General features: G+C 39.5%; 1 protein-coding gene across 1 annotated transcript; it reads right to left on the bottom strand.

The window, feature by feature from the left end:
- Positions 1-7,412: 7,412 nt before the first annotated feature.
- kcnj3a (potassium inwardly rectifying channel subfamily J member 3a) lies at positions 7,413-45,749 on the bottom strand. The gene is made up of 4 exons (XM_063005441.1): positions 45,667-45,749; positions 40,027-40,710; positions 36,866-37,082; positions 7,413-8,076 (listed from the first exon to the last, which is right to left on the bottom strand). Exons 2-4 carry the CDS (start codon positions 40,702-40,704, stop codon positions 7,484-7,486), a joined length of 1,488 nt encoding a protein of 495 aa, XP_062861511.1. The 5' UTR covers positions 40,705-40,710; positions 45,667-45,749; the 3' UTR covers positions 7,413-7,483.
- Between the last annotated feature and the right edge of the window lie 15,199 nt (positions 45,750-60,948).

The following is a 60,948-nucleotide window of genomic DNA, read 5'->3' as shown; positions in this document are numbered from 1 at the left end:
AAAGTATATTATTTTGGTCCTATCTTTATGGGCTTGGATTCATTTGGGACATGTCAGGGTATGTTTAAAGACATCAAATTACTTGGGTCAAAGGGTACAATAAAGAACTGTACCTTCGTGGTACAGTATATTCATATAGTAGATTATTTTGGTCCTACCTTTATGTTTTTTATATTCATATAGTAGATTATTTTGCATATATTTTAAATGAAGTCCTTTTAGTTCCAGAACTATAACAAAGGACTTGGTTAATAGCTATAATGGTCCATTTAAAAAATAAACCCTTGTAAGTGTTAAGTTACAATCAAAGATCACTGTAACCCAACTTTTCCATTTGGCTTTTGGGTGACCCAGAATTGTGCCTTGTGTATTGTGTTTCCATGTCTGTAAAGGTTAATTTTAGTGTTGCAATGTTACTTTTATTGTGTTGTCACAATTGGGTGTCTTGAAAGGCACTTTTCAAATAAAATTGTATTGTTATTTTATTATTATTTACTTTTAAACACCTATCATTATTAACCTATCACAATTGCAACATATTTAAATAGTAAAAAGCTAAATATGTAGGGATCTTTTATATAATGTCAGTTACATTTGTTTTTTGTACTGTCCACATGTTTTCCTTCTGAATGGGGAATATTTTAGTCCAATAGTCCTTGTGCTGGGATTAGTAGATTCATGAAAAGTACTGCTGAATGATGCCACACGGGCAAGCAACTCGACATCTGCATCCTCTCCATGAGCACACAGCCAGCCAACATCCGCTGCACATTTGGTTATTAACCTCTTCAAATGACTAATACATTTCTAGTTTAAATGTTGTGAATAATAAATGAAATAACTTACCAAATGTTTTCACAAAATTTGCTTGAAATGTAGAAAATGGACAACATATTCATACAAACCCCTTTTCCAGAGAAGTTGGGATGCTGTGTAAAATGCAAAAAAAAATAAAGGCCATACCACAAAGGTTCGCTGTTTTCTTTTTTTTTTTATAATTATCTATTTTTTCCCACTTTTTTCCCCCAATTTTTATCCCCATTCTAGTCATATCCAATTACCCTGATTATGTCCTCTATACTGGTTCAACCCCTTGCCGCTGACTGAGGACGCCACTCAACCGAATTGCGCCCCCTCCGGCACGCAATCGGTACAGACTTGCATTTTACACCCGCACGAGCCGAGTTCATACACCGAGAGACACTGCGCACGGAGGGTCACACTCCCCTCAATGTTATTCCTCAGCCCTGTGCAGGCGCCATCAGTCAACCAGCAGGGGCCGCAGTTGCACCAGCTATGAGAACCAATGCTCCGACTCTACCCGCTAAACCCATGAACAACAGCCAAACGTTGTTCATACTGCCGCCCAACCCAGTCGGAAAGGTAGATCTGAGTTTCGATACGATGTGTCTAGAAACCCAACTCTGATGAGCTAGCGCACTTTATCGTTGCGCAGCCCCGGTTCTGGACCGCTTCGTTCGGAGGGGCAGTGAAAAGCTCGGTGCGTTGCAGGGGGGAAGGCAAAGTGGATAGGGTCACATGCAACTGAGCGTAGGCTCACCAAGGGGAGGGGGGCGTGTCGGAGGAATAACAATATGCGTAGGTTCACTAGGGATGGGGACGTGTCGGAGGAGTATAGGGGCGTGTCGGAGGAGTATGGGACCGAGCACAGGTTCACCAAGGGGAGGGAGGGGGGCGTGTCGGAAAACGCGCATGGCAAACGCGACCGAGAGCGGACGCGGTTCGAAGGGTGCTCACGGTCAGTTCTTGTGCATAAGGCCCACAATTTGGTGCTACGCCCCTGCTTGGGGGGGGCACAGACACAATTTGGGGGGGCAATGCCCCCCTCAGCCCCCCCCTAGCGCCGGCCCTGCCGCTGCGCCACCTGAGCGGTGGTTCGCTGTTTTCAATCCATCTGAAATGAGTGTGGGCCCAGAGAACTCGGTGGCGCTTTTTCAGTTCACCCTGAATGTTTTGGGATGGTGGCAGGGAACTAGAGTATCTAAAGAAAACTCACACAGACTGAAGAAAAACAAAACAACAACAACAAAACAACACCGCCAATGACAAAAAGTGAAGATCAAAACAAGGTCTGCAAGATCAATGTTGCTTTGCAGCACCCACTCTACCGGCCACACCACTGTGCCGGCTATAAATGGGAAAAAGTGGGTTTTCAGAGAATAGCCACTGGAGTGGGATGAATTCAAAATAAATTATGCCAAATCTGTTTAGCCAGGTGTGTTTAGCCACCAGTCAACAGCAAAGCAGGGTGGGCAAACACTACAGCATTCCAGAGCCAACACTAATTATAGCATCCTAGCATTTGTGATGTAAAAATGAAGCTGGCATAACTAAATACTGCAGCCCAAGAGAATTGTAATATAATCCAGCAAACAAAGAGCCAGTTTAAAGAGATGTAATATTTAAATCTTTTGAGGGGATCCTGATGGGTGGTAATACAGGAGCTGTTTGAATGGTGTCTCAGGTGATTTAACCACATTACATGGTCGCTCAAAACTGAATTTATTGGGTAATCAGGAGATAATGATAGCAATTTCCTATAGGAGTGAAACACTCATTCAGTATGAAAAATGGCTGAGCTTGCCTTGTGAAATGCTGCATAATGCAGCATAATGAATCAATTATGTAGACTACAAAACCAATGCAAGAAACAAAGATGGCACAAGCTCAAAACAATCTAGGATCATCACAACACATTCAGATTCAGTCAGTCCCTTTCCAGTATGTATATTGCTTTCTTAGATAATCTATTTTATCATCTTCATCAGCATTTTGGGGCGGCACGTTGGCAAAGTGGGTAGCACTGTCGCCTCACAGCATGAAGGTCCTGGGTTCGATCCCCAGGTGGGGCGGTCTGGGTCCTTTCTGTGTAAAGTTTGCATGTTCTCCCCGTGTCTGCGTGGGTTTACTCCGGGTGCTCGGGTTTCCTCCCACAGTCCAAAGACATGCAAGTGAGGTGAACTGGAGATACTAAATTGTCCATGACTGAGTTTGATATAACCTTGTGTGAATTGATGAATCTTGTGTATTGAGTAACTACCATTCCTGTCATGAATGTAACCAAAGTGTAAAACATGACGTTAAAATCCTAATAACCAAACATCAGCATTTTCATGTTTTACCACTGCTTTTATCCTGTTCAGGGTCACTGTGGGTTCTGTTTTTCCAGGTATCACCCCAGATATGACACCCTGGCCATCCCCCCGCTTCAGACATGGCCAATCATGTATTTATGTAGCACCGCTGGGAATTCACACCCTGGATCCCAGCTGTAGTGGGCTAATTTAATTTACCACTGTGCCACCCGAGTACCCTCTCATTTATTTTATGTTCCAAATATTTGTATAGTCTAGGGTTAATAAAATGCACTAAGTAGGACTAAACTTTATTATATAATATCTTCATCTGCATGTCTTGGTAACACATGCAATTTGCATAGGGTGTCAGTTTATTACACAGTCACTGACACCTAGAGGGAATTAAACATAGCTATATATATATATCCATCTAGTGAGGTGTTTTTGGAAGGTACATGAAAAAAAGAGTGTACAGAGGACACACATGTCTACACAGTAAAATGAATTAGTCCGGCATGGATGAATCCAGGTCCCCAGAGACCTGGTGCTTGCAGCACCTATACTAAATGCTCTGCCTTTATACAATATAGCAAATATTAAAAACATCATGGGTATTACACACTTAAAGCCATGTTGTATTACATAATAAATTAATATTGTTTTTGAAGTAGCACAAAAGAACATTCACACAAATAGAGAAGAAATCACTTTATTTGTGGTATTATTACAGTTAAGCAGTTTTAGATTCTCAGAGCAAATTACCATCCTTAAATATTTCATACCTCATAGTTCCATCCAGTATGGCTGTAGGTAAATAATAATGGACTAAGTAATACTTTAATTTTGCTAATACTTTAATAATGGAAAGTGATGTAAAGTCTGACTCTTCCAGGTGCAACTGTTCACTAACAAAAATAGTAGGATTACCTGGGTTTTATGTGATTCAGTACATGGCCAATAGCTTTTAAATACCCAAAAAGTGTTGAAAGGTCAGCTAGTCAAAATCACCAAAGCCTTTTTTATGGACCTTGCTTTTTGCATTGTGTAAATGTTACAGACTTTTCCAAATTGTATACAAAATTACACATAAAACATTATTGTATCTTGTAGCATTAAGATTTAATAGATCATGGTAGTCCAGCTCACACCATGAGAAACAACTTTAGACCATTATCACTCTTCCAAACTAACCACTGACATAACAAAGCACACTATAGCATTTTTGGTGTTTTTCAAATTCAGAGTCATCTTCTAGGTGCATCTTCCAGAGACCAACATTGCTGTACTTTACACCACTTTAGTAAATTCTGGGAATGTACTGATATAATTTGACTGTGCTGGTATCCTATGACAATGCCAAAGACAGTAGCAGAAGTGGACAAAGTAGTAAAACATTCCACTGGCTGCGTTTGGATATGCACATTGCATAGTTGCATGCTTAATTGTATGGACCTTGATTGTATGGGTGTTATGACAAGTCATGAAAGCAGAACATTAACATCCTTTATACAGTGGTATTCTTTAGTGTCTGGCTTTTCTAGTATAATAAACATGAATAAATAAGAGAAAATACAAGAAATTACATTTTTTAACAAAGCAAAAAGTTTGTATTTTAAAGCAAAGTAATCCAGCAGATCTGTTTTGTACACAACCTCTACAGCATAATTCTTTTTGGCTTATTTTAGTGCATGGTGATATGGTGACAGTGATCTGTGGGGATGCTGTGTAAAAGCTTCCATTCAACAGTACAGGCCTCATCTCCGCTATCATCTCCTCACCATGGGGTTGACGGTGGGACAGTAAATGGCAGTAGGTGCCGAGATCTCCATGGTGATAAAGACATGGGCTCAGGGGAGAGCGTGCTGCTCAGTCGGGGTGCATTAACAAGATTTAGAAAGCACTTCAGAGGATCAAGCACTCACATGCACTGATCTACCTTGTGGTTTAATCACAGAAGTAGAGGAAATTGACTTAGATAATAAATGACAGTTGATCCTTATTTCTAGGGTTATAAAATTTCTTCTCTTATACAGTAGATGTTTAAATGACAGAACTTTGCAGTCAACTTTAGATGCCATCTATTATAACTTACTATTATAACCTACTATTGTATCTAGGAACTAATAAAGCTTATAAAGTAATTAAACTTTTTGCTGAACAGTCTCTAAAGGGCATTAGTGTCATGGTATTGGAACATACAGTGTATCCATTTGTACAGTTTAATGTATTACATATCAATAGACATAAATAAAAGCAGTTACACAGAGGTCAGTGTGTACGCATTTCGTTTTTGCACTAATCAGGCAAAGAAGAACAGATTTATGTAATTTAATATTACATAAGGGATTTAATATAGTTTTTTTGTTTTGTGTTATATGTTTCTGTGAATATAAACATGTTTAACTGCCATAAAAATCATCCTTAACTTGCTAATTTAAACCATTAAAATTGTCTATGTAGAATAATACATTATTTGGGATATTGGTATTATTTTTGATAGCCAAAGAATAATCATAATAATAATAATTTTCAACATCTATTCGCCTTCACTCACAATTATTTAAAATATTTTAAAATCGCCACAGTAGCAGTGACAGGTAACTTGCTAGCTCTAGAATTTTTGGGGTAATTACTAGTACAAACAGGTTGGATATTAGTATGGTATTTCAACATATTCTTACTGGTCTATTTGATAGCAGTCAGACTTGTAAACCTATGACTTCATAACAGCATAAAGCCGACAGGTCAGCTAGCTAATCAGCTTTGTTAAACCAAGGATCTTAGCCCTAAATACTCAAGGCTATCAGATGTGACTTGCTTAAAGCTATTCAATGTCACATATACACTGATCAACCATAACAATAAAACCACCTCCTTGTTTCTACACTCACTGTCCATTTTATCAGCTCCATGGTAAGGAGCACTTTGTAGTTCTACAATTACTGACTGTAGTCCATTTGTTTCTCTGCATGCTTTGTTAGCCCCCTTTCATGCTGTTCTTCAATGGTCAGGACCCCCACAGGACCACCACAGAGTAGGTATTATTTAGGTGGTGGATCATTCTCAGCACTGCAGTGACACTGACATGGTGGTGGTGTGTTAGTGTGTGTTGTGCTGGTATGAGTGGATCAGACACAGCAGTGCTGTTGGAGTTTTTTAATACCGTGTCCACTCTATTAGACACTCCTACCTAGTTGGTCCACCTTGTAGATGTAAAGTCAGAGACTATCGCTCATCTATTGCTGCTGTTTGAGTTGGTCATCTGCTAGACCTTCATCAGTGGTCACAGAACGCTGCCCACGGGGCGCTGTTGGCTCGTTATATTTTTGGTTGGTGGACTATTCTCAGTCCAGCAGTGACAGTGAGGTGTTTAAAAATTCCATCAGCATTTCTGTGTCTGATCCACTCATACCAGCACACTAACACACCCCCACCATGTCAGTGTCACTGCAGTGCTGAGAATGATCCACCACCCAAATAATACTTGCTCTGTAGTGGTCCTGTGGGGGTCCTGACCATTGAAGAAAAGCATGAAAGAAGGGAAACAAAGCATGCAGAGTAACAGACAGTCAGTAATTGAAGAACTTCAAAGTGCATCTATATGGTAAGTGGAGCTGATAAAATGGACAGTAAGTGTAGAAACAAGGAGGTGGTTTCAATGTTATTGCTGATCAGTGTATGTTATAAATGAAATATACAAAGGTTTTTATCCACTTACATTTTAGGGTCATTGTAATGTAACGTTGATTGTTTTGAAAGCCATCAAATTCCACTTAGTGCACATTATCTTGAACTCTCTTTGAACCCATCTCTCAGAAGAACTTTACTTACCCTGTCTCAAAAAAATCTCAAAAGCAACCATGAAGAAACTGTGAAAACTGAAAGAAGGTAATATATTTAAGGCTAAAATCTGTCTATTACCTCTCCCCAGCTAAGTCAACCATGCATTATAACATAATCTTAAAAAGGTTTTCACATTAAACAACTAAAATGAAATAAAATGTAAAAATATCAGGCATATATGAGAAGCTGTACAATGCATAATCGTATGGCTTAATGCTCAGACGTCCAGCTAGTTTTCAAGTTCTTGGCAAATTTCACACACTCTTTGAATAAACTATATACAAATTGTCATGCCTAACTGAAAAAAATTGCACTAACATGCGCTTAACATTTCATACATGCCCGATTGTGCTCATAAATCACAGCAACCTGAAGTGATTTGCTTGCTGAATGTGAACTCACAAACCTCAGAAAATGTGCTTCATTAAGTTGTCCTTCTTCATGAGTACACAACTCATACAGCTACACTTGTTTAAATTAGATTCTGCCCAGGTCAGCAACACTAATATAAAGAACAGACCAGTCCTCTAGACTTCTATCTTCTATGTAAAGCGATCTGAATTCATTTTTCGTAATTTTGGAGGCAGATGTCCGTCCATGCGCCCTCCACCCCCCGCCAATCGCTGGAGTTTGGGTGGCAAGTCAGCCACAGATTGACTGATAGTCTCAGAACTAATCTTACCGGTCTTGGAGATCTGCTTATCTTCAGAAACACCAGGCACCGAGCTGATTCGTTGCAGCTTTGTGGAAAGGTCTCCCAGGCTGTAGGTCATCTCTGATGTAGTGGAACTCATCCGGAGCAGCTTCCTTGGAAGCCCGTCCCGTCCTGTCATCTTTTGTAGTTTGGCTGGGAGCTTGGTGGTTGTCTCAGAATCCTCCAGGAGCTCCAGGCAGTCCAGTGAGTTGTTCTTTTCACCGCTATTGCACAGTGATGGAGCAGTGTGCGGCGAGGACATGAGTAGAGCCTCGTCCTGCTCCTTTACACTATAAGGTGGTGTTGGGACTTCAAATGTGGCATGGAACTGAGAGTAGTCAACCTTGAAAAAGCCTTCCTCCAGAGAGATAACCGGGAAGAAGCGATGGCCCCACAGCACCTCATCTTCTGTATATGATGTCCGTGCTTGGCAAGTCATGCCTGTCAGGTAAAAAAAAAAAAAAAGGGGGGACGGTGGAATATACATAAGACAGAGATTAAACAAGTGAAAATAACAGGCATGTCTCTTCAAAGCCTTGCAGAATATTACCATGAAAAAGCCTAGTGGGGCTGCTAGACCACAGCTAATAACTAACCTAATTCGTCAAGCAGACGTGGAAAGCTTTTTTCATAACAAAAAAGCACCGACAATGACACAGCGGTGCTTTTGTTAAACCAATGAATAATAACATAACATCATAAACATAAAATGTTAAATCATGCAAATTATGCTGTAATGCTGTACAGCAATCAGCCATAACATTAAAACCACCTTGTTCTACACGTACTGTCCATTTTATCAGCTCCACTTACCATATAGAAGCACTTTGTAGTACAATTACTGACTGTAGTCCATCTGTTTCTTTGCATGCTGTTTTAGCCCGCTTTTATGCTGTTCTTCAATGGTCAGGACTCTCCCAGGACCACTATAGAGCAGGTATTATTTAGGTGGTGGATCATTCTCAGCACTGCAGTGACACTGACATGGTGGTGGTGTGTTAGTGTGTTGTGCTGGTATGAATGGATAAGACACAGCAATGCTGATGAAGTTTTTAAACATCTCACTGTCCCTGCTGGACTGAGAATAGTCACTGATGAAGATCTAGAAGATGACCAACTTAAACAGCAGCAATAGATGATCAATCATTTCTGACTTTACATTTACAAGGTGGACCAACTAGGTTTTAGTGTCTAATAAAGTGGACAGTGAGTGGACACGGTATTTAATGCTTCATACTAGCACAACACACACTAACACACCACCACCATGTCATTGTCACTGCAGTGCTGAGAATGATCCACCACCTAAATAATACCTGCTCTGTGGTGGTCCTGTGGGGGTCCTGACCATTAAAGAGCAGGATGAAAGCAGGCTAAAAAAAAGTATGTAGAGAAATAGGTGGACTACAGTCAGTAATTGTGCTTCTATATGGTAAGTGGAGCTGATAAAATGGACAGTGAGTGTAGAAACAAGGAGGTGGTTTTAATGTTATGGCTGATCAGTGTATTAAAATTTTACAAAAGGCATAAAACACCTACGAGGTTCAATGAAACTACACAAAATCATCCAGAATAAACAATAATATGATTATTAAAACATTATTAAGTGCCGTCAAAAGACACATTCAACTTTCACATTCAATTACTCATCTGAAAGCCTGCCTTAGAAACCATTGATCAATTCTCTAATCAAACTACAAGCTTATTATAATTTTTTCAGGATGTTTTACATATTAATTACAGTATTTCAAATGTATTATTGGGTTTTATGAAAATCTGACAAATGGTATTTCAACTAAGATTATTAATCCTAAAAATGTATGATGTGTTTAACTTTGTGGATAAATTTTTCATAATAATTAATTGAGTACAACTGGTGGATTTTTGTGACTACACAAGCATTAAAATAGGATGGTCCTAGAAGCTCTAAATAAATCTTAGAAGGTAGATAACATGAATGTTATTTGGAACCATTTGTAAGCAACTACAAGCTCCAAAATCATCTGTACAAGCAATCACCTATAAGGTGTGAAGGTAATGTTAATTCATACATAACAAAGAACGCATTGCTTGCGTGACCTACAAACCTTGCTCACAGTTAAACGACTTACAGATCCTGTAGTAGTTGTATTCAAACAGTTCCTGTTTCCTACCTAAGTAACATCTGTCAACGTGTGAACTTTCCCACTGTCCCACAAGGACATTTGTCTTCATGTATATAAAGGGGATCATTCCCTTTCTTGGGATCGCACTGCTCAAGTTCTAATGAGAGGCTTGTCAGTTTGATCCTTCTCTGCAGATAAGAATAAACCTCTTTTCTACTTACAATCCAGTCTTCAAAGTATTTATTAAAAGGGTTTTTCCACCACAAAGGTCAAAGTACATGGAAAAGGGGTCACTTTGCCAAGGTCAGAACAAAAACCCAAACTGTCAGATGTAATATAAGAACCACCAAATATGTCTACCATAAATGGTCACTTACTGTAGTCAATCAAAAATGCTGAAATTATGCACTTACACCAACAAATGAATAATTTATATGCAGGAGGAAATTGTTATGATGGTTAGATGTCAAAAAAAACTGTCCACATTTATCTGTTCAAATTTTATGGCTTTTACGCTCTTTCGCCAGAAATCCACCAGCAAGTTACAACCCAAACACTTACCAGACAGACAACAGATTAACGATGGGTTAGCACATCAGCTGGGGAGGCATTGTGAAGAAAGGGGGGTAGTTGGCTGTGCGTGATGAGAAAGTTAAGCTGGAGTGTACAGCTTACATATCTGTGGGTCTTTCTTAGAAATGGCTTTGTTGGTATATTTTTCTCAAAAGCTCTGGTGTTATAGAACATTTTCCACTAGTATTTCCTGTAACACCCAACATCAGTGACCAGCATTTTGTCTTATAACAGCACAAATAGTCTTCACTCAGTATCTCCACCAACTCTCACCAAGAAGCAAATTTAATTACCTAACCTCTCACTCATAATTGCTCAGGTCATGACAGGCAGTGAGTGCAAATGAGGCCACTGGCATCAGTGGCATAATCTTAATCTTTTCCTGGTACCATCATACAAGCTTTATCCTGACCTTGTCAAGTCATAAAAAAACTGAAGATAAGGATAATCAAATTACTTAAGCAGAAATCCCTTGCTAAGTGGCAAGGACTTGGGGCTTGGAGATAAAGTCAATAAAAACAAAACTCCATTATGGATATTTTATTAAATCATTACACTGTACAGTCAATATAACAGAAACCATGAAAAGCTTCCAATGCAAATGTTCGGGGAAAAACCAATAAAATCCTCATTTGGACAAATTAAAAGAACTTTAAATATTATTGTCAAATATTTAACAATAAGTAAACAAAAATACAAGCAGGAAAATTGTAAGAATTGTGACATTCTTACAAATCCAATCTTCACTTGCATGGCTTCATTCCATCAACATAAAAAAACACACAAAAAAAATGTAATTGACTATAAATGTGTGGTTATGTGAAGGTAATATGAAGGGACCCCGTATACATATTTTTTCCACATGAAAAGCATTAAAGGCCACGTGCTGTCAGCCCATATATTTCTTCATTTCTTGATCTTTTTGTCTTAGTACAGTGTTATAGCACTGCCATTTTCATAAAGCACAAATTACTTTCCAAAATGGAAAGCCTATACTTATTGAAATCCATTTTAATATCATGTCTTGTTCATGTCCTTTGTGAATCATGCAATATTTAAAAAAGCACTTGGACAAGAAATCATGAGCAGGTTTTTCATTTACCTGAACTGGACAAAGGGAAATTACATTATGTCTGACTTCAATTAGTCAATTGTTTTGTGGTGCGACATGTCAGTTATTATATTTCAGTGTCATTAGCTTTCATTTTGCACACACATTGCAACAAGCTAGCTACATTTTACACAAACTACTTGGCTGTGGTAAAATTAATTGTAAACAAATCTTTTAAAACAGTTCTTTAAAATGAATCACTTGAGTGAGATAAACAACTAAACTAAAGTGTTTGATGCATAAACACATTGTTAACTAGGGTTTAATGGTTTAGGTATTTTAATACTATTAATACTATTAAAAACAATAAAATATAATTTTAACAAAAACACAACACATATTTAGTAGTTTAATTAATAACATTTAAATTTGATTATATTTTATTTGTAGATTTGGATAAGCTACTAGGCTTTCTCTTAGGTATTTGTCAATTAAGCAGCTTTATTTGGTTAAAAATAGTTGAAACTGGTATTTGATGTTTTTATTAAAAAAAAAGCATTTATCTAGCGCCGAAGTGGTGGAATGAACTTCCTCTGTCTGTCCGAACATCTGAGTCTCTTGCTGTCCTTAAAAAACGATTAAAAACCCACCTTTTTACTAAACACTTAGGCTGACTTGTACTTATTTACTAACATTTTGTTCCATTCTTTTCCATTTAAAAAAAAAAAAAAAAAAAAAAAAAAAAAAAAAATACAATTTGGTTCTAACAGGTTTTAGCAGATTTGTGTTCTTTGACTGTTGTTTTCCTAAACTTGAGAAATGAAATGTTCACTATAGAAGCACTTCTGTAAGTCGCTCTGGATAAGAGCGTCTGCTAAATGCTGAAAATGTAAATGTAAATGTAAATATTAATTGTGTTTAACAAATATTTTTTTGCTTTAATTTTTCCATTTTAATTTTGGGCCCCAAATTGACCAAGGTCGCAAATAAACAATTTGTCTGTGCAGACTAAGAGTGTGTTCAAAAACCTAGTGAGCTGCCTTGCTGTCTTACTGCCTACATAGGCAGCTGCCTAAGTAGAGAGAATTCTAATAAATCATTGACTTATAAGGCATGTTATTCGAACGAGCTACTCAGACAGCGATTCCATCAGTTTTCGCTAACTAAGCTAACACAGTTAGCCTCATGGCATTCAAACCAATGGGATGGGGTGGCACAACGCACTAGCATGTCAACTAACATCTCCCTCCATGTACCAAAAACGGTTAAATTCGCTGACAAGTTCGAATTTGCAAATAAATACACTTGTGCAAGTTTATACAAATTAAAAATTAAAATTAAAAACTCACACCGTCCGCCATATTTTTTATTTTTCTGAGAGAAAAGTTGTGCCGCACTGAATGCTGAAGATACCTTACTAGTGAGCATATTAAGGCATCTAGGATTTCGAACTTCTTGGGAGTGGGCGTAGGGTGACGTAAAATGCTGTCTATGTAGAGAGCTCCCTAGGTTTTCTAATAAAACCCTAATAGTACATACAGTATATGTTGGGGGCGGGGGGTGCATTTGTATTGCATATACGTATACACTTTAAATTTGCACAAAATGTTATCTAAGTGTGTTTATATACAAAGTAATAAAACTATGTATTTATTAGCATAAAAGAGGAATGTTTACATTCCTCTTTTAAAATAGAAAAAGAACTGCATTTGTTGCAAAGTCGTTGTTACCAGTTTTAGCTATGAAACATCAATGATAAAAAATAATTAGCCCTATAAATCATTTTTAATTCTGACCAAGTTCTCCTCATGATTAGAAAGTCAAAAAATACTGTTACTTACCTCACACTGTTTAAGCACTGTTAAAGGGGACATAATGTTATTAAAAGTGACCTTGCTACTACCATTCCAAGATTTCATGAAAAATATTGTTGCAATGGCTCATGGAATATACTGGGTTTTGGGCTTATTCATTACATTACATTTACTATGGTTATTATAGGTAACTACAAATATCAGCACACATTTTAATAAACTAAAAAACTAAATAATTAAACATAAACATACATGGAAAGGTCTTCTTTAGACAAAGTCAAGGTCATAAAACAGTATTATAGAGTTTCTGCAATGTTATATTTGTGTATGAATGAATACACAGCTCAGTAATTGAGGCCACAGTGTCAGAGCCAAGACCAAGGGCATGCAGAAATATTGAGGTATGACTAAGGGAGCATGTTGATTGGGGCTGCAGGACGACAAAAAGGACCATTAGATTTATTTGCCAAAGCAAAGATAGGGATTTTTAAAAGTTATGTACCTGTAATGCTTAAAATTTAGCACATCACAGGCAATTTGTCTTGCACTACTGAGAAATAAACACCTGTCAGCTGGGAAAGACGTATTACTCAGCTAGAGTAGAGATAAGAATTAAAACAACTGATGAAAGCGATGTAACAACAAAGAGAAAAATCTGGAGGACATTTATTTTAAAACTAATTTAGCTTATATATAACTGATTACAAAAACCGCTGTAGCTTTGCAAGTGTATACGATTAGCTGGATGATATTTATTATTCATGTATAATGGACCTGACAAAAACTAAACCAGCCTTCTGGCAACCAATTTAGAACAAATCAAAACAAATGGTCTTTTTTCTTTTTTCTCTCTCACATGGAGATCATGATTACAGTTTAACCATGCAAACTGATTCCGAATCTGATTCATTTCTGTTTAGAGTTTATTCGTTTAGATTTTTGCAATTAATAAATATGATATAATGATAAAATAGACTAGAAAAAGGTGGATCCCAAATCCAATTATTATTCTTAAGGGAAAAGACTTATGTAATCAGGACTACAACCGAGCGTTTCTATGGAAACCTAATCCTACCACTATGCACATGTAAAGCTGCTACGATCAGATGTTTGGGTCTTGCAAAACTATGAAGGTGCTTTTCAGCAAAACACTCATTTACTAGACAGCAAATTTATTTCATTAAAAAAAAAGATGAAAGCCATTAACTCACTTTAGAAAATTTGAATAGCCTGACTGTCTGATTTTAGCTGAAGTGATGTCAAGCTTTACAATAACATTACAAAACATTGTCTACAGTATTTACATACAAATCAGTCGTTACTGCACAAAGCAAGTACCTATAAATCATCATAATACCTCTGTACCTGAAGGAAAAATACCCCTAAAATGCTAGAATATGTCAGCAAAAACCAGGAATCATTAATACATGCATGGCATGGCAGTCTGATTTCAGCAAATGTAAATTAAAGCATGTTATGTTTTATGAATAATTTAAACACACATTAAGCCAGGGAATTCTAGTTCAACATCACTGCCTGACATTCCAAATGGTCTGAATATATAAGCACAAATTCTCACACACACTACACAATCTAGAGGAAAGCTTTCTAGTAAAAAGAATGAAGATGGTTAGAATTGCAAGCAAGTCAAAATTACAAATAATGCCAATGGTTGTGAAATGGGGATGTGAGGTGTCCACATACTTTCATCTATATACAGCCATAACATTAAAACCACCTCCTTGTTTGTACACACATTGTCAATTTAATGGCTTCACTTACCATATAGGAGCACTCTGTAGTTCTACAATTACTAACTGTAGTCCATCTGTTTCTCTGCATGATTTGTGAGCCCCCTTTTATGCTGTTCTTCAATGGTCAGCACTCTCCCAGGACCACCACAGAGCAGGTATTATTTGGGTGGTGGATGATTCTCAGCACTGCAGTGACACTGACATGGTGGTGGTGTGTTAGTGTGTGTTGTGCTGGTATGAGTGGATCAGACACAGCAGCGCTGATGGAGTTTTTAAACACCTCACTGTCACTGCTGGACTGAGAATAGTCCACCAACCAAAAATATCCAGACAACAGCAACTCAAACAGCAGCAATAGATGAGTGATCGTCTCTGACTTTACATCTACGAGGTGGACCAATTAGGTACGAGTGTCTAATAGAGTGGACAGTGAGTGGACACGGTATTTAAAAACTCCAGCAGCGCTGCTGTGTCTGATCCACTCATACCAGCACAACACACACTAACACACCACCATGTCACTGTCACTGTAGTGCTGAGAATGATCCACCACCTAAATAATACCTGCTCTGTGGTGGTCCTGTGGTGGTCCTGACCATTGAAGAACAGGGTGAAAGCAGGCTAAAAAGGTATGTAGAGAAACAGGTAGACTACAGTCAGTAATTGTAGAACTACAAAGTGCTCCTATATGGTAAGTGGAGCTGATAAAATGGACAGTGAGTGTAGAAACAAGGAGGTGGTTTAATGTTATGGCTGATCAGTGTAGTGTTGGATATAAAAAAATGTACTTTATTATTATATTGTGCTATTGTTTAGCTTTTATCCCACTACCCCTTTGCATTGGAAAATGGTTTCTTGACAGTAATTACTATAGAAAAGAAGACAATATGATGGTGAACACTTTATGACCTCTTTCGGTTACAACCAACAAAAAAGCACACAGTGTGTGAGCCCATTAGTGTTAACTATTGCAGCAGTTGATACAAAACCTATTAAAGTATGATACTGAATTTAATAACTTTACAAAATCCCAATACTTCTTGTTCTCTGACTCTTTCTCTGTCTTCTCTTGTGATATTATTCTCAGATCGTTGTCCAGAACTCCTGAGGGCTAAAGTGGTTGAAAATGTGCAGTAGATGACAGCACAGAGAAAATTAATCAAGCACAATTCTCCCCTGAGCCACAGCTTCACCCTGCACACTTATTATAACAATTACAGAGCACCTGATTTCATTTCCACACCACTGAAGCAGAAGGGAAGGACATAACTCTCTAGGCGACACCCAGTCACAGAGAAAGCACTGCTGCTCAGAGATTCAGCATGGTTCCAGCATGGGTTCCCTTTTTTGAATGAAACTGCAAAGTCGTTCACGATTCAGTTACATTTAAATGTTCCCCTATAAAATAATACATGTAGCATCACTCGCTATAAGAATGTAATGAATTATATTAGGACTGACAGTGCAATTGCAGCAACCCAGCAGCATGGCATGTACATAGATTAAAGCATTGTTTTATTTTAGCTGCTTTGTTATACATTGTCATTATTAATTATAAAAACTTAAATTTTTTCAATGTGGTCTGCAATTATCTTAAAGACAACACCAGAATCAGAACTAAGCTATGCAATTTTGCTGCCCTAGGTTTAGTACTCAAACATCTCTCCACTAGTTTGAGGTGGTCACCACAGGGTATTAACTTTATTAGATTCTAACAGGTTTAATTACTTAATTAGACACAACATAAACAATAAGTCAACTTACGTTCTGGCAATGCCCCCTTGAAACTAATTGCCTTTGGTTGGCTTGTGAAGCAATCCTAAACAATTTTTTAAATGCATTTTCTCCCCTTGCGTCACGCTTCCTCTCCACCAATGCCGATCCCTGAGGAGAATGAAGCTAACCCATGCCCCCTCCGACACGTGGGCAGCATGCCGTATGCATCTTATCACCTACACTTTGACGAGTGCAGTGCAGCTCAGCGTTGTGTACAGAGAGACACATCCTGAGAGCACTCTTTTCTCATCTCTGTGCAGGTGCCATCAATCAGCCAGCAGAGGTCGTAATTGCACGAGATTGCAAGTAATTGGTCATGAGAGAGACCCCATCCAGCTTAGTCCCGCCCTATCTGAACAACAGGCCAATAATTGTTTATGTGGCCGCTCAGCCTTAGCTGGCAGGCAGAGCTGAGATTCGATACGATGTATTCGAGATCCAGCTCTGGTTCCAGCGTGTGTTTTTACCACTGCACCACCTGAGCGGCCCATCCTAAACAAATTTGAAGGCAGATACACTACATGGCCAAAAGTATGTAGACACCCATACTAATTATTAAGGTCAGGTGTTGCAGCCCCACCCATTACTAACAGATATGTTAAAACTATTATATAATTATATGCTTCTAACAACAGCTAGTGAAGTCCACAGACACGGTTTCATGAGTTTGCTGTAGAGTAACTCCAGTGGCCTGCAAATCATTTTGGGGCCAACACTAAAATATGACCCAAGGTTTTGTAATAGGATGTCCAGGAAGCTTATGGTCAGGGTTTCACACCTGCAATAGAGTGGTTCCCTTTCCAGCTGTGCCTAATGTTTTCAGAAGCACCAAACCTACCTAACACTGACCAGAGTAAGACGGTGACAATACATGAAAATGTATGAAAATACGATTATTATTACTATTATTATTATTATTATTATATAAAATGCTTACATGAAATGAAAGTTACTTAATTTTTACATTTATAAACACGTCCGCACACTTTCCAGCTGCTCCTAAAACTAATAATGTTTGTTGGGCCTCAAAAATCTAAAAACTGTTTAGTGATACGAGTAGTTTTCAAGTGTTCTGTTGAAAATGAAAAGAACACCAGGGTGCCACATTTTTCTTCCGTGCTAAAGTGCCTTTAAAACATCGGAAATACTTGTGATCAGAAGTGGCAGAGGAAGAACAGACTCCCGAAGTGATGTGAATCATGGCACTCAGAAAATCTTTGGCAACCCTACTAGCACACATAGTAATGGTTGCTTTTACCCCAATACACTCAATAACTGTAGATTAGCAAACAGAAGAATTTCTCATTTTCTCTGTTAATGTGTTACTTGTTCTGGATATTAATTGTATTACAAACAGTATTGTGCTGTTTATATAAATTTTTAACCCCTAATTTTCTCCCCTAATCTAGTCGTATCCAATTACCCTGATTGCGTTACGCTTCACCTCTACCGATACAACCCTCCATTGCTGACTGAGGAGCTTCGCAACTGACACACGCCCCCTCCGACACGTGTGCAGTACCGACTGTCTCTTTTTACATGCACAAGGCGAATTCATATGCGGATCAGCCTTGTGCACGGACAGCCACACCCTGATAAGCATTATTCCTCGACTCTGCGCAGGCGCCATCAATCAGCCAGCAAAGGTCGTAATTGCACCAGCTATGACGAACCCTGGTCCAGCTTATCCCACCCAGAACAACAGCCAATCATTGTTCATGTGGCCGCCCAGCCCAGCCGGATGGCAGAGCTGAGATTCGATACGATGTATCCAAAATCCCAGCTCTGGTGTGCAACCCTCAACCCTCAGAAACATAGAAGTACTAATCAACATTTAACAGTGGAAAAAATAATCTATAATAATCTAAAATAATTAAGAATATCAGTTGTCAATTAATTTTATTGTTATATCCTTATCATCATCATTAGTATAATTCTTATTAGGGTGATAATGGATTTAGAACCTATTCTGGAAATGACAGGTGCAAGACAGGAATGGACCCTGAACAGGCCAGCAGTCCAATACAGGGCAAAAATCTGTTTAAAGCAATTTGTCAATTGTAATTCAAGGACCATAAATAAAACAGGTCTGTCTTTTATCAAAAGTGCAAAAACAAAGGCAACAGAGTCCATAATCAACTAAGCTTAATATCGCCATGGGCTTAGAGACTCTGTGCAGTAAAGTAGGCCATATTTTAAATTCTGCACCCTAAAGCTAAACGAAATTCTGTAGCTGATCACAGGAACAAAGAAAAAGCATCAGAAGAAAAAGTCCTGCTGTCTGGTGAAGGTGCTGTAACGAGCAACGGAGAACTACAGAGCTAGTGTAAAGATGTAGAACATGTCAGAGTAAAAGTGTTACAGCCTGCTGCCCACCTTGAGAGCCCTACAACTGGCAGAGGTTGCCATAGTGAACACAGTAATTGAGTACATCGTAAAAAATAAAAAAAGGTAAAAATTAAGTCCAATAGCCGCTCATGTTGGCAGTATACCAAGAGGGAAGAATAAAATAAAACCAAAGTCAGCGTCTTTCTCTCTGACACAGGCCTTTCCCGAGCTGTGACAAATCTGAATTAAAGTGGGACAGAAATAGCAGCTTACCTCCGGTAAGGAAGCCTCTCAAAGTGGCCACTTTAGCAAAGAAAACATCCATGTGCCTATTTGCTTATCCACAATCAATTAATGTGGCCTAAAGAGACCCTGAGACATGATCAATCAATAGTACCAGTAAGCCTCATGCTAAAAGCAGATTGCTGTCAGTATCAGGGGGGTACTGATCGCTCGGTGCTTAAGGTTCTGCATTAGTCACTGGATATTTGTGTATAAATCTCTGGGCTTCTAAAAAGCCATTAGTGCACTTTTACTTTAAATAGACACTCTGTCCATAAAATAGTTAAAATCTGTTGTGGATATGGCCAAACAAAGATTAGAACACAGTGGAATTGTGGGAAACCTCCTTTTTACTCTATTAATACAGCACTATACACTGATCAGCCATAGCATTAAAACCACCTCCTTGTTTCTACACTCACTGTCCCTTTTATCAGCTCCACTTACCATATAGGAGCACGTTGTAGTTCTACAATTACTGACTGTAGTCCATCTGTTTCTCTACATACTGTTTTAGCCTGCTTTCACCCTGTTCTTTAATGGTCAGGACCCCCACAGGACCACCACAGAGCACGTATTTAGGTGGTGGATCATTTTTGGCACTGCAGTGATAATGACATGGTGGTGGTGTGTTAGTGTGTGTTGTGCTGGTATGAGTGGATCAGAAACAGCAGCACTGCTAGAGTTTTTAAATACCGTGTCCACTCACTGTCCACTCTATTAGACACTTCTACCTAGTTGGTCCACCTTGTAGACGTAAAGTCAGAGATCATCTAATCTAGAAATCACTCATCTATTGCTGCCGTTTGAGACGGTCATCTTCTAGACCTTCATCAGTGGTCACAAGACTCTGCCCACAGGGCGCTGTTGGCTGGATATTTTTGGCTGGTGGACTATTCTCAGTCCAGTAGTGACAGTGAGGTGTTTAAAAACTCCAGCAGCGCTGCTGTGTCTTATTCACTCATACCAGCACAACACACACTAACACACCACCACTATGTTACTGTCACTGCAGTGCTGAGAATAATCCACCATCCAAATAATACCTACTCTCTAGTGGTCCTGTGGGGGTCCTTACCATTGAAGAACAGCATGAAAGGGGGCTAACAAAGCATGCAGAGAAACAGATGGACTACAGTCAGTAATTGTAGAACTACAGAGTGCTTCTATATGGTAAGTGGAGCTGATAAAATAGACAGTGAGCGTAGAAACAAGGAGGTGGTTTTAAAGTTATGGCTGGTCGTTTTGCAATTTGTGGGAAAACCTACACATTCACTTGTAAAGTCCCAACTTTAGATCAGAATTACAGAGGAGCAGTCTTTTCAAATAAAACTAAAACAAATACACATAGTACTTAGTATAGGTTTGTAGACACTGAAAATACTTAAAAATACATGTAACAAACCAAAGTCAAAATTAGCTAAATATATTTAGTTTTGTTAACTGGTTTAAAAAAGGGTACAAAACAAGAAACACAATAACTGCTAACTGGCTACAAATTTATTGCAATGTGATATCTGCATTGCAAATTTATTAGTAACTGTATTGTAAATGTGCATTGACATTTGCATTTTTTAAATAGTGTGCTAAACTGGTTGTGTTTACTTTGTTTTTACTTAAGAACCACAAAAGGCCACTCAGGTGGCGCAGCAGTAAAACACACTAGCACACCAGAGCTGGGATTTCAAACACATCGTTGCGTATCGCAGCTCTGCCATCCGGCTGGGCTGGGCTGGGTGCCTACATGAACAACGATTCGCTGTTGTTCATACAGGGTGGGAAAGCCGGACCAGGGCTCCCCATAACTAATGCAGCTACAACCTCTGCCAGCTCATTGATGGCGCCTGCGCAAAGTCAGGGAATAATGCATTGACCAGGGTGTGGCTTCCATACACAAAGCTGATCCGCATATGAACTCGCCTTGTGCAGGTTAACAGATGCAGCCGGAACACACATGTTGGAGGGGGCATGTGACAGTTGCAGCACTCCTCAGTCAGCAGTGGAGGGTTGTATCAGTAGAGGGGAAGTGTAACACAATCAGGGTAATTGGATACGACTAGAATAGAGAGAAAATTGAAAAAAAACAAACAAACACAAAAATGTATATAAATATGTATGTGTAAATAAGCATATATACAGATATTTAATGCTGATTTAAGGTTATTAATGGGTACACTGCTGACAAATGTAATAGTATGATCACAAAATTCAGAACTGAAGATCAGCTGCAGTGCTGTACCGCTTATTTAAATTCAGACCACGTGTCTCTTTCTTCAGACGATTATTGGACTGTGGTATTACAGTTTTCTGAAATTATATACAATTCCCACCAAGCAGGGTTCATGTGAGGCCCCATGCCGCACCTCTGCTTTGTGATTTATGACCATTCAGTACATCCCTGACAAATCCCTAAAGACACAATTAACTGGCCATCCTTGTGCCAACACGGCACACACTTCCACCAACAATGCTCAGCTCAATTCAGCTTTTTTTTCCTACAAGACAAACTATATAATAATAACACAGCAATGACATTAAAAGTTTGGGTGGAATTTACAATTACAGTGTGGGCATGAGCAACAAAGATCCAAGGCTGGTAGTTTTATTATAAAAGCCTTTATCAGGTTTCTTAAGCAACAGCAGAGCAAAGCTACTTTTAAACTCCATCTTTACTTGTATCTTTACCAGACTGATTTCAGTGCAGCACTAAATCTAGACTTTGGATCTTTATTATTCTCTGTAATAAGATTTTGCAGTGAGCTGCATCCTTGCAGAACACAGCATAGAAGCACAGCAGAGAATAAGTGAGGGAATTTAGCCTCATGAATATATAAACACAAAACGTGTGAGCAAACCCCCCCATAATGAACCTGAAAAATAGATGTAACCTTCATATAACCACAAACGAATGTGCATACATCTGAGCAGGAAAGAAATGAAATACAGAAACAATTAACTGCAAAACTGTGCATTCCAATTAGGCAAGCTGAATTATTCTAAAGGCATTACACTCGCCTTGGGTGTGTGTAATAATAGTATACATTTATTACACAACAAATGTATTATCAGTACATCCACAACACAAACCATTTACAGGCGAAGACAAATAAATAGCAGACTGACTCTGACTATATGGAGTTTTCGGGGAAGCTGCATCAGAAATCATGAAGACAAGTTACATCAGTAAAGATCAATGCTAGCCAGTTGGCTTCAGTCACAGGTCAGAACAAATGAGATTTCAGTTTTATCAGTTTGCATCAGTGTTTTCTAGGTGAATTAAAAGAACACAAGCATGGCCAAAATTCAATAACCATGATTACATTTCTGTGATTAACTTGCAAACTTTGTTTTGGTCAGTCTTAAGTCTTTGTTTTAAAATGATTTAAACATGTGATATGTAATATGTCATCAGTTAAATAGTATAGAGCATGTACAGTAATGTCACCATGAAGATTAAACTGGACATGTCCCATTCCACGTAGAGCGGCACAGCGTTTTTTATCCTAGTCCACGACTATTAATTGACCATGTATCTACACAGACATGATGTTTGGGAGATGGCTGAAGCCCTGCCATGGATTGGTATCCATTGGTACCCATTATGTGGGATAAATTAACCATATACTGTACATCTGAGCACAAACTTGTTGGATGTCCAATTTTAAAAGCACTGGTATTAAAAACAGGTCCTTCACCAATATGAAAGACAGACCCATTAGATTATGTTTCCACTTCAGTTTATCTCAGATGAGCTTGAGACTAGAATGGTCAGCAGTGTATTGAGATATACAGTGTATCACAAAAGTGAGTACACCCCTCACATTTCTGTAAATATTTTATTATATCTTTTCATGGGACAACACTATAGAAATAAAACTTGGATATAACTTAGAGTAGTCAGTGTACAACTTGTATAGCAGTGTAGATTTACTGTCTTCTGAAAATAACTCAACACACAGCCATTAATGTCTAAATAGCTGCAACATAAGTGAGTACACCCCACAGTGAACATGTCCAAATTGTGCCCAAAGTGTCAATATTTTGTATGACCACCATTATTATCCAGCACTGCCTTAACCCTCCTGGGCATGGAATTCACCAGAGCTGCACAGGTTGCTACTGGAATCCTCTTCCACTCCTCCATGATGACATCACGGAGCTGGTGGATGTTAGACACCTTGAACTCCTCCACCTTCCACTTGAGGATGCGCCACAGGTGCTCAATTGGGTTTAGTCCATCACCTTTACCTTCAGCTTCCTCAGCAAGGCAGTTGTCATCTTGGAGGTTGTGTTTGGGGTCGTTATCCTGTTGGAAAACTGCCATGAGGCCCAGTTTTCGAAGGGAGGGGATCATGCTCTGTTTCAGAATGTCACAGTACATGTTGGAATTCATGTTTCCCTCAATGAACTGCAGCTCCCCAGTGCCAGCAACACTCATGCAGCCCAAGACCATGATGCTACCACCACCATGCTTGACTGTAGGCAAGATACAGTTGTCTTGGTACTTCTCACCAGGGCGCCGCCACACATGCTGGACACCATCTGAGCCAAACAAGTTTATCTTGGTCTCGTCAGACCACAGGGCATTCCAGTAATCCATGTTCTTGGACTGCTTGTCTTCAGCAAACTGTTTGCGGGCTTTCTTGTGCGTCAGCTTCCTTCTGGGATGACGACCATGCAGACCGAGTTGATGCAGTGTGAGGCGTATGGTCTGAGCACTGACAGGCTGACCTCCCACGTCTTCAACCTCTGCAGCAATGCTGGCAGCACTCATGTGTCTATCTTTTAAAGCCAACCTCTGGATATGACACCGAACACGTGGACTCAACTTCTTTGGTCGACCCTGGCGAAGCCTGTTCCGAGTGGAACCTGTCCTGGAAAACCGCTGTATGACCTTGGCCACCATGCTGTAGCTCAGTTTCAGGGTGTTAGCAATCTTTTTATAGCCCAGGCCATCTTTGTGGAGAGCAACAATTCTATTCCTCACATCCTCAGAGAGTTCTTTGCCATGAGGTGCCATGTTGAATATCCAGTGGCCAGTATGAGAGAATTGTACCCAAAACACCAAATTTAACAGCCCTGCTCCCCATTTACACCTGGGACCTTGACACATGACACCAGGGAGGGACAACGACACATTTGGGCACAATTTGGACATGTTCACTGTGGGGTGTACTCACTTATGTTGCCAGCTATTTAGACATTAATGGCTGTGTGTTGAGTTATTTTCAGAAGACAGTAAATCTACACTGCTATACAAGCTGTACACTGACTACTCTAAGTTATATCCAAGTTTCATGTCTATAGTGTTGTCCCATGAAAAGATATAATTAAATATTTGCAGAAATGTGAGGGGTGTACTCACTTTTGTGATACACTGTACAGATTATGTGTGCTTGACTGGCCTGCCTGCAGTACAGATCTGATTTGTGTTGAAAATGTATGGCACATTATGAAAAGAACAACCAAGTCTTGTTTGTTTGTTTGTTTTTTATTTTTCTTTATGCATTTTCTCCCCTTTTTCTCCCTTTTTTAGTGCGTCCAATTGCCCGATTGCATCATGCTTCCTCTCCATCAATGCCGATCCCTGCTCTGATTGAGGAGAACGAAGCTAACCCACGCCCTCTCCGACACGTGGGCAGCATGACGTATGCATCTTATCACCTACACTTTGACGAGTGCAGTGCAGCTCAGCATTGTGTACAGAGAGACACATCCTGAGAGCACTCTTTTCTCACCTCTGTGCAGGCGCCATCAATCAGCCAGCAGAGGTCGTAATTGCACCAGTCATGAGAGAGACCCCATCTGAACATCCCGCCCATTTCTGAACAACAGACCCCATCGTTGTTCATGTGGCTGCTCAGCCTTAGACGGCAGGCAGAGCTGAGATTCGATACAATGTATTCGAGATCCCAGCTCGGGTTCCAGTGTGTGTTTTTACCGCTGCGCCACCTGAGCGGCAACAACCAAGTCTTGTAACAAGCAAGAATGGGCAAAGCTTTTATTTGGAAAGCTGCAGCAGTTAGCATCCTTATTTCCCAAACAAAAGGTGTAATTAATAGAAACAGATGTAACACAGTGACAAACATACTGTATGTCTGTCCCAACTTTTTGGATTGTGTTGCAGTCATCAAATCTTTTCTTTGTACTTATGTCCATTCAACTAATAAAAAAATATATAGATTATTGTATTTATTGCATTTCACAAAATGTCCAAACTGTTCCAAAAAATATGGCTTGTAAAATTAAATTACCAACATAAAATCCATCCACAACACTACAAAATGATCAACTTTAGGGTCTCAGACTAAAGGTGAAATGCTGGAATAAGTACTGTGTAATTTCTTAATAAATAAAGTCATTTTAAAGTCAAAGATTTTGATGTCTAAACAAATAGTCAGTGTGAAGGGCATTGAAGTGGCTTGTGTGGATAACTTTTTTTTGCACATTTGTAGTTTTATCACAATGAAAACATTAGTGTACACAGAATAAATGATTCTGATTTAACTGTGTGTAATTAAACAAACGTTTGCCCAAAATGTGGCCAAATTGTGCCTGGAAACAGGTAAAAAAATTCAGTGTGTTGCTTTTATTTTTGGTTCTGAATATAAAAGAAGAAAAAAAAAACACATTTTAAGAGCTGATATTAAAACTGCATCCCTCAATAAGATCTCAAAAACGTTTGTTACTTGTTAGCTTTATACTCCAGAAAACAGGAATTAATACATATGATTTTGCTAAATTTGTTGGACCTATTCTATTTTCAGACTTGCAAACTGTCATTTAATGCTATTAGATTTGTTTGCGAGTGCACAAAGTGCTGAAATCAACCTATTTTTGTTGAAATTTGACCATTTTACAGTCTAACAGAAGTCAAATGATTGATGCAATTTGTCTGAATAACAGGGCCACAATCGTTATTTCTACCTGCAGTGTCTGGTCGTAGGGAGAGAGCAATCAAAACTGTGTAAGCAATTTCATGCTGTTACAAAATCATTTTTATGACAAAAGATAAACTTCCTAGTTAAATCTAGATGGTCTCAGTATCTCAGGTGTTTAAATAAAGAACAATGCACACACAAATACAGCATTTTTACATGTGCAATTATTACACATGTACCATATATAGTATCCTACCACCTACACACCTTTCAGTGGGCAAACACACAAACACACTGCATGAAAAGAGCAAGTAAACTGAGAGAAAGAAGAGCAAGCAGGCACATAAAAGATCAAGTATAATGAAAGAGAGCAGAGAAAGCAAGACAGCTGAGCTCAGTATTAAGAAGGGATAAAGGCAGTGGGAAAATCCTGCTCTCAGCCTTTTATTGTATTTTACACTCCAGTATACACCAATTCCCAGCCACACAGTCAATTTAGACATTACATAAAAGCATGTTTGGATGTGCATTTGCCAGAAAATGATCAAACTTTCTACCAAGAAAAACCTGCCTCCATATCACTACATTGCCTGGTGATAAGATAAAGCTTTAAGATTTCACTGACTTTTGTCATGAATGGAAATCATACCAATATAGCACAGTGTCTTTTCTAACTGGTAAACCATATTATGGATGTGATGGAATTATAAACCAACACCAAACACACTGTACGTCAACCAGTGACTTGTTAATATATTTCAGACTGTGATTTTATTGTGCTGCTTGAACACATGATGAGGATTTAGTTATGTTCCTTTGTACAGATATGGTATCACAGGGTCTGATACAGTGGGGCCAAAAAGTATTTAGTCAGCCACTGATTGTGCAAGTTCTCCTACTTAGAAAGATGAGAGAGGTCTGTAATTTTCATCATAGGTACACTTCAACTATGAGAGACAAAATGAGAAAAAAAAATCCAGGAAATCACATTGTAGGATTTTTAAAGAATTTATTTGTAAATTATGGTGGAAAATAAGTATTTGGTCACCCACAAACAAGCAAGATTTCTGGCTCTCACAGAACTGTAACAACTTCTTTAAGAAGCTCTTCTGTCCTCCACTCGTTACCTGTATTAATGGCACCTGTTTGACCTCGTTATCTGTATAAAAGACACCTATCCACAGCCTCAAACAGTCAGACTCCAAACTCAACCATGGCCAAGACCAAAGAGCTGTCGAAGGACACCAGGAAGAAAATTGTAGACCTGCACCAGGCTGGGAAGAGTGAATCTACAATAGGCAAGCAGGTTGGTGTGAATAAATCAACTGTGGGAGCAATTGTAAGAAAATGGAAGACATACAAGACCATTGATAATCTCCCTCGATCTGGGGCCCCACGCAAGATCTCATCCCGTGGGATCAAAATGATCATGAGAACGGTGAGCAAAAATCCCAGAACTACACGGAGGGACCTGATGAATGACCTGCAGAGAGCTGGGACCAAAGTAACAAAGGCTACCATCAGTAACACACTACGCCAAGAGGGACTCAAATCCTGCAGTGCCAGGCGTGTCCCCCTGCTTAAGCCAGTACATGTCCAGGCCCGTCTGAAGTTTGCCAGAGAGCATATGGATGATCCAGAAGAGGATTGGGAGAATATCATGTGGTCAGATGAAACCAAAATGGAACTTTTTGGTAAAAACTCAACTCGTCGTGTTTGGAGGAAGAAGAAGAACCCAAGAACACCATACCTACTGTGAAGCATGGGGGTGGAAACATCATGCTTTGGGGCTGTTTTTCTGCAAAGGGGACAGGAGGCCTGATCCGTGTTAAGGGAAGAATGAACGGGGCCATGTATCGTGAGATTTTAAGCCAAAACCTCCTTCCATCAGTGAGAGCATTGAAGATGGAACGTGGCTGGGTCTTCCAGCATGACAATGATCCCAAACACACCGCTCGGGCAACGAAGGAGTGGCTCTGTAAAAAGCATTTCAAGGCCCTGGAGTGGCCTAGCCAGTCTCCAGACCTCAATCCCATAGAAAATTTGTGGAGGGAGTTGAAAGTCCGTGTTGCCCAGCGACAGCCCCAAAACATCACTGCTCTAGAGGAGATCTGCATGGAGGAATGGGCCAAAATACCAGCTACAGTGTGTGCAAACCTGGTGAAGACTTACAGGAAACGTTTGACCTCTGTCATTGCCAACAAAGGTTATGTTACAAGGTATTGAGCTGAACTTTTGTTATTGACCAAATACTTATTTTCCACCATAATCTACAAATAAATTCTTTAAAAATCCTACAATGTGATTTCCTGGATTTTTTTTTTCTAATTTTGTCTCTCATAGTTGAAGTGTACCTATGATGAAAATTACAGACCTCTCTCATCTTTCTAAGTAGGAGAACTTGCACAATCAGTGGCTGACTAAATACTTTTTGGCTCCACTGTATAATACCACTTCATCCTAATCACAGTGGGTTTTGTGCCATTCAGAAACCCTAGGCACAACAAAAGAATAAACCCTGTATGGGGTGCATCACAGAATGGTACATGAGACATCAAAGCGCTTCAGATCACAAGATTGGGGTGGCAATGACTAAAGCTTGATTATGTAATCAAACTATTTTGAAACTTTATGAAGTCCACAATGTCATGCATCAATTTTTTAGGTGCCCATGGATGAAAAACATCCCTAAAACATCACAGCTTTATGACTATACATATAAGTATAAGGTTCTTCTTTATAACCATCATTTTCTTATGTTTGTTTGTAAAAAGCTCATCTGACAAAAAAAATGGTTCCAATAATAATTCCTAGTGTCTATCAAACATACTCGCTTATACTTTAAGAAGACCTGTTAAAGAAGAACCATTAAGCCACTAAGCTGGAAATCCACCTTTTGCATCCTTTGGAAGTTAAAATGAGATCATCGCACCTAGAGGAAACCAATGTAAGTATTAGGAGAACATCCATAGTCCTCACAGAAAGTGACTGCAGGTGAGATTGAACCCCGGTCTACAAGAGCCTGGTGCTATGTCAAGGTACCGACTGCCTAACTTTTCTGCATCAAGATTTTTAGCTCTAAAACAGTGGTATTAGTGTTACTGACAATATATTTATAATGGTCTGGATTTTTACTAGGTAAATTTACTTTTAATTTTAGTGATGGGCATTTCTGAATTTACAAAAAATTATATGATCTAAGCATGACTGAAATGCTCACTAACAGGAAATCTACAATGGTCTGGGTTAACATATAAAGCCTGTTACTTTCTTTTGTCAAGAAATGGGTAGATTACCACACTTGGCAAAACAGCTAACTGCCAAATTCTTGACCTCACAGATAAATGAGCTGCAGAGATAGAAATGCTATCCCTCTCACCCACAGAAAAGGGTTGGTTATGCTCTCTCAGACCTCTGGAAACTTGTGCCTATGTTGTTAGTAACTGAACTTGAAATCTGGCAATATGTTCCGTCTCTCTCCAAAGTGATCATGTTGCCATCTGTTCTAGCTCTTACACCTGTACTGGAATCATTATCAGACCACATCAGAGGTCCTGCTGTCGTGGACTCTCCCACCCTCTTCTGTCTGAGTCATGTGGGTATGAGGCGGCTGAATTTTGAAAGTCATTTTCAGTTGAACTGAATGTCATGAAAATCTGCAGTGGCTGCACCTAATTTAGACATAATTAACAAAAACTCTCCACTACATTTAAACTAACAACTTAAAATAAAGTGAAATATGAAGATCTAGTCTTTAAAACACCTTCGAACAATTAAATAGTTAATCAATTTACTGCAGATAAGAAAAGGTGCAATGATACTAATTCTCAGGTTCCAAGGTGTTTACACTGTCACCTAATGTTACAGTTCACACCATCTTCTGAGAGCAGAACAAAAAAACATATGGTTAATGATCTCCCAGAATAGACATTACATAGGCACACTATACTTCTTACAAGCATATATTAACAGCTTCATCCTGGTAAGTGTCCAAGACACAGTCAAACATTCATCAACATACACAAAGAGGCTACTTCGAGCAGCCAATCTACCTTCTGAAGGAATTAATTTTAGAGGTAGGTGAGAACCAGGACCAACAACATGAAGAACTTGTCATAATAACTTTCTTTAAATCCCAAAATAATTTTCTATATATTTGAAATCTGGTAACTAAAATACATACAGGATATTTCAGGACTGATTCCTTAACCAAGCTTTGGTTGACCTGGAACTGTGCCTGGGATCACCGTCAGTTGTAGCCTAGTGGTTAAGGTACTGGACTAGTAATCAAAAGGTCACTGGTTCAAGCCCCACCACTGCCAGGTTGTCACTGTTGGGCCCTTGAGCAAGGCCCTTAACCCTCAATTGCTTAGACTGTATACTGTCACTGCATGTAAGTCGCTTTGGATAAAAGCGTCCGCTAAATGCTGAAAATGTAAATGTCTTGCTGGAAAGTCCGAGCATTACCAAGGTTCAATTTTAGCACAGAAGGCATCACAATCCCTTCTCAAAATGCCTTGGTATTTCTGTGAATCCATGATGCCAGTCTTACAATCAAGACTGATATCATCACTGACTCACCTCTATGCTTGACTGTGGGGACAGTATTCTTCTGGCCATAGACTTCACCTTTCTTGTGCCAGACAAACCACTGATCTATATGGCCAAACCGTTTAAAGTTTTCCCAGCCATATAAAATACATATATTAAATCTAAACACAGCATGATTTCATTATAAAATAAATTATGAATACAAATAAATTTGGCTTGACTTGGTTTTCCTGTTGTGACATGCATCCTTTTGTTATGTTTGTTTGTAAAAAGCTCATCTCACAAAAATGGTTCCAATGAAAATTTCTATTGTGTCTTGCAAACGTACTTTCTTATACTTTAAAATGACCTGTTAAAAAAGAATTCACCTTTTCCATCCTTTGGAACTTAAAAAGAGATCATCGCACCTAGAGGAAACCAATGTGAGAATTGGGAGGACATCCATAGTCCTCACAGAAAGTGACTGCATGTGAGATTGAACCCCGATCTACAAGAGCCTGGTGCAGTGTCATAGTACTGACTGCCTAACCTTTCTGCATCAAGATTGTTTTAATATGATTTTTCTTTTATATAAAGCATGATTTTAATTTTAAATAAATTATGAATACTAATGAATTTGACTTTATTTCTGATGATTACTTTTACTGTTATATCTTTGTGGCTCTCCCCACACTTCATAAAATAAAATATTCATAATTCATAATATTGCCTCCACAAGCCCAAAGACATGCAGTCAGGCCAACTGGATCATAAGTGTGAGCGTGTGTATGTATGCCCTGTGCATTCCTACCTTTCACCCAATGAATCAGACCCACCACAACCCTGACCAGGATAAAGTAGACCAGTGGTAAAGCAGACAATTAATGAATGAATGAATGATTACTATTAACATGCATGTAGTTCATTTCTGCTTACTGAGGAGATACATTGTGATGTACATTGATCAGCCATAACATTAAAACCACCTCCTCGTTTCTACACTCACTGTCCATTTTATCAGCTCCACTGACCATATAGGAGCACTTTGTAGTTCTACAATTACTGACTGTAGTCCATATGTTTCTCTACATACTGTTTTAGCCTGCTTTTACCCTGTTCTTCAATGGTCAGGACCCCCACAGGACCACCACAGAGCAGGTATTATTTAGGTGGTGGATCATTCTCAGCACTGCAGTGACACTGACATGGTGGTGGTGTGTTAGTGTGTGTTGTGCTGGTATGAGTGGATCAGACACAGCAGCGCTGCTGGAGTTTTTAAATACCGTGTCCACTCACTGTCCACTCTATTAGACCCTCCTACCTAGTTGGTCCACCTTGTAGATGTAAAGTCAGAGACGATCGCTCATCTATTGCTGCTGTTTGAGTTGGTCATCTTCTAGACCTTCATCAGTGGTCACAAGACGCTGCCCACGGGGTGCTGTTTGCTGGATATTTTTGTTTGGTGGACTATTCTCAGTCCAGCAGTGACAGTGAGGTGTTTAAAAACTCAATCAGCACTGCTGTGTCTGATCCACTCATACCAGCACAACACACACTAACACACAACCACCATGTCACAATAATACCTGCTCTGTAGTGGTCCTGGGAGAGTCCTGACCATTGAAGAACAGCATGAAAGGGGGCTAACAAAGCATGCAGAGAAACAGATGGACTACAGTCAGTAATTGTAGAACTACAAAGTGCTCCTATATGGTAAGTGGAGCTGATAAAATGGACAGTGAGTGTAGAAACAAGGAGGTGGTTTTAATGTTATGGCTGATCGGTGTATTATCTTTATTCCTGCTGAAGCAGAAGTCCTGATACAGTTTGTTAAAAGCTATGTTAACAAAAATGAAAAGTAATTCTCAGCCTCTTTACAATCAATCACTAATTTAGCTGTTAATGTTTATTTTTTATAATCCGAGTTCTATTAACTCTATCATCTCAGTTTACTAAATCAGTTTAATCCTTTGTAGCATCATATAAACATGTCTCTACACTTTGCACTTCAGCTGAGGGTGGAATTTCACTACTGTGAAAATGTTCATTTCTTTTATCTGAGACTATAATGCATTGATGCATAATACATTGGAGGAGGTGGGGAAAACCAGAATATCATTCTGTAGCACACTGGGTGCAACATGGTTAATGCCCAGAAGCAGCACAGCAGTGCTTACAATTAGAATTCATGTTTTTTTGGTACAGCTGGTGTTCCCAAAATGACCCTCACATCTGCATGCATCAAATCTCAAAACCATATGCTTCAAAATGGGCTGTCAATTACTGCACTGGGTTGAAAAACAACAAAACTATTTGGTATACTGAACATAAAAAGCTATAATTTTGTATAAACGTAGACAGTGGTAAAATTACGTGAAATAGAGGTCATTATTTTATCATGATAACTATTCATCAAATAAAAATGACAGTAAATAAAAATGATGCTCGTGTGATCTAATAACAAAAAACAGCATCAAGACTGAACTGAAAACCTTACTACAAAGTCAGCAGCTATTGTGCATTGCCTATTTATTTTTAAATGAAACACAAACTTTTTCTCCCTTTGCTGTAGGGCCTGGCCACTGCAAAGCCATAGCAAAAAGCTTCACGCACACTTTGCAGGGTTTAAAAATAATCCGAAATTCAACTGCTGTGCAAAACCCTGAAGAACAAAAGGAGGGGGTATGAAGAAAGAGGTTGCTGTGGAAACAGAGCAACTGTTTTTACATTTCTTAATGAGCAAATGAACAAAGTAAAAATCGTGGTACATAAACTGCTGTTGCGGATTTGATCTGAACATGTACAGTCTCCTGCAAAAGTTTGAAGACTATTTTTTTTTTTTTTTTGCATTTTCCCCAATTTTCCTCCCAATCTAGTCGTATCCAATAACCCGATTGCATTACGCTTCCTCTCTACTAATGCTGATTTCCACCTCTGATTGAGGTGAGCAAGACCCCTCTGACACATGTGCAGTAGCCGACTGCATCTTATCACCTGCACAAAGCAAGTTCATATGCGGATCAGCTTTGTGTACAGAGAGTAACACCTTGATCAACGCATTCTTTGTTGACTCTGTGCAGGCACCATCAATCAGCCAGCAGAGGTCGTAATTGCATCAGTTATGAGGTCCCTATCCGGTTCCCACCCTGTATGAACAACAGCCAATCTGATAGGATGGCAGAGCTGAGTTTCGAACCGATGAGTTCAAAATGTTAGCTCTGGTGTGCTAGCGTGTTTTACCGCTGCGCCACCTGAGCGGCTTAAATTAGTTTTATTAACTTTTGCCATGATTTATATAGAATCGAATACATAATTTCTTTTTTTCTTCACAGTGTTAATTGTGTAAGCTATTGCATATTCACCTGTTTGGTCAAGTGAATGGAACTTCAAATGTCTGGAGACGAAGAACAAAGGTAAAACCTTTAGAGCTACTAACAAGAGCTTTGGGCGGCACGGTGGCTATGTGGGTAGCACTGTCGCCTCACAGCAAGAAGGTCCTGGGTTCGATCCCCAGGTCAGGCGGTCCGGGTCCTTTCTGTGTGGAGTTTGCATGTTCTCCCCATGTCCGCGTGGGTTTCCTCCGGGTGCTCCGGTTTCCTCCCACAGTCCAAAGAAATGCAAGTGAGGTGAATTGGAGACACTAAATTGTCCATGACTATGTTTGATATAACCTTGTGAACTGATTAACCTTATATGTATAAGTAACTACCGTTCCTGTCATGAATGTAACCAAAGTGTAAAAACATGACATTAAAATCCTAATAAACAAACAAACAAAACAAGAGCATTGTAAAATGCTTAAATAAATCAAAAGAAAATAATAAAATATATACTTGTAAACATTTGTTTTAAACTGGATTCTAATAAGTAATAAGTAAGTAGAAATTCATCTTAAATGCTACAAATGGCCACTCAGGTGGAGCAGCGGTAAAAACACATGCTGCAACCAGAGCAATCTCAGCTCTGCCTTGCCGGCTGAGGCTGAGCAGCCACGTGAACAACAATTGGGCTGTTGTTCTGCTGGCTGATTAGAGGCGCCTACACAGAGATGAGGAAAGAGTGCTCTTAGGGTGTGTCTCTCCGTACACAACGCTAGGTGGCACAACACTCATCAATGTGTGGGTGATAAGAAGCATACGGCTTGCTGCCCATGTGTCGGAGGGAACGTGGGTTAGCTTCGAGCTCCTCGGTCAGAGCAGGGATCGGCATAGCCGGAGAGGAAGCATGATGAAATTGGGCAAATTGGACGCGCTAAAAGGGAGAAAAAGGGGAGAAAATGCACCAAAAAAAATTAAATAAATAAATGCTACAAATGATTAATCTACTTGTAGACTAGATAACCCTAGCTCTTATTCAAATTTACTACAGCTTGACAATATACATTTGCCAAACTTGTTAGATTTAGAGCACCAGTTTATAAACATACATACGTTTAACTCAGAAACAAAATATACCGTACGTTATGTCAACCTTTTTCAGCTGCTTGTGATATACTGGAAATGCAGCACACAAGGAAAGAAAATGGACATGTAAAAAAACCCACATGTAAAAATCACGATATTATTGTTCATAGGTTTTTACATTTACATTTTTCAGCAGACGCTTTTATCCAAAGCGACTTACACAATGAGCTGAACACAATGAGCAATTGAGGGTTAAGGGCCTTGCTCAGGGACCCAACAGTGGCAACTTGGTGGTGGTGGGGCTTGAACCGGCAACCTTGTGTTTACTAGTCCAGTACCTTAACCACTGAGCTATCACTGGCCCACATAGGTACAGATGAAGAGAATGTAGACATATTTATCGCATATGTGTGGATGCCACTATTGATATAATAATTATTCTACTATTTAACTGTGCTCCTTTGCTTTTTCTGAAAGCAAATATCAGCCTAAATCAGGTAGTATTATTACAAATAATGACATTTAACAACAGAGTTTAAAGATGTATTGACCAGTTCTTTTTAAAGGTTAAATCTGTTAGTTTAGAGGATAATTCCAAAGCTTTATGCTAATTTCAATATAGAGCTAGTTTAACCAGTGGGGCGATTCTATCGGTCAGAGATATTTAACCTGAATATTACGTTTACACAGCCAGTTTCAACCTGGTCAATCAATCCGATCCAGTAAAAGCCAGAACGATGTTTTAATACCCAAGAAACTACTAAAAATAAACTAAGAGCATATCTCTATATATAACCTCATATAAATGCATGAATCTTTAACTGGAAATCCTCCATGTCCCTCTGCCATCTCAAGATTTACCTCCTATATTCCCTATTGGTTTGATAACGCTTTACAATTACCCATTACGGATTAAGCTATTAAAAAATAATGAGGAAAATACAGCCCCTTATGTTTAAACTTTTGTCTAGAGAACTAGTGAAAGCAGGTTTTTTAACGCTACAGTGACATTAAAGTAAACAGTACTTAACTGTATGTAACTACCCAGATGGTGATAAACTAGGTTACATGTCATACAGCCTAATTAAAGCTTTAATGTCTGAGTCTTGACTTGATTTGCCATTAACAGCGGTCTTTTCATTTACCATAATAACTATATATAAGAACTCATCATAACCAACATTAGAACATTAGCACACATTTTGCTATTTCAGTAGTGGATCATTTTACCTTGTTGTATCCAGAAATTGACCAATCTAATATAGCTAGTTCTGAGAGTAAAATGGGTTTAATGCACAATCCATATCAAATAAAAATAAGCACATTTTCCAATAAATTTTCTGCCCTATTTTAGGATGGAATTGATATGATTTTGACTGACATGACAGGTTGTCTAAATAAACCAAAGGAACTTAAATTGTTAATGCATGTCACCACCTTGTATTAATGGATTTTTGGCAGTAAAGATGTTAGCAGTCATTTAGAATCATTGGTGATTGGTGACACTGATCTGTTGACACTGCAGATGCATCTTGATTGACCCCATATTTTTAAGCCAGGGGAAAAAGCTGCAAGGTATTATGTGGCACCATGTAATAATAAAATGATAAAAAGTCAAACTGTTGTGGTAAATGTAAAGTAAATGTGAATTTTGAAACCCTTTATTGTATGAATAGTGTTTATAGGCACTGCTCACATTTTGTAAGTGCTAAATTTGAGAGACAAGTTCTTACCTGTAGTTTCCACAATTCCTTCCAGGATGACCACAATCTCAAACTGCTCAGTCTGCATGGAGCGCTGCGAGAGCTCATAGAAGGGGCTTTTACTGTCAATCACATGGCAGATGGTGAGAGGAGACACGAGAAAAAGCTGATCAGCCCCAGTGCTGAAACCCACATCCAGCTCCAGCTGATCCAGAGGAAGAAACTCACCCTCAGGGGTCTGCCGAGACTAAAAAAGACGAATAAGCCGAAAAAGCAGAATAAGAGAGATGCAGGAAGACAAAGACATGGACAATTACTGGGCTTTAGCTAGAACAGTGCATTTTCTGAAGCAATCAATGTAGACAATCAATCACAGAAAAGCTAGCAAGACTTTAACTCCAACTAAAGTTCAGAAAGTTTTTGGGCTCATTTAGCATGAGTTTAAGTTAAAGGGATAAACAACAAAATGAATAAGAGGTACCGGCAATGATAAATCTAAACATGCCTAATAGAATAACAGAACCATTTTTAACAATGTGAAGTTGGCTTAATGGTGTCTACAAGCAGTACACTATGTCCTGATTAAATACCATTAACAGCTCATCTAGGAAGTAACAAAAAAAACAAGCATTTAAACGAACTGCAGGCCTTGTTTTCCTTAAATAATGTCAGGAGTCTGGGCTAAATTGTTATCCATAAGAGAGTTGCAAAGCCAAAATTACTGCCGTCCAAGGGAAACATTTGTCAAATAACACTGATGCCCCCCAAGCCTTTTGGGATAATGTTCTGTGGACTGAAGTGTAACTTTTTTAAACACATGGGTTCTGCTACATCTTGCATAAAGGCAACACAGTATTCCTCAATAAGAACGTATTACTCTGACATAAAAAAATGATTTGTTGCAGTTTTGCTAGCATTTTCCCCAATTTTTACCCATTCTTGCTAAATACAAGACTTCAGCTGCTCAACACTCCATGGTTGTCATAGTCAGATTCTTCTCTTCATAGTGTGTCATACATATTCAATAGGAAATAGGACTGGACTGCAAACAGGTCAGTCGAGCACACACACCCTGTGTCTAAAATGCAGAATGAAATAACCATGGACTTCTCAGAAAAAAATGTCCCCTTGGTGTCAGTATATTTCTCATTAAATTCCAAATATAAGCCTGCATGTTAATGATATCTTCACACATACACATGCCACTCCCGTCGTGGACACTGATGCACCCCAATACCAAAACAGATTTTGGATTTTGCACCTTTTGCTGATAACAGCGTGGATGGTCATTTGGCTCTGGTATGAAAAATTTGACTTTTTTATCACAAAACATGATAAAAAATGGTCCATCTAAAATAAGTTCGGGCCCAAAGAACTTGGTGGTGTTTCTGCATAGAAGTAAAGCATGAGTTTCATGTTGTTCTTCTTGATGCAGTGGTGGACTGTGCTAAGTGATGATATTTTTCCAAAGTACTCTTATATTCCTCGGTAGCATGACGGTTTCTTATATAATGCCACCTGAGGGCTCAAAGGTCAAAGGAATACACATTCAACAATGGTTTTCAGTCTTGCCCAACACAGACACACAGAGCTTTCTCCAGAGTCCCTAAATCTTTTTAATATTATGCAAGGTAAATGGTAAAAGACCTTAATACAATCAAATTGGGTGCATGGGTGGGCACCAGTCTATTACGTTAGCCCACTACCCAAAGATCAGGGTTCGAGTCTCAGTGGTGTGATAGGCCTGCCGGTGTCTACACTGACATGACTGGCTATGCTTGAGATAAAAAAAAAAAAACAGAACACGAGACGACGTGATGCTTACAATTTGCATTTGTCAGTCTTGTTTATTTATTCATTCATCTTGGTGAGAGCTTTATTCTGTTCAGAGCCACAGTGGGTGAAGTGGAAACAGTGAATGCGTGAGAAAATAGCCGAGTGGGAAATACACCACTCGGCTTCACATCCACTCATATATACAAACAGTAGCCAATTCATCTGCTAAAATATTTAAGCACATTTTCCATTCAAGTTTAAAGTATATTAATTAAGTCAGTTAATAAAAATGTTCATAAACACTGTGGTCTTAACTAAACTAAAACATTTAATAAAAACGATTCAACTGGATAACAATAATTACTGACATAAGCTACTAAAATACTACCTGAATGTGTACTGACTTACGTTGTGGCCATTCACAACCATCAGATTAATTTATAGACAGGAGCGCAAAATTCACTAAATATTTTTGTATTGATTTGATAAACACATTTCTGCCAAGAGAGACCTTGAAATACCCACATACCAAAAAGCTAGTTACTACAGATGTAACAGGGCATATTGCAGCTTGCCACTGAACCAGAAAGTGTAGCTTTGTACCTGTGAAACCAGAAAGATTGAACCTGATATGCAAGATGCTTAATCCAAGTAGAACAACACTGTGGTTGAAAAGCCACAAATAAAAAGAAAAGGTGACCAAGATCATGGAAACATACACCGATCAGACATAACATTATGACCACCTCCTTGTTTCTACACTCACTGTCCATTTTATCAATGGGTCTGTATGTAAGACTCCAGTTAAAAGGATGCATAAAGACCAAGAAGCACAACAACACCAGGTGAGATCCAAGAAAAAATAAAAAAATCCCACATTGTAAAATGGTGGAAAAAAGAAGTACCAGTCTCACAGAACTTGCAGAAGTCGAAAAGGCAAGGATACCGCACTGAGCAATGCCAACCAGCCAGCCACGAGTTGGCCAACGAAGCCGGCATATAAAAGGCTCTCCCAGCTGCAGCAAATTAATGTTAATGAGACACAAAGACATAATGACATAGCAGGAGGGCATGATTCTGCAACCCGTGCCCCCTGCCAATCTCCACAGCAGATAAACCCATATTAATTACTATTTTTAACAGCACTGAAAGACAAAATACAAATAGGGATAAATAAAAAATACATACACTATAAATCTAATAAGAGGCTTTTTTGACAGTATTTTATAGCTTACAACTGAAAATGTCATGCAGTTCATTGACATTGTACACAATAAAGCAGAAGTTTAATGACTTCTAATGACAGTTAAGATATAATAATTTATGATAGTAATATGGTAGAAAATATCATTGTTGTTGATTTTGATTGTTGTGAATCTTTACTGCAGGCAGAAGGCAGGCAGAAACTCACTTACCTTGAGCAGTTTGCAGCGTATCTGAGCTGAGACCATGTGGCTGTTGCGCAGGTTGCCCACTCTGAACATAAGTGTGAGCTTTCCGTCCCGCATAGAGATGGCTGCATGCTCGCTGAACATAAGTGTCTCTGCTCTTTTCTTTGGCTGCGACATCTTAATAAACATGCAGCCTATAAGGAATGCATCCACGATTGAGCCCAGAATAGACTGCAAGAGGAACAGGATAATACCTTCGGGGCACTTATCTGTGATGTACCTGTAGCCATAGCCAATGGTGGCTTCAGTCTCAATAAAGAACAGAAAGGCTGAGGGGAAGTTGTAGACGTTGGCCACACACGGTGTGTACTTATCATCATGTGCACGATTCAGGTCCCCTCGTGCATATGCAATCAGCCACCACATAGAAGCCATGAAAAGCCAGGCCACTGTGTAGGTGAGGATGAAGATAAACAGGTTCCAGCGCCATTTCAGGTCGACCAGAGTTGTGAACAAATCAGACAGGTAGCGGCTGGTCTCTCCTCCAAGGTTGCCATGCTGGACGTTACAGCGGCCGTTTTTATCTACAAAGCGCTGTCGTTTCCGCTTACGCTCTGGAGCAGACTGTCCGAAGCCTGAGTTGCTGGATGAGGTGGTTACTATCTGGTAGTCGTCACCAAATTTCTTCCTAAGTGCGGACATGCTAGCCTGTAAAAGTAAAGTTCAAAACATTATTAAAAAGTCTCTGCATTAATACACCTACACTTTTAATACGAGGATAAACAGTGTCTAAAAACATCCAGAAAACAGTGTAGCATTCTATATAGCTACAGTGTATCACAAAAGTGAGTACACCCCTCACATTTCTGCAAATATTTCATTATATCTTTTCATGGGACAACACTATAGACATGAAACTTGGATATAACTTAGAGTAGTCAGTGTACAGCTTGTATAGCAGTGTAGATTTACTGTCTTCTGAAAATAACTCAACACACAGCCATTAATGTCTAAATAGCTGGCAACATAAGTGAGTACACCCCACAGTGAACATGTCCAAATTGTGCCCAAATGTGTCGTTGTCCCTCCCTGGTGTCATGTGTCAAGGTCCCAGGTGTAAATGGGGAGCAGGGCTGTTAAATTTGGTGTTTTGGGTACAATTCTCTCATACTGGCCACTGGATATTCAACATGGCACCTCATGGCAAAGAACTCTCTGAGGATGTGAGAAATAGAATTGTTGCTGTCCACAAAGATGGCCTGGGCTATAAGAAGATTGCTAACACCCTGAAACTGAGCTACAGCATGGTGGCCAAGGTCATACAGCGGTTTTCCAGGACAGGTTCCACTCGGAACAGGCTTCGCCAGGGTCGACCGAAGAAGTTGAGTCCACGTGTTCGGCGTCATATCCAGAGGTTGGCTTTAAAAAATAGACACATGAGTGCTGCCAGCATTGCTGCAAAGGTTGAAGACGTGGGAGGTCAGCCTGTCAGTGCTCAGACCATACGCCGCACACTGCATCAACTCGGTCTGCATGGTCGTCATCCCAGAAGGAAGCTGACGCACGAGAAAGCCAGCAAACAGTTTGCTGAAAACAAGCAGTCCAAGAACATGGATTACTGGAATGCCCTGTGGTCTGACGAGACCAAGATAAACTTGTTTGTGTCCAGCATGTGTGGCGGCGCCCTGGTGAGAAGTACCAAGACAACTGTATCTTGCCTACAGTCAAGCATGGTGGTGGTAGCATCATGGTCTTGGGCTGCATGAGTGTTGCTGGCACTGGGGAGCTGCAGTTCATTGAGGGAAACATGAATTCCAACATGTACTGTGACATTCTGAAACAGAGCATGATCCCCTCCCTTCGAAAACTGGGCCTCATGGCAGTTTTCCAACAGGATAACGACCCCAAACACAACCTCCAAGATGACAACTGCCTTGCTGAGGAAGCTGAAGGTAAAGGTGATGGACTAAACCCAATTGAGCACCTGTGGCGCATCCTCAAGTGGAAGGTGGAGGAGTTCAAGGTGTCTAACATCCACCAGCTCCGTGATGTCATCATGGAGGAGTGGAAGAGGATTCCAGTAGCAACCTGTGCAGCTCTGGTGAATTCCATGCCCAGGAGGGTTAAGGCAGTGCTGGATAATAATGGTGGTCACACAAAATATTGACACTTTGGGCACAATTTGGACATGTTCACTGTGGGGTGTACTCACTTATGTTGCCAGCTATTTAGACATTAATGGCTGTGTGTTGAGTTATTTTCAGAAGACAGTAAATCTACACTGCTATACAAGTTGTACACTGACTACTCTAAGTTATATCCAAGTTTCATGTCTATAGTGTTGTCCCATGAAAAGATATAATAAAATATTTGCAGAAATGTGAGGGGTGTACTCACTTTTGTGATACACTGTATTTGATTTGTCCTTCCTGTGTACAGTTCAAGTCTCAATTTCTTAAGTGCACCACTTTTAAAGCCATTATACTTGAGAATTGAGAGGCACGGTGGTGCAGTGGGTCCTTTCTGTGTGGAGTTTGCATGGTGTCCCTGTGTTTACATGGGTTTACTCCTGGTGCTCCGGTCTTCTCCCACAAGTCTAAGGGCAGTGGTAGCTCAGTGGTTAAGGTACTGGACTAGTAATCAGAAGATTGCTGGTTCAAGCCCCACCACTGCCAAGATGCCACTGTTGGGCCCCTAAGCAAAGATAAAAGCGTCTGCTAAATGTCTAAATGTCTAAAGACATGCCTCACAGGTCAATTGGAGCCACTAAAAATTGTGCTAAGTGTGTGTGTGTGCCCTGTGATAAATTGGCGACCTGTCCGGAGTGTTTTCTGCCTTTCGCCCAAGGAATCGCACCCACCGCGACCCTGACCAGGACTAAGTGGTGGTAAAAAATAAATGAATGAATAAATATTCCGGATGCACAAAAGCATATACTGTGAATTTGCATTTGGGTCAACACTGGTCCACAACACTGGATAAGTATTAGATTGGATTTTATGATGGCAGTGTGTGTCTGTGTGTGTGTCTGTGTGTGCATGAGATGCTGACAAGACACTACACAGATTATGCATAAACATAATAAAACAATTTTGCGTAAAGCACATTGTTGTCACACTCGGCAACAAAAGCGTGCAGAGAGTCAACTTAGTTACTGTGAGGATGCCAATATTGAATCAGTCTGGTTTCTCATTTAATACCTAGTCCTCTAATACTACTTTTGCACTAAAAATATAACAATCCATTGGTCTTTTTTATAAGTTACATTTATAGCATTTGGCAGATATTCTTATCCAGGCCGTCTTTAAAAGTGCTTCATCGTCTGCACACATTTTCTTATCCTTGGGCAGATCAGTCAGTCTAAATTTACCCTCAGCGTGTGCACTGCTAGATAGAGGAGTCAGCGCTGATGCATGTGTTAATGTTACACATGATAATTCTTCATCCAGAAAATGTGAGGTGTGACGACCATGCAATTACAAACTGCATTTCTGGAAAAGTTGACATTTTATAAAATGCAATAAGAAGAAAAATCAGTGATTTGTTAAGTCTCTTGAACCTTTGTTAGCTGTCAAATGTACAAAGAAATTACAGTTAATGTTTAGGCTGATCAACATGACTGTATTTTGTAAATGTTGAAATTGATGCCTGCAACACACTCCAAAATGTTTGGTCTGGGGCGTAAATAAAAGTAAAAAGTTTATACAATTTTAAAGGTACGCTTTTGCAACATTCCACAAAAATCTGGTTAATTGGCAACAGGTGCCATGATTAGATATAAAAAAGGGCATTTGATTTAAGAGTACTTCGGAAAACCACTGTCACTTCGGAAAAAGAAATGCAACCTGAAACACTATTATGTAAATAGAAAGCCATACATTCATTCTATGATGAAACGAAGCAGAATTCTCAGGGCCTGAGCTCATCTAAGGTGGACCGGAAAATTATGGAAATGTGCTATGGTCAGATGAGTCCACATTTCAGCTGTTTGGGGAAAAGCAAGCATTGAGTTCTCTGTGCCAAAGATGAAAGGGATCACACAGACTATTTTCAACAAAAGGTTTGAAAGCCAACATCTGTCATGGTATGGCAAAAAATGGCAAAACTGCAGCAATTAGGTTGTCAACCAATTTGAAATTGGAATGAATAGGAGGTTGATGTAACACAGTGGTAAACATGTACCTGTCCCAACCTTTTTAGAATCCACTGCAGAATTCAAATTAAAAATTTGCTTATATTCGCAAAATACCATTAAAATAGTCAGTAAAAACAATTAAATTCTCTTTTCACTTTTGTCAGTTTAAGAGAATTAATCATTAATATTTTTAGCAGAAATGTTGTATTAATAATTGAACAGTACTGAATACAAAACTAGTAGTGACTACATTGCAAAATCTATACATTATTGATTATATAATTAATTGATTTATAATTTATCACAAGTTTTAAAGCTTATTAACATCATGGGGTCATCCTTTAAGAACAGAAAAATAAATAGAGAACTTCCTAATATCTCTGTACTGTTGGATTCCTGGCTCTCTACTTAAAACTGGATTCCTTTTGTTACAAGTGGGTCTTTCTGCAGTGACAAAGCTCTATTTTGTGTGAAGGAGAATAATGTATAAAGATAAAACAGTTGTTGGTGTTATTAAAACAGCAGAACTCTGGCACAGTAGGTATACAGAGTCTAAGGTCACTATAGGTTTACATGTGTCTCCCATGGGTACTCTAGAATCTCCCTAAAACAGCCTAGTATGGAAACTGGGTATGTAATGGCAAAGAAAAAATAAGAAATTTAAAAGGTAAACGCAAGGCTAGTGTACAAGAAGGACATGTACACTGCACCAAAGGTTAGTTTTGACTCATTTAACCTTGGAAATATCTCATGTCGTCTTTGTGTTGTTCTATTTCTCCATATGGTGATTTTAGGAAAAATATCTCAATGTATTGGATCAGTTTTTTAATAATTGTGTTACTGTAAAGCTGCTGTATTTTTCCTGTAGGTTTCCTACATTAACACATTTTCTGAATGTGTTTTATTTGAACTTTAAAAAATATTCATTAAAAAATATTATTATATTATTTTGATACAGTATTTGATTTTTTGCATAAGTGGTCATATAATTGCATTATCTAACATTTTTAGACATACATATACATATACATAATGCACTTGGATACAAGTAATGCACATTATTATTGACTCAAATGCTTAATTAAATAATTTTGTAATAAATCTGAGGTTTTATGAGGTTAACATGATCAGCAACATGGGTTGATCCTCGCCTTTTGTCTGTGCGGAGTTTTCGTATGTTTCCTCTGTGTCCATGTGGCTTTCACTTGGGTACTCCGGTTTTCTCAGCCATACTCAAAGCATTGAAAACAACAACATTGATTAGTTGTATTAAATTTGTAAGTGATTAATTAAATGTGAGTGTGTGATGTCCACTTGCACCCAGTGTTTCAGGGTGATATTATCAGTAAATGAATAAAATGAATAGATACATTTACGCGCCGTGAAAGTAAACATTAAAACTAAACACTGAGTAAATTCAGTCTACGTAATTTGGTGCGTAAATCCTTAATGTCAGAGCTCCACTATTCTAGCATCTGTTGATAATGTTTGAATTGGATGATCTATAAGAAATAAAGCTCTAGACTTACGTGGATTTTACCATACGGATCCGTTCCCTCCGCAGGTGTAGTTAGTGCATGCCAAAACAAAGCTTACAGATAAATAAAGTAGAAATTGGGAGGTCAGGGCGCATGGCTCTTCAGCAGTGTCATTGTGATGAATGATAGTGATTTAAATGAAACAAAGCAGGTCGAACTATCTCCAGACTCAGTCCCCAGTTTGTCCACTGGTCCGCCGCTGCGTTGCTCATCTGTTACCACCTAATAGCGCAGATCCTTAATCCAGCATCCAGTCCTAAGTTTAAAGTTCCAGATCAGAGTTGCAGTCCTTCAACAAACGTGTGTGGAGATGAGAACATCCATCAGGCTCTGCGGTGAACTATGGGCTCTCTGCGTTCCAGCTGTAGTATGCGCAAACCCAGTGGATTTAAGACGCAGCTTGCGGATCCAGTTGAGGACTGAAATCCTGGGTTTGGTCCTGCGTGTGTCCTCATGCGCACTGTGTGTGTTCGCCTCTAACCAACCCACAAGCAATGGTCGCCTGGCTGTGCTCTGACTACGCCTTCAATAATAAGTTTCTGAAGCGTCTGTTCTCGTCTTGCTCCGTTTAGTTTGGCGTGCAGGTGGGTCTTAGTGCCGCTCAGTTCAGTCTCAGCACGCTGCGCTGTTCACGCGGTTTGTGCGCGCGCTTTCTCACAAACTGCAAAGGGGCCGGATTGCAGTGACTCCAAAACCATATCTAACTCAAAATCAACTTTTTCTTCTAATCATGATCAATTAGGGCAGCAAAAAGGGCATAGGTTCAAGTCTCCTGATGGGCAGCCAGGGTCCTTGCTGTGTGGAGTTTTCATGTTCTCCCTGCATCCACGTGGGTCTACTCTGGATGCTATGGTTTCCTGACCCGTCGGGACATGGCCTCCACTAGACCCCTGAAGGTGTGCTGTGGTATCTGGCACCAAGATGTTAGCAGCAGATCTTTAACTCCTGTAATTTGCGAGATGGGGCCTCCATGGATCTGACTTTGTCCAGCATATCCCACAGATGCTAACTGGATTAAGATCTGCGGAATTTGGAAGCCAAGTCAACACCTTAAACTCATTGTTGTGCTCCTCAAATAATTCCTGAACCGCAGGGCACATTATCCTGCTGAAAGAGGCCACAGCTATCAGGGAATACCGTTTCCATGAAAGGGTGTACATGGTCTGCAGCAAAGCTTAGGTAGGTGGTACGTCAAAGTAACAGGACCCAAGGTTTCACAGCGAAACATTGCCTAAAGCATCACACTGCCTCCGCCGGCTTGCCTTCTTCCCATAGTGCATCCTGTGTTCCCCAGGTAAGCAACGCACACGCACCCGGCCAGCCACACGCTTTCTCACAAACTGCAGAGGGGCCGGATTGCAGTGACTCCAAAACCATATTTAACTCAAAATCAACCTTTTTGTCTAATCATGACCAATTAGGGCAGCAAAAAGGGCATAGGTTCAAGTCTCCTGATGGGCGGCCAGGGTCCATGCTGTGTGAAGTTTTCATGTTCTCCCTGCATCCACATGGGTCTCCTTTGGATGCTATGGTTTCCTCCCACAAGTCCAAAGACAGACATGCAGTCAAACCAACTGGAGCCACTAAATTGCCCTAAGTGCATGTGTGTATGTGTTTCTGCCTTGTAATGGACTGGCAACCTGTCTGGAGTGTTTCTTGTTCTTTGCCCAGTTAATTGTACCCAGCTCGACCCTGACCACAGACAATTAATGGAGTGGAACGGTGGCTCAGTGGGTAGCACTGTCGCCTCACAGCAAGAAGGACCTGAGTTCGATCCCTAGGTGGGGCAGTCCGGGTCCTTTCTTTGTGGAGTTTGCATGTTCTCCCCATGTCTGCGTGGGTTTCCTGCGGGTGCTCCGGTTTCCTCACACAGTCCAAAAACAAGCAAGTGAGGTGAATTAAAGATACAAAATTGTCCATGACTGTGTTTGACAATAAACTTGTGAACTGATGAATCTTGTGTAACGAATAATTCATGAATGTAACCAAAGAATGTAACCAAATTATGTAAAACATAACGTTAAAATCCTAATAAATAAATAAATAAATAAATAGACAATTAATGAATGATCAATTAGATCTTTTGTAACATTAAAAACTTGAAAATAGTTTTTTTGAATTTATTTAAAAACAAATTAAAAACTGAAATATCTTATTCACAAAAGTATTTAGACACAGTACTTAATACTCTGTAGCACTTTTTAGCAGCAATTATGGCTATGGTTTTATTGTATACATACAGTGTATCACAAAAGTGAGTACACCCCTCACATTTCTGCAAATATTTCATTATATCTTTTCATGGGACAACACTATAGACATGAAACTTGGATATAACTTAGAGTAGTCAGTGTACAGCTTGTATAGCAGTGTAGATTTACTGTCTTCTGAAAATAACTCAACACACAGCCATTAATGTCTAAATGGCTGGCAACATAAGTGAGTACACCCCACAGTGAACATGTCCAAATTGTGCCCAAAGTGTCAATATTTTGTGTGACCACCATTATTATCCAGCACTGCCTTAACCCTCCTGGGCATGGAGTTCACCAGAGCTGCACAGGTTGCTACTGGAATCCTCTTCCACTCCTCCATGATGACATCACGGAGCTGGTGGATGTTAGACACCTTGAACTCCTCCACCTTCCACTTGAGGATGCGCCACAGGTGCTCAATTGGGTTTAGTCCATCACCTTTACCTTCAGCTTCCTCAGCAAGGCAGTTGTCATCTTGGAGGTTGTGTTTGGGGTCGTTATCCTGTTGGAAAACTGCCATGAGGCCCAGTTTTCGAAGGGAGGGGATCATGCTCTGTTTCAGAATGTCACAGTACATGTTGGAATTCATGTTTCCCTCAATGAACTGCAGCTCCCCAGTGCCAGCAACACTCATGCAGCCCAAGACCATGATGCTACCACCACCATGCTTGACTGTAGGCAAGATACAGTTGTCTTTGTACTTCTCACCAGGGCGCCGCCACACATGCTGGACACCATCTGAGCCAAACAAGTTTATCTTGGTCTCGTCAGACCACAGGGCATTCCAGTAATCCATGTTCTTGGACTGCTTGTTTTCAGCAAACTGTTTGCGGGCTTTCTTGTGCGTCAGCTTCCTTCTGGGATGACGACCATGCAGACCGAGTTGATGCAGTGTGCGGCGTATGGTCTGAGCACTGACAGGCTGACCTCCCACGTCTTCAACTTCTGCAGCAATGCTGGCAGCACTCATGTGTCTATTTTTTTAAGCCAACCTCTGGATATGACGCCGAACACGTGGACTCAGATTCTTTGGTCGACCCTGGCGAAGCCTGTTCCGAGTGGAACCTGTCCTGGAAAACCGCTGTATGACCTTGGCCACCATGCTGTAGCTCAGTTTCAGGGTGTTAGCAATCTTTTTATAGCCCAGGCCATCTTTGTGGAGAGCAACAATTCTATTTCTCACATCCTCAGAGAGTTCTTTGCCATGAGGTGCCATGTTGAATATCCAGTGGCCAGTATGAGAGAATTGTACCCAAAACACCAAATTTAACAGCCCTGCTCCCCATTTACACCTGGGACCTTGACACATGACACCAGGGAGGGACAACGACACATTTGGGCACAATTTGGACATGTTCACTGTGGGGTGTACTCACTTATGTTGCCAGCTATTTAGACATTAATGGCTGTGTGTTGAGTTATTTTCAGAAGACAGTAAATCTACACTGCTATACAAGTTGTACACTGACTACTCTAAGTTATATCCAAGTTTCATGTCTATAGTGTTGTCCCATGAAAAGATATAATGAAATATTTGCAGAAATGTGAGGGGTGTACTCACTTTTGTGATACACTGTATCTACAAGTTTTGCACACCTGGATTTGGGCAGCTTATCCCATTCTTCATGGCAGATCCTTTTAGCTTAGTTACGTATATTGGATGGCAAGCATCTGTGAACTGCCTCAGGTCTTACCACAGATTTTCAAAGACATTTAGGCCTGGACTTTGGCTGGGTTACTCAGAAACATCCAAAGCCAGTGTAGTGTTGTTTTGGCTGTATGCGTCAGGTCATTGTCCTGTTGAAAGGTGAACTTACTGGTTCTCCCATCTCTGCACAGGACTTTTGGAGTTCTTGTAGAGTGATCTTTCTTACCTTGGGGATCAAAACCCTTTGTTAACAGGACTGGAACTCACCTCACAATTTCTGTGGTCATGATACAATCACACACCTGTAGGAATTAAAATAGAACTGATTTGCAAATCTTTATTTAAGGTACAACAATAATGTGACTAAAAAGCCACTAACAAAAAAGGGACAATCGCAAAGTAAAATAATGGAGACCAAAGACACAAAAACATTTGCAGCCTGCAGTGGAGAAAATGGTTAGAACAGAGATAGTGCAGAAGTGAGAACCGGATGTCACAATACGGCAGGCTACTCCAGCTGTCTGTAACAAGCAAGTCCTCAAAAATAGAAAAGACAGGAAACTATCAGAACCTGTCAGCTCGGATGCCCTATCACTGGCACCTCCCCTGTATGAAGTGGTTTATTAGTGGTCTTACAACTGGGGTAATCCGCTTTCCCAGTGTGTCTCCCTCACAAGGCCTGAAACTCCATAGAAACAAAAGAATGCTGACATCTCATGTCACTGGACTGAGCATTACGGCATCATGGCTTCACAGAAAAGCCAGAAAAAAAATGTGGTCCTTTAAAACGATGTCTTCTGGTCATGTGGCTTAGTTGGTACATGTGTTATGGATGTTCTGCGTAGCTGTTCATTAGTGTGTAGCACTTATAGCACCTAGATGGTGTTTTGTTTATTCTGCTATAATTCACCAATCACCACTGATATTTCCATCAAATGTATCGTTTATCATAGTGCTTGGAACATAGTTTTTCTTGTCGCATTGACATGCTGTAAGTTTTTTTCTGTCATACAGGGTCTATTTATAGCTGGGTGGAACGTCAAATGTAATTTTCTCATCAAAGGAGAAGAATGGTCGGCCACCTGCCGTACCTGCCTAATTTGATTTGTGTTGACAGTCTGATTTAGCAAGGTCTTGGGAGGAAACATGCACTTTGAAGAATCTCTTTCTGTAAACGGATAAGCCCACTGGCTCTTATCTTAGCCAAACAGACAGGCAATGAAACATACTGATGGACTATAAGAAGATTATTAAAGTCTGGGACTAACTCGTTAATGCATCAACACAACTGTAAATGGAAGTTAGATTTACTTTAGCTACCTGGAGAGTAGTTGGTCTTAAATGCTCTATGAATAGCATATTGAACTATGTACATATTGTATGTGATTTCAATGCCTTACTGTGTGTCATGGGTAAATGCTAAGCGACTAACTAAATTGTTTATTTATTCCCTAAATCAGTGGTCCTTTCTATTGCAGAACAAAATACACTTACACACTCATACACTCACTTACTCATCTACATCTAAAGGGAAGAGCTGGCAGTCCACTTTCTGCATGTGTTTAAAAGGGTTATCAGGAAACTAATATGGAGAGAGAGAACATGGCAACCCAGGGTAAAGGTTGCCTCAGGACATTAGTTGTATATGTATATGATATACACTGATCAGGCATAACATAATGACCACTTGCCTATTATTGTGTTGGTCCTCCTTTTGCTGCCAAAACAACCCTGACCCGTCGGGACATGGACTCCACTAGACCCCTGAAGGTGTGCTGTGGTATCTGACACCAAGATGTTAGCAGCAGATCCTTTACCTCCTGTAAGTTGTGAGGTGGGGCCTCCATGGATCTGACTTATTTGTCCAGCACATCCCACAGATGCTCAATTGGATTAAGATCTGGGGAATTTGGAAGCCAATTCAACACCTTAAACTTGTTGTTGTGCTCCTCAAACCATTCCTGAACCATTTTTGCTTTGAGGCAGGGCACATTATCCTGCTGAAAGAGGCCACAGCCATCAGGGAATACCGTTTCCATGAAAGGGTGTACATGGTCTGCAACAATGCTTAGGTAGGTGGTACGTGTCAAAGTAACATCCACATGGATGGCAGGACCCAAGGATTCCCAGCAGAACATTGCCTAAAGCATCACACTGCCTCCGCCGGTTTGCCTTCTTCCCATAGTGCATCCTGTGTTCCCCAGGTAAGCAATGCACACACCCGGCCATCCACGTGATGTAAAAGAATATACGGCTATGCAGCCCCATACACAACAAATTGCGATGCACTGTGTATCTGACACTTTTCTATCAGAACCAGCATTAACTTCTTTAGCAATTTGAGCTACAGTAGCTCGTCTGTTGGACTTGACCACACTGGCCAGCCTTCGCTCCCCACGTGCATCAATGAGCCTTGACCCTAACCCTGTCGCCAGTTTACCACTGTTCCTTTCTTGGACCACTTTTAATAGATACTGACCACTGCAGACCAGGAACACCCCACAAGACCTGCAGTTTTGGAGATGCTCTGACCCAGTCTTCTAGCCATCACAGTTTGGCCTCGCTCAAATCCTTATACTCGCCCATTTTTCCTGCTTCTAACACATCAGCTTTGAGGACAAAATGTTCACTTGATACCTAATATATCCCACGTACTAACAGGTGTCGTGATGAAAAGATAATCAGTGTTATTCACTTCACCTCTCAGTGGTCATAATGTTTTGACTATTCAGTGTATTATTTAATGTGTTTTTTATGTATTAAATGGTGAATTCACTGAAGCTCCTGATACAAATGTAAACAGTACAAACAAGAAAACAATGATCAATGCCAAACAACAAATTATGAAAAGTAATTTATTTATCATTAACATCTGGTTGTCATGTTCTGGGTGATTGTTTTCACTGATCATTAAATAATCATTTAATCAATAGCATGCAGTATTTTGGTATAATAACTACAAAGTAGCTCTAAATATTCTCAGTTTGAAACCTTTACCCAAATAACATTTTGTCAAAGAATTTCTAACAGATAATTCTTAATTCTGGACAGATATTTTCCACTCAGTTTGACAAATGTTTACTCAGCCTGGCATTGGACAGATCAATATGAGTTCAGCAGGCAGCCGCAGCTTTATATCACTCTCTATTTCAGCTGCTGCTGTGAGCACAGCATAACAAAGGTCCTGTTCGGTCATTATAGGGCTACATTGTCTCAGCACAGAGCTGCTCTCCAACGCTCTGTGAAATAAGCGCAGAGACATAAAGAACAACCATACCTGTAGTAGGCTGACATAGTATTGGACTTATAAAACACGTAGCATTGGTTTACTGTACAATGTATTTAGATGCTTTTATGTTTTAAATACAGACTATCGTGTTTAGACAGCAGTACTGAAAAATAACAAGCTAAACTTAGATTTGAGCAGGGACAGTGAAATAAATAAAATCAGAATAATGAATAAAAACAGACAGTAATGATTTGCAAATTAATTTTGACATGAATTTAATTAAAACAGTACAAACAACAGTATTTAGGATATTATGTTTCCACCAGTCATTTTGTATACATAAACTATTCTAAATGTGATGTTTTAGTGCATATTTCAGTTTTTATTGCAATTTACATAATGGCATAAACTTTTCCAGAAATGGGGGTTGTAGTTTATTTACAGCTTAACAGTCCTACAACTTATCACAAAAATAATGAGTAATGATGACTACAAATTTTATTGAATCATGCTCTATATAATCTCGCTATTTTTTCCCCACTTTTTCTCCCACTTTAGCGCATCCAATTTCTACCCGTCAATCATCCTCTCACTAATGCTGGTCCCTGCTCCTGATTGGGGAGGACAAGGTTGCTCCACGCCCCCTGTGACACATGCACAGCAATCGAACATCTTATCACCTACACTTGACAACTGCAGTGCAGTACAGCGCTGTGTACGGAGAGCCACACCCTCTACTGCACTCCTTTCCCATCTCCGTGCAGGCACCACCAACCAGCCCGCAGAGGTCGTAATCGCACTAGTCTGAGAGAGAGTCCCCATCCGGCTTAAACCCGCCCTTATCTGAACTACAGGCCAATCGTTGTCCATGTGGCCAGCCGGCAGGCAGAGCCGAGATTCAATACGATGTATTCAAGATCTTAGCTCTGGTGAGCAGCGTGTTTTAACCGCTGTGCCACCTGAGCGGCATCTCGCTATTTAAAAAAAATAAAATAAATAAAAAGCAAAAAGTGGTGAAATGTTAATTGCCACTTAACACTATTTTCATTTGCTATTGCCCCATGCTCAGTCAATTATACCTTGTTGATAATAATGTCACTGCTTATTCCAGAATCAAATCACTATTGATATGACCATTCAAGGTTTTTAATAGAAAATCTAGCTGTTTTAACTGAAAACTAATTAATGCATATGCCTTAAACCCCAGAGAAAATTGCATGAGCAGTGTTAAAATAAACACCATTGAATAAAATGTCAAATTAACACAAATTGTTTTATTTCACTGTAACATTAAAGTGTGCTATTTGAGGTGCTATTTTACTGAACCTTTTAAAAGGATTTTATAGCACTGTCGCATCACAGCAAGAAGGTCATGGGTTCGATCTCTAGGTGGAGCGGTCCGGGTCCTTTCTGTGTGGAGTTTGCATGTTCTCCCCGTGTCTGTGTTTCCTCCAGGAACTCCGGTTTCCTCCCACAGTCCAAAGACAAGTGAGGTGAATTGGTGATACAAAATTGTCCATGACTGTGTTTGACATTAAAGACTTGAAATAATCAAATTCAATTCAAAGTTGAATAATCTAATTTGTTTATTAAAAATTTATTTTATTAAATTAAGCCTAAGGTATCCATTGCACATTACCCAAAATATATTCTGTGAAGTAAATGTACACAATATTTAAATTGGCACTGGCTAACTTTTGGTTACTTGATTTTAAAGCTATAGTAATTACATTGTTGAATCTAGAAAAAATGTGGGTGAATTTGATTTAAATTTTTTGTTTTGTACATATTTATCGTTTCATAGACTGACAACACTGATAAAAGATATTTTGATGTGAAAAAGGGCGTCTAATTGGGGCACAATTAGTCAGCCAGAGGACATGTAAGTAGAATGTGTCTAGGTTTTTAATCTTGATGTTTTGTAGTCTTCTGTATGAGCTGAAGCACATTTTTAAACATAATTAAATAATTGTGGATTTTATTGTTTCATTAGGAGTGCCTGTCATGTTCATTGTTTCACAGCTGTTTTGCCAAATGATCTCTCATCCGCTCGAGAGAACTAGTGAATTTGATCTCATTAAGTTTTATTCATTTCTTTTGTGCTTATCTTTATACAACATGCAATTAATACCAGATTCTGATTTAGGCAGCCAGTTGTGGTGCAGTGCTCTTGTTCCAACAACGTGACACTGGGTTATGCTGTAAATGAGCGCCTTTGCACAAACGTCCAATTAGGAACTATTTAGATTCACCCATCTTTGTCATTCTTGTTATAAGTTGTACAATGTTCCCAGTTAAGGGTGTCAGGTCTTGAAGAACCCTTATTGTAGGATGAAGAACCGCTGCTGGTTTGCCAATATAACCAGTCAGAATGTATTTAATGAGTGTGGGCTGAGACAGGGTCACATTTACTGCTGCTCTCATGCTCATTAGCAGAGACATAGCTCTGATGTTTGCTTCATTGCAGTGTTTATTGGATGGCACTAAACAACACATTTCACCTGCTGCTGTATCAACTGAAAGATTTTAAACCTGTCACTGATTATAATCTGAGAGTTATATACAGATGTTACAATACCTTGCAAACATATTTATTTCCTTGATATTTTCCTCATTTGTAGTTTTAGAACTTGGGATAAAAATCAGTTATATATTTATATTTGGGTTGCAGTATACATATTCAATAATTGTTGTATACTGGTTTGGGTTGCAGTGGGTCTTTCAAGGCAGAAGTATTGCCTGAACAGTATGCCATTTTTTTGCAGGGCAAAACATTTATTCACTTATTAAGTGACACCTAAGGGCAAGATAGTAGCCAATCCACATTCTGCATGTCTTTGTGTGGTGGGAGAAAAGTGAAGTGAACCCACACAGACAAATAAGTAACTCTGAACTGAAATGTGGATCAAACCCAGGTCCTTAGGATACATGTTGCTGTGCAGCACCCCCACGCTACTACATCAGAGTGTCTACCAGGGGGTAAAATACTTTCACTGTCAAATAAAAATGATGGCTCATTTTTTTAATTGCAAATATCAGAAATCTGCAGCACAGTGGTACAGAAAAGAGTATTGGTTCTGCACAGCTCAAGGGACCTGAGTTTAATTCTTGACTCCAGTTGTAATATGTGTAAAGCTTGTCATAGAGCAATTACGCAGTGCAGTTGTTACTTTAAAGCAAACACAGCAAACTTGAACCTACCAAAACTATTATATGATTTAGGGCTCTAACAAATGCATTAAAAGTGGCTTGTTTACCCTACTGCAGAATACTGTAAGTTCGAGACCTGCTGATGCCATAGCTATCTGTTTCTGGGAGTCCCAGCAGCACTCTCCAATCTTAGCTTTCTATAAGCCCATAGGTATGAACATGGGCAGTAAGACTCACCCAACTGACCTTCGTTTTGCATCAAGATGACTCCTCACTACCCCTCACCACAAAGTTGAGTTGAGCACATGTTGAGTTCAGAGATGCAAAAATCCGTAGCACTTGTCTACAAAGATCTACAACAAGTGAGTAGTATATCTGAGGCATTCACCAAGAGAACAGCACAGACCTAAATGCTTGACCCCTGCACTGTGGGGTTAATGTATTTTGCTGACATAGTTTGGGAATACTTGTTTCTCTAGTTCAAATTGTCAGTGCAAATAAAGGCATAGTTACAGTATATTTCTGATTTCCGTAAAATGATGGTTTCTGAATGGATAGATGAGAAGAAATATACTTAAATGATATGATCAGTTTACAGTTACCAGGTTTCAATAAAACTAAGTACCAATGGGAGGTTTTGGGTGTTGTGTTACCTATCACCATCAATACATAGACTGAGAAAATAATTTCTGAAGGGAGATGGTGTTTAAGTACATTAATATATTTGTAGAATGAATTTTTAGCTGCATTTTGGCTGTTGGCAGCTTGAGACATGCTATGTGTTGTTTCTTTAATTTGCCATTCTTTAGGCTAAAATATTGCCCTTCTTCACCCTTATAAATAGAAATTTCAGACATTAAAGTCACATTAAATGGTTAACATATTATTTATTTACCTGTGCCCACTCCTGTGTGGTCCCTATTTGTCCACTTTAACCTTTAAAGGACATAATCATGGATAATCTGGACAGATTTTCTCACCAAATGATTTCAGCTGTTACAAGTGTTGTGTTATGCCCTGAGAGAGGCATGTACTCTCAGCTTACAGCGCTGCTGCTTGGTAGCACATGACGGACAGACAAGTGGCGTGAGTCTTTGTAAGCAGTGGCAGATGGTGCAGAACACCTCGCTTTTATTGGTAGCCTTCAACCAGAGCCCCCTGCCACATTTCCAACCGAATGATGCTTTTAATTGAAAGGACCCACCGACTTACAGAAAAGCAATGAATACATTTAGAACAGCCTTGTTTAATATAAAATAGGGAGTTTATAAACTATTACACTCATAGCACAGTTTTACAATTACCAGTTGACATTACATAAATAAATGTTAAGACCTTAAACAAGGTAAGTTTTGCTCAATTGCTTGTACATTACAAATGTATGCTATCAAGAATCAGTTTTTACCTGACAAAATTTGGAGTTGGTTTCTCATAACAATTAATTGGAGTAATTAATGACTCAAATACCCCACTTCCCAAAAATGTATTGTATGCGGTTTTTCCAGGTCAGGACCACAAATTATCTGCACTCTATGAAGAACACCATATAGATCGGCAACATCATATAATTATATTCCATCTTATATAAACTTGTGTATTTCCATGTTTGTTTGTGCTTTTCTGTAGAGCAGCAAGTTAAATTTCTTTTTATCGAATTCATGTCAAGACCTAAATATTATGTTGTTAAAAACTAAACATGAAACATTAATTGGAGGGCGCTCAGGTGGCGCAGCGGTAAAACACGCTAGCACATCAAAGCTGACATTTTGAACACGTCAGTTCGAAACTCACCTCTGCCATGCGGCTGGGCTGGGCGCCTACATGAACAACGATTGGCTGTTGTTCATACAGGGTGGGATCCGGATAGGTACTCCTCATAACTGAGGCAATCACCACTTGCTACAAATGCTGGCTGATTGATGGCGCCTGCACAGAGACAAATAATAATGCGTTGATCAGGGTGTGGCTCTCCATACACAAAGCTGATCCGCATATGAACTAGCCTCGTGCAGGTGAAAAGATGCAGTCGGCTACAGCACACGTGTCGGAAGGGGCGTGTGTCAGCAGTCTCTTTCTCTCCTCAATGAGGACGGAGATTGGCATCAGTAGAGAGGTAGCAACTGGGTAATTGGATATGATAAAAGTCATGAGAAAAAAGGGAGAAAATGCATAAACTAAAAATATAATATTAGATGGAGAAAAGTAAATATTTGAATTTACTTTGTTATTAAGCTTTGTTTAACTGTTGGCTTTACTGTATGCCTTTGTTTAATTTTCTGCCTTTACCTGCTAGAGCAGCTTCTTTGTTTACACTGAAAGTGGGATTTCTCTTTGATTGGCCTCGAATGACCTTCAAATGATCTTGACACTTCATAAAAAAATTTGTTTTTTTTTTTTATAACAATAATTCAGGGGAGCAACAAGTGATACACAGCAGAGTAAATATTTGTATTGTAAATAAGTTGTGTGTGAGTAAAAGCCCTGTAGATCTCACTGTAGAAATCCATAACTATAAAAAAAATTACTAATTCGGAGCCGCTCAGGTGGCGCAGCGGTAAAAAGACACGCTGCAAACAGAGCTGGATTCTGAGTACATCGTTTCGAATCCAGCTCTGCCTCCCCGGTTCGAGGCTGGGCGGCTGTATGAGCAAAGATTGGCCGGTTGCTCAGTTGGGGGGTGGGACAAAGAACCGGATGTGGGTCTCTCTCTCTGTCAGAATGCGATTACAACCTCTGCCGGCTGATTAGAGGCGCCTGCACAAGAGATGAGGAAGAGTGCCCTTAGGGTGTGTCTCTCCGCATGCAACGCTAGGTGGCGCCAAACTCATCAATGTGTGGGTGGCAAAAATGCATCCGGCTGCTGCTCATGTTTCGGAGGGGATATGGGTTAGCTTCGATCTCCTCTGTCAGGGCAGGGTTCAGCATAGACAGAGGGGAAGCACGATGCAAAATTGAACAATTGGATGCGCTAAAGGGGGAGAAAAAGGGGGGGAAGCAAAAAAATAAATAAATTACTAATTCTACATTCACCAGCAATTCTATGGAGTTTACAAAGTTAAACAAAAATACTGGGACCAAATTACCTACTCACATCAGTATTGTAAGTGTAAATCTTTAAAAACCTGCTGGAGTCTGGCAGTGTAGAGTTTTAGTAATAGTGTAGATCTATAAGGAATTGAACTCACAGACCAGTTTATTGTTTTAATTTTCCCAAATTTCTGGTGTGTATGTAGAGGACTGACTCCAAATACGTCTGTTTAGACACAAAGGAAAGAGAATTTGTTATTGGGAAGCAACCTATTTCACAAAAAATAGGTTTCTGATTGATGAACCAAAATTGATTTATTAATCTGATCAGAGAAACAAAAGGAATCGAGGGCTTGTGTTCTGCAGAAATGTCACAAAGGGTCACCTTACCCACTACAAGTGAGCACTGGCTCTTATTTCATCGAATTCTATAATCACTCTCATCAGTGAAGCTGCATGAGTTCAAGCTTGTTAATAATAAGCTTTACAAGGCCTATTACAGTTCTTTCAGTCATCTCTCTAAAGCTGATTAGGCTGTTGACACCATGGCTAGCGGAAAAATGTTAGGATCCATTGTTTTGCGGCTAAAGCATTGATTGCCAACAACAGCTTGTAGGGCTGCTGACAATTTCTCATTTTCAGAGGTGAAATACAACACAAACCTTTTTTTTCTCAGTCAGCTTTTAGTTGTGTTTATATGTGCTAGGTTTAGCTGCAGCGTGAGCGCTTGCTTGTCCCTTATGAATAACACAGAGAGAAAGCCCATCTGTTCAGGAACATAACAGAGTGAGAGCAGGATAATGATCAGCCTTTGACAAGTGAATCCATCAAATATCACCTCTCAGCCAGCTGGACAGACAGAATATGTTCTGAATAAATGTATAAACAGTTTTTTCTGTCAATTTCTGTTTGCAGCTGCTCAAGTTGAGCTCACAGTTTGTATATACACCGCTATTTAGGCCTGACATGAATGGTGATTAACAATTATATATTTCTTTGGCATTTGGTGTTGGTCCCTTTATAAGTCTATGAATCCATTTTAGCAAATGTTTAATGTTGCTGATTTACCTGATTATTTTAACAGTTGGGGGATACAACATATTTTGATTCAGTATTGTAATTTTAGATTTGTATCTAAAGTAAGCAATTTCCAGCTGGAAGCTCTATTTAAAGACTGTACCAGTCAGTTGGCCAGTAGGACAGTCACACTCATAATAGCCACCAATTAAAGCTGCTTTTTATTTCAGTGACAATCAAACCCAGTCTCCTCTGTAATTACCAACAGGACTTCCCCCAAGATTGAGGAGCAAGGAAGGAAATAGGGAAAGGGGGAAGAGGCAAAGGCGGAACATTTAAGGCTTTAATTATCTCTGCCTTTGTTTCATTTACTGTATTTCTTTTAAATAAATAAATAAATGCAAAAATAGAAAAAGAGTCAGATTGTTAACATGCTTGAAATAAGATATTAAAAATGCTGTGAACATGAATATATTACTTAATTTAGGTGTTTTTAAATATTGGACTGAATGGCATGGTGGCACAGCAGATAGTGTGGGTGTCTCACAGCTCCAGGAGACTCGGTTTTATAATCACCTCTGGTTCTTACTGTTTTTGAGGGGTTTGCCACATTTCTCTTGTCTTTTTGTGGGTTCTTTCCAGGTACTCTAGTTTTCTCCAACCTCATATAGACCTGAGAATGAGTGAACTGGCTGCTGTAAATGTTCAGTTTGTATTATTTCCCTGCACCCACTGTTTCTTGACATTGTCTGTAATTAGTATTACGTGGTTAATGAAGATGGTTTAAAAAGAATTGGACTTATTTTACCAGTTTGGATTTGAATATTAATTCCCATCCACTTTACTATTGTGCGACAGCTTTGAACCAGGAGATAAAGGGCAGATGCATGCTTCCTCAAGGACAGATAGAGTCAGACACTGACTCTTTTTGACAAAAATGAATGAAC

The sequence above is a fragment of the Trichomycterus rosablanca genome, chromosome 12 (assembly GCF_030014385.1).
Source record: "Trichomycterus rosablanca isolate fTriRos1 chromosome 12, fTriRos1.hap1, whole genome shotgun sequence".
Classification (NCBI taxonomy): Eukaryota; Metazoa; Chordata; class Actinopteri; order Siluriformes; family Trichomycteridae; genus Trichomycterus; species Trichomycterus rosablanca.
The sequence above is the reverse complement of the archived record's forward strand: the minus strand, read 5'-3'. Positions and strand labels throughout refer to the sequence as shown.

Coding starts and splice junctions, on each gene's coding strand:
- kcnj3a (XM_063005441.1), bottom strand. CDS start 40,704: ATGTCCGCACTTAGGAAGAAATTTGGTGACGACTACCAGATAGTAACC. Junction 37,083..40,026: donor TACGCTGCAAACTGCTCAAG/GTAAGTGAGTTT, acceptor CGTCTTTTTTAG/TCTCGGCAGACCCCTGAGGG. Junction 8,077..36,865: donor AGGAATTGTGGAAACTACAG/GTAAGAACTTGT, acceptor TTTACCTGACAG/GCATGACTTGCCAAGCACGG.